Here is a 72,089-nt window from a genome sequence, read left to right on the forward strand (position 1 = left end):
GGAGTTGGCTTCCCCCAACGCCCAGTGCCATCTTGGGATCCAGAGGTGTAATTATTGTTACAGGGTCCAGGGGTCCATTACATACCCAATGCCTAAGTCACTGCACTCTGGTCAAGTACTTGTCTTATTATAATCCCAGGTTCATTTGCTCCCACAAAGCTGTGAACAATTCTAATTACTGGATCTCATTTTGATACTTCTGTGGCTGCTTAGGAAACTAGGCATCTTACCTTTGGTCTCACTGACATCATTTCTTTTGCATTTTGTAATCTGGTACTACTTTGTTAATAATGGAAATACTTGTCATTGAAGGTACTTTTAATACCTTAGTGAATTTACCCTTAAATAAACTTGAGCAAATAGGCATGAAATTCTCATTTAACAGGTGATAAAACTGACACTGAGTGGGATTGGCTAACTATCTTAACTTTACAGAAGTTCATGGTGCATTTTGAATTTTTTAAAATTTATTCAAATTAATATGAGGGTACAATATTTAGGTTACTTTGTTCTCACTTCCAGGATAAAGTTCCACTTGTAGAAGAGCCCCTCACCCAGGGGCATGTTATGCACCCTCACAATGTGGACATTAGATGAGATCTTGCCTCATGTCCTCTCTCCTGCCATTCATCTGCATCTCATTCTGATACTTCTGAGGCTGCTTAGAAAACTAGGCATCTTGTCTTTGTCTACCAGTGCTTTGATCTTGGACTTCTCAATCTTCATAACTGTGACAAATACATTTCTGTTGTTTGTAAGCTACTCAGTCTATGATAATTTTGTTATACAAGCCTGAATAAACTAATAAGACAGCATAACTCAGAGATTTTCTTTTCTTCTTCCTCTTCCATAATTAAGATCCTATATGTTTGTGATGCATTGGGCCATGCTGATAATACAAGATAACATTCTTTTGAGAGAGAGGTAAGATGGCTAACTGGGACCAGCTTTTAACAGAAGCTGCTGTCCAGAAGGAGAGATAATGGTCAGAATGAACTCACGGAATCTGAAGGCTGGTAGCTGAGCTGAGAGAGAAGATTGATGAGTGAACTTCATCCCTGCTGAGGTAAGCTGTGACTCCAAGGAACAAACTGCAGGTACAAAATCCATCATCAAGAGGACAAGAGTTCTCTACCACAAGAGAGCGTCTCTCTGTGTGCTCTCTACAAGAGAGCAATGAACAGAAGACCTCTTGTTTTACCCCGGAGAACAGAGCCACTGAACACTGGGAATCTTCCAGAGAGGGCCTGCCTGTGAACCTGGGCATTCACTTGCCCAATATAAAAATTGAACAAATATTTTCCCTGCAATTTTGAACTCCCAGTCCACCCTTTTTCCTTGCCTGGAGGTCTGGAGACCTGCCCCCTGTAGAGCCCAGAGTGTCTGGCAGTTCCTTGGGAGGGCTTGGCATGGTGTAGGCCAAAGTACAGCTGCACTGAAACTGTGGCTTGAGTAAAAGGTGGAAGATGCGGGGGGAGGGAAATTGGTGCAGCACCAGGAAAGTGCGTTACGGTGGCAGGACAGCGAAGCAGCAGTTCAGCTACCAGTGTGGTGACCTAGGCAGCAATCCACAGGCAACTGGTATGGCAGCAGCAGTGGCAGCACTCCTGCAAGAGAGACACTTCTTAGATTCAGAGGGAGCTGGACCTCAGCCCTGTAGGGATACTGGAGGCAGAGTGTGGCTTGGCGGAGGCACAGACTCTGTAGGAGAGTAATAAGCACCTCAACAACTGCCAGCTCAGTATAGACTCTGGTGGAGCATGCCTCAGTTTCCATTGAGCACCAGAAGGAGTCAGGCTTGTGCCCATCCAGGTTGTGTTCTGGTGGCAGAGTGTGGTGGCTGAGGAGGCACTTACTCCCCGTTGACTCTGGAAGGTGTATAACCCTGGTGCATTTGCTCATTTGGAGGGAACCTGGCCACAGCCCCATGGTGTTACCTGTCAGAAGGGGTGGATGAGGTGTAAGAGAGGGAAGGTTGGTGTTGACACCCCTGGACTGCTCTTTGGCTGGGTGGGCCTTCTTGACTCCATTGAGCACCAGAGGGAAGCCCACTCCAGTCTCTCAGGTTTTCCAGATGGAATAGCTAGTGGATCCCTGCTGTCTGGTTGCCAGAGTCCTTTTGAACTCTCCCAGTTGAGTAGTGACCATGCTGCCTAGGACAATTGGTTTGGAACTCTTTACCTGGACTGTCCACCTGGGGACCCTCTAAGCTTGAACCCAGGTTGTATTGTAGTGGAAGGATCTGATTCTCCTCTTTCAGTTGTTACTGTAGTGGGGCAGGGTGTCTTAGTTCCTTGTATCTCTACCAAGCTAAGATTTCAGTTCAAATACACCGAATCACTAGAATTGGATAGAGGCTGACTGAATACAAGACAGAGCCACCTAAGACCATCAGACTAATCAGATCTTCAGAGTCTCTGGCTGCAGGACGGAAGGGATTTTTGTAAAGCTGTAGGGAAAAATCCATAGTCACCAGTCCAAGATCTTTGGGAAAGGATTGGTTAACTACAACTCCTGGGGCTCTCAATCTAATCTCACTCTACCAGGTCACTAGCCAAACTGAAAAATAATCATGGGATGAAGCTAGCAGAAAATCTCTGGCAACATGAATAATCAGAGTAGATCAACTCCCCCAGGGAATGACAAAAAAGATATGACAGAAGATGCTATTCATAAACAAATGGCTGAAATGTCAGAAATAGATTTCAGAATATGGATGGCAAATAAAATGAATAGAATGGAGGAAAAGATGAAAATAAAAATCTAAAGAGTTGTGCATAAGGTGTCTCAAGAAATCAATGATTCAAAGATGAAATCACCAAAGATTTGGACAAAGTGAGGAAAGAGATGGCAAAGCTCAAGGAAAGGAAATGAAAAAGCTAGGGTGGTGCCTGTGGCTCAAAGGAGTAGTGTGCTGGCCCCATATGCTGGAGGTGGTGTGTTCAAACCCATCTCCGGCCCAAAACTGCAAAATGAAACAAACAAACAAAAAGGAAATGAAAAAGCTATTCAAGAAGCTCCAAAATAGAGTAGAATCCCTCAGTAATAGAGTTGAACAGGTAGAAGAAAGGATCTATGAAACTGAAGACAAAGCTTTTGAACGCTCCCAAATGCTCAAAGAGGCAGACAGATGGAGAGCAAAAACTGATCATGCCCTGAGAGAGTTGTGACACCACTCCAAAAGAGCAAACATTCATCTTATAGGAATTCCTGAAGAAGAAGATGGTCTGAGAGGCACAGATCCTCTACTCCAATACATCAAGGTGGAAATTTCCCAAGCATTGCAAGAGATACAGAAATTCAGACACTAGACAATTTCTCAACTGCAGCAAGACTCAATCCAAACAAAGCTTCTCCTAGAGACATTGTACTTAGCCTTGCTAAAGTTAATATGAATGAGAAATTTCTACAAGCAGCCACACATACGAAAAGTATAACCTACAAAGGGAAGACTATTAGAATGACTGCAGAAATCTCTGCCCAAAATTTCAAGCCAGAAGAGATGGTCATCAAGTCTCAATCTCCTAAAACAAAGCAACTTTTAGCCCAGGATCCTGTATCCAGTTAAACTGAGTTTCATTTGTGATGGAGAAATAAAATACTTCATGGACTTAGACATGTTGAAGAAATATGCCATAACTAAGCCAGCTCTCCAGGTTATTCTCAGACCTATCCTCCATAATAATCAACACAATGGTCTACACCAAAGTAAACTCACCCAGAAAGTTTTGAACAAAACCTAAGTTCCACAATGCTGAAAGTATTAAAAACATTCACTGGACACTTGAAAAACATGACATGCAAAAAACTACCATGCTTATCAATCCTCTCAATTAATGTGAATGGCTTAAATTGTCTTCTGAATAAGCAGACAATTGTCTGACTGGATACAAAAACTCAGGCCACATATCTGTGCATACTAGAGTTTCAACTTATCTTAAAGGATAAAAAAAGACTCATGGGTAAGTGATGGACATCTACAATACAGGCAAATGGAAATCAGAAAAAGTAGGAGCTGCAATTTTATTTGCAGATACAATTGGTTTTAAAACAACAAAGATAAATAAAGATAAGGGTAGACACTACATATTTGTCAAAGGAAACACTCAATATGAAGAGATTTTGATATTTAACATTTACACAGCCTACCAGAAAGCTCCTTAATTTATAAAGCAAACCCTAACAGATATGGACAATTTGATATTTTCTTGCACTATAAGAGTTGGAAATTTTAACACCCCTTTGACAGTCTTGGATAGATCTTCCAAGAAGAAACTGAAAAAGGAAATATTAGACTTAAACCTGACCCTAGAAAAAATGGACATAACAGATGGCTACAGAACATTTCATCCTAATAAAACCGAATATATATTCTTCTCATCAGCTCATGGATCATCCTCAAAAATTGATAATATCTTGGACCCAAGTCTAATCTCAAAAAACTTAAAAGAATATAAATTATTCCTTGTATCTTCTCAGACCACCATGGAATAAAATTTGAACTCAACACCAATAGGAATCTTCATACTCAAAGTCATGGAAAGTAAATAATCTTAAGCTGAATGATATCTGGGTCAAAAATGAAATTAAGAAGGAAATCACCAAATTTTTGGAACAAAACAATAATGAAGATACAAATTATCAAAACCTGTGGTATACTGCAAAGGTGGTCTTAAGAGGAAAATTTATCCCTCTTGGTCAAGAAAACATAAGCCTTCATCAAGGAAACAGAAACAGAGAGAACCAAAAACTTAATGGGTCATCTCAAGCTACGAGAAAAGGAGAAATATTCCAACCCCAAACCCAGCAGAAGAAAAGAAATAATCAAAATTAGGGCAGTATTAAATGAAATTGAAAACAAAAGAATCATTCAGAAGATGAATGAAAGAAAAAGTCTTTTTTTTTTTTTTTAAGATTAACAAAGTTGATTAACCTTTGGCCAACCTAACAAAACAGAAAATGTCTCTAATTTCATCTGTCAGAAATGCTAAAGAAGGAATAATAACAGACACCTCAGAAATTCAAACAAATCCTCTATGATTACCACAAAATCTCTATTCTCAGAAACAAGAAAATCCAAAAGAAATGGATCAATACCTGGAAGCACGCCACCTTACTAGACTTAACCAGAAAAAATTAGAAATCTAGAATACACCTATGTCAATCACTGAAATAGCTTCAACTATATGAAATCTCCCCCAAGATAAATCTCCAGGACCAGATGGCTTCAAATCAGAATTCTACCAAACCTTTTTTCTTTTTCTTTTTTGTAAAGACAGAGTCTCACTGTACCACCCTCCGGTAGAGTGCCATGGCATCACACAGCTCACAGCAACCTCTAACTCTTGGGCTTACGCAATTCTCTTGCCTCAGACTCCAAGCAGCTGGGACTACAGGCACCTGCCACAATGCCCAGCTATTTTTTTGTTGCAGTTTGGCCGGGGCTGGGTTTGAACCCACCACCCTCGGCATATGGGGCCGGCACCCTACTCACTGAGCCACAGGCACCGCCCTCTACCAAACCTTTAAAGAGGAACTAGGACCTATATTATACAACCTTTTTCAAAACATAGAAAAAGAAAGAATACTTTCCGACACATTCTATGAAGCAAATATCAGCCTGATTCCCAAAACAAAAAAGGAGTCAAGAAAGAAAGAATACCATAGACCAATATCATGAATGAACATTGATGGAAAAATATTCAATAAGATCTTGGCAAATAGAGTTCAACAGCACATCAAAAAATTATGCACCATGATCAACTTGGCTTTATTCCAGGATTCCAGGATTGATTCAACATATGTAAATCTATAAATATAATACATCACATTAATAAAATAAAAAACAAAGACCATACGATTTTTTTAATGGATGCAGAAAAAGCTTTTGATAATATCCAGCATCGTTTCATGATCAGAACACTTAAGAAGGTAGGCAGAGAAGGGACATTTCTTAAACTGATAGAGGCAATCTACAGAAAACACACAGTAAATATCATATTGAATGGAAGAAAATTGAAAACATTTCCATTCAGATCTGGAACTAGGCAAGGATGTCCACTGTCTCCACTGGTATTCAAAATAGTAATGGAAGTCTTAGATAGCTAAATCAGGCAAGAAAAGGCAATTAAATAGGGTCAAAGGAGATCAAACTCTCACTCTTTGCAGATGATATGATTCTATATCTGGAAATTCCCAGTGACTCAACTACAAAACTATTAGAAGTGATCAAGGCATGCAGCAGCTTCTCAAGACACAAAATCAATACTTACAAGTCAATAGCTTTTATGTATGTCAACAATGATCAAACTGAAAATAGAGTTAATAACTCCACTCCATTACAGTACTGCCAAAGAAGACGAAATATCTGGGAATTTAGGTAACAAAAGACCTGAAATATCTCTATAAAGAGAATTATGAAACTCTGAGAAAAGAAATAGCTGAGGATGTTAACAAATGGAAAAACATACCAGGCTGGTAAGAATCACCATTGATAAAATGTTCATACTACCCACAGCAATCTACAGATTTAATGCAATCCCAATTAAAACACCATTGTCATATTTTAAAGAGCTTAAAAAACTAGTGATTCATTTTATATGAAATCAGAAAAAAACCTGAATGCCCAATACATTACTTAAAAATAAAAACAAATCAGGAGGTAACACGTTACCAGACTTTAGGCTATACTATAAATCTACAGTGATCAAAACAGCATGGTACTGGCACAAAAATAGAGAGGCAGATTTATGAAACAGAATAGAGAATCAAGAGATGAACCCAGCTACTTATCATCATTTGATCTTTGATATGCCTATCAAACACATTCAGTGGGGGAAAGACTTCCTATTTAACAAATGGTGCTGAGTGAACTGGCTGGTGATCTATAGAAGACTGAAACTGGATCCCCACCTTTCACCATTAGGAAAAATTGATTCTCACTGAATAAAATATTTAGACTTAAGACATGAAACTATAAAAATACTAGAAGAAAGTGCAGGGAAAATGCTTGAAGAAATCGGCTTCGGAGAATACTTCATGAGGAGGATGCCCCAGGCAATTGAAGCAACACCAAAAGTACATTACTGGAGTCTTATCAAACTAAAAAGCTTTGCACAGCCAAGAACACCATAAGTAAAGCAAACAGACAGCTTTCAAAATGGGAGAAGATTTTTGTCGGTTATACTTCTAACAAAGGTCTGATAATTAGAATCTACAAAGAACTCAATCTAATCAATAAGAAAAGAACAAATAACCTCACTTCTATGAAGGAAAGGGACTTGAACAGAAAATTCTCTAAAGAAGACCGGCATATGGCCTATAAATACATGAAGAAATGCTCATAATCGGGCAGCACCCGTGGCTTAAAGGAGTAGTGCGCGGGCCCCATATACCGGAGGTGATGGGTTCAAACCCAACCCCAGCCAAAAACTGCAAAAAAAAAAAAAAAAAAATGCTCATCATCTTCAATCATCAGAGAAATGCAAATCAAAACTACTTTCAGATATCATCTAACTTTAGTATGATTAGCCCGCATCACAAAATACCCAAACTACAGATATTGTCATGGATGCAAAGAGAAGGGAACACTTCTACACTGCTGGTGGGAATGCAAGCTAATATGACCTTTTTGGAATAAAGTTTGGAGAATAATCAAGGAACCAAAAGTAGACCGGCCGTTTGATCCCTCAATTCGTCTACTTGGTATCTATGTAGATGATCAAAAATCATTTTACCACAAAGACATTTGCACCAGAATGTTTATTGCAACCCTATTTATAATTGCCATGACATGGAAACAGCCCAAATGCCCATTGACCCACGAAAAGATTAACAAATTGTGGTATATGTATACCATGGAATAGTATGCAGGCATAAAAAAAGATAGTAACTTTTCATCTTTTATCTTTACCTGGATGGGGCTTGAACATATTCTTCTTAGCAAAGTATCTCAAGAATGGAAAAAGTATCCAATGTATTGAATATTATTGTGAAACCAATATATCACCACCAACACATTCATATGAATGGTAAAACATAACTATAGTCCAGAAAGTGGTAGGGAAGAGAAGAGAGAGAGGAGGGGAGATGGGAGTAGGGAGAGTATTTGGGTGACATCACCTAATCTGAATGATGTAATGCTACATTCCAAAACTATTAAAAGAAGAATATAATTGTGATGGATGTGTTAATTAGTTTAATACGAACATTTCACATTGTATATCAAATCAGTATACTGAACCCCATAAATGCATCAATGTATACAGTTATGATTTAATTTAAAAAATAAAAAAAAAAACCTTGGGAAAGAATACATGAAAAAAGTCCCATTGGCAACTGCAACAACAACAAAAATAAGTAAATGAGACCTGAACAAGTTAAAAATTTTCTGCTCATTTAGGTACATAATCAATAAAAGAAACAGACAACCTTTAGAATGGGAGAAGGCACTGACATGTTAAACATTGGAAAAGGGACTAAATACCAGAATCTACAATGAATTAAAGCAAATCAGCAGGAAAAAAGCAAATAACTCTGTCAATCACTAGTCAAGTTATATGAATAGAATCTTTCCCAGGAAGACTGATGAATGGTCAACAAACACATGAAAAAATGATCATCATCCCTAGTACTCAGATACATGCAAATCAAAACCCCTTTAAGATATCACCTGATACCAGTGAGAATAGCCCACATCAGAAGGTTCCCAAACCTGCAGATGTAAGTGTGGGTGCAAAGAGAGGGGTAAATTTATGTACTGTTGGTGGAATTGAAAACTAGTGCAGCCTTCTTAGAAAGAAGTATGGAAAATCCTCAAAGAACTAAAAGTAGACCTCCCATTTGATACCACAATCCCATTACTACGTATCTCCCAAAAAGAAAAAAAAAAAATATCTACTGTAAGGATATTTGCAATTAAATGTTTATTCACAATTGCAAAGATGTGGAAACAACTTGAGTACCCATTGATTAATGAGTTAATAAACTGTGGCATATGTATACTGTAGAATACTATTCAGCCATAAAAGAGGGACACTGAATCTTTTGTACTTACCTGGATAGATTTGGAGAACATTTTCCTAAGTAAAGTTTCTCAAGAGTGGAAAATCAAGAATTCCATGTACACAGTACTAATATGAAAATGTAGATCAATAACTATAGGCATATATTAAAAAAACAAACAAACCTCAAATTCAAGAAGGAAGGAGAGAGAAGGGGACTCTAAGTTCTCACCTATAAGGTACAATGTAGGGGTATACAGTAGACTTCCTGGCTGAAGGACTCAACTACAACTCAGACATTGGACTTTACCTTACAAATGCAAATAATGTAACCTAATTATATGTACCCTTGTATTAACCTGAAATTGAAAAAAAAAGGATATCTTAAACAAACAAACAAAAAATTGAGATTTGGATTTTGATGATAGTACTAAAATGGTAAATGTTGCAGCAAACAGATTAAACCAGTGAAAATATAGCTGATCTCAAATTTTTTAAATTAAAAATGTCATTATTATGCTATTTTCTTATTGCAGACGAGGATCCAGGAAAATAACTTGGAATTTACTCTGGGTGAAAGAAGCTCAATACTTTTTGATAATTAAGAAAATACAGTGTCATTGTTGTGAAAGCTTACACATCATGTGTTAGGCCCCTGTCCAGAATAACACAATTATCCAACCCAGAATCTGAATTTGAGCAGTGTGCTTCCAAGCTTGCACTTTGATCACATACTGTACTGGCCCAGGGATAGATTTGGAGAACATTTCTCCACATGTATCAATGTAGGATTACCAAAACCAAAAATTTCTTCTGACAAAAGGTTAAATTATGCTCACATTTTAGCAAGCTTGACTTTATATTTTACTAAAAATTGTTAGCTCTTGCAGTGTGTATGTGTGTGTGTGCACATGCTTCCTTTAATGAAGGCATTTCTTGGGATGGGAGCCTGGGGAAAGGTTCTTTGACTCTGCCTGCATACTCTTTAAGCAAATACTTTCTGTTCCAGAAAACAGTTAGGCAGCCTGAGTAGCAGTCCACTTTTTAAACAACTAACAATCTATCAGCTTCTAATACAATGGATAGAGCACCAATAGGCAGAACTTTGGGGGATATTCAGCAGCTACCAAATCTGAATATGAAGTGGTAAGATTCACAGAGATCTTTGAATCCTTTAGAGGTCTGCTTTTGGGAGGAAAATGTTGTTTAATGTGACCGTCTGCATTTAGTTGTGCTTAAACCAGCTATTAACAATGATAATATGAATTACAACATTCCTTAAGCTGATCTATGATAAACCAACAGCTAACATCATACTGAATGGATTAAAATGGAAAGCTTTTCCACATAGACATGGAACCACGCAAGAATGTTCACTATTGCCACTACTACTCAACGTACCTCTGGAAGTTCTAGCCAATGTAATCAGGCAAGAGAAGGATATAAAGGGCATCCTAATAGGGGCAGAGGATGTCAAATTCTTGCTCTTTGCTGATGATATGATCTTATACTTAAAAAAACCCAGAGATTCAAACACAAAACTCCTGGAAGAGGTCAAGAATTACAGTAATGTCTCAGAGTATAAAAACAATGTCCACAAATCAGTAGCCTTTTTATATGCCAATAACAGCCAAGTTGAGAAGCAAAGCAAGGACACAATTCCCTTCAAAGTAGCTTCAAAGAAAATGAAATACTTAGAAATATACCTAACTAAAGAGGTGAATGATCTTTACAAGGAGAATTACAAACCTTAAGAAAAGAAATAGCAGAAGACATTAACAAATAGAAAAGCATACCATGCTCTTCTTGGCTTGGAAGAATCAGCATGGTCAAAATGTCTATACTACCCAAAGCAATGTACAGATTCAATGCAACTCCCATTAAAATATAAACATCATACTTTGAAGAATTGGGAAAAATAGTACTTCATTTAGTGTGGAACTAGAAAAAAACCTTGTATAGTCAAGGCTATTAGTAATAAAATAAAGCCAGAGACATCATTCTACTGGACTTCTATTATATTATTATAATAGAAGGCTATATTATTAAAAGTCCACAGTGATTAAAACAGCATGGTATTGGCACAAAAATAGAGACACGGACATATGAAACAGAATAGAAAACCACAAGATGAAACCGGTTTCTACTTGCCATCTGATCTTTGATAAATCAAACAAAACCATACAGTGGGGAAAAGAATCCTTGCTCAACAAATGGTGCTAGAAGAACTGGATAACCACATATAAAAGATTGTAACTTTACCTGCATTTTTCACCACTTAAAAAATTGACTCAAGATGGATAAAAGATTTAAATCTAAGACATGAAATGATAAAAATCTTAGAAGGAAGTGTGGGGAAAAACCTCTTGATGATATTGGACTGGGGAAAGATTTTGTGATGAAGACTTCAGTGGCCATTGCAACAACAACAAAAATAAACAAATGTGACTTAATTAAACTGAAAAACTGCCACACAGCTAAGAACACAACCAGTAAAGCAAAAATATAACTTTCAGAATGGGAAAAGATAATTGCATGGTATGGATATGACAAAGGGTTGATAACTAGATCTACAGAGAACTCAATCAACAAAAGAGCAAACAATCTCATCTACCACTGGGAAAGACATGAAAAGCACTTTCTCTGACAGAGACAGATGAATGGCTAACAAACATTTGAAAACTGGTTATCATCCCTAATCATCAGATAAATGCAAATTAAAACCACCCATAGATATCACCTAATCCCAGGGACAATGGCCCACATCAAAAAGTCTCAAAGCTGCAGATGCTGACATGGATGTGGAAAGAAGGGAACACTTTTACACTGTTGGTGAGACTGAAAACTAATACAGCCTCTTTGGAAGGAAGTATACAGAAGCCTCAAAGTACTCAAATTAGGCCTCCCGTTTGATCAAGCAATCCCACTACTAGGCATCAACCCAAAAGAAAAAAAAATCATTTTATTTATTTATTTATTTATTTATTGAGACAGAGTCTCACTATGTTGCCTTCAGTAGAATGCCATAGTGTCACAGCTCACAGCAACCTCAAACTCTTGGGCTTAAGTGATTCTCTTGCCTCAACCTCCCAAGTATCTGGGACTACAGGCACCCACCACAACATTCAGCTATTTTTTTGTTGTAGTTGTTAGGTTTGAACTGCCCACCCTGGTTTATGTTGCTGGCGCCCTAACCACTGATCTATGGATGCCGAGCCAAAAGAAAAAAAAAATCATTTTATCATAAGAACATTTGCACTAGATTGTTTATTGCAGTGTAATTTACAATCTACAAAATGTGTAAACAACCTAAATGCCCCCCAACTCAGGAATGGATTAACAATCCATGGTATATGTATACAATAGAATACTATTCAGCCATTTAAAAAGTGGAGACTTTACAACATTTTTATTAGCCTGGATGGAGTTGAAACACATTGTTCTTAGTAAAGTATCATAAGAATGGAGAAACAAGAATCTGATGTATTCAATACTAATGTGAGGCCAGTAAATGGTCTAATACATGCCAACATAAAAGAAAAACTCAAATAAATTCATGTTGGGGAAGCAGGTAATTGAGAGAGTGGGGAGAGAGAAGGAGGGAGGGAGAAGAGTGTGCTGCCACTTAATAGGTACATTGTTAGAGTGTGTGGCACACCTCTTGGGGGCAGGACACAATTACAAGGGGGATTCTACCTAAAAAATGCAAACATTATAACTTAATTCTTTGTACCTTCAAATTAACCTGAAAGAATAAAAAAACAAAAGAAATAAAAACTAAAACATAAAATACATTAAAAAAAGGGCAATGATAATGTGGACAATTAATTGTTCTTACCTTTGGAGAACTCTGCAAAAGTAATGAGAATGGGGAGATAATTATTTTTCTATGTGTAATTATGCAAATTTGAATTTCTAAAATCCAAGTTATCTTAAAATCCCACTTAAATTTGTAATTGTGGAATCATTCACTGGGGCTAAGTTGTGTTATAAATCAAGGATAGAAAACGCATATGGGAAATGAAGCAGGATTTGTACCAGTATTATTTAATATCAATCTTGTGTCCTACAACCTTGCTAAGTCATTATTAGTTCTAATTCTTTTATTTTTGGGATAAATTCCTTAGTAATTTCTGCATATTCTGTCATGTCATCTACAAATAAAACTAAGCTTACTTTAAAAAAATGAAATAACAGCAGCTGTTGGATGCAGTGATCCATTGAATTCTGTTCTCTGAGGCTTTTCAACAGCCTATCAACATGAAGCTGGAGAAAGTGTTCCTGCTTTGATCTGACAGGTGAGGCTCTGGGGTGGGCCCGTGGACTTGGGACAGCACTTACAATCTGGGGAGTGGTACTGCAGGCCTGAGGGTGATGCCAAATGCTTTGGGACAGTCCACAAAACCTAGTCATTGACAGGGCACCCTACAGATGTCACTAAAGCAGAAACCAAGGCTCAGTGACCTGAATGGGACCTTTGGGGAAGCCCAAGAAGGCCTGTGGGAGATCAGGGACAATACAGAATGCTCTAAAAAGCTTCAGGACTGATATAGCCATGGTGACACAAACCAGGGGGGCCAAAGCTGCACTGGAGGGCTGGAGGGCTGGGAAGCTGCACCTTGCGGGATTTAATTATATGCCAAGCACAGTGCAATTGCAATCTCCAGACCCTTCCTGTACCTCACTGAAGTGAGGTAGTGGGCCACTGTCTTCCCAATGAAGGTGTCTGGAAGAGTCCTCTTCTCAACCCTCCCCACACCCAGCTCTGCCTGCACACCATGAGAAAAGCCTTGGCCACAAATCACCAGTTCTGGCACAAAGAAACTGTGAGCAGGGTCAAGACCAGCAGGTTCTTCTGATAGTTGGGGACAGCCCACTGTCGTTTGTTTCCCTCTGCCATCCAGTCCATCCTCTGCCTTCTCACCATCCAGGGAGGCTAATCTGAAATGGGATTCTGGCCCATGCACAGAATCAACCAGGAAGAGAGATGTGGGGAATGGCTCAGGGTCCGAGAAACCCAAACCATATTGCATTCCCAAATGGAGTCTCTGCCTCTGTTCAGAGACTCTCCCTTCACTTTCCCTGTTGCCTTCCCTTTCTACTTCTCCTCTCTGCTTCTTCTGTCCTGTGCACTTGCTCTATGTCCTCACAGTTCTATCTCTAACCTGAGCAGTCAGAATGTTGGTCAGCATGTGTTTCTTCTTGCTTTTGTCAGGAGAGGCTGCAAAGGAGCTATCACTAGATCACCACCTGGTTCTCTTAATCTCAATTGATCTTATGTTATTGTAGGATATTAAATATAATATAAGTATTTCCATTAGTTTGACATATTGCTGTATTTTATTAATTTGGGGGGACAGATTCTTACTTTGTCACCCTTGGTAGAGTACACTGGTGTCATAGTTCACAGAAACCTCCAACTCTTGGGCTCAAGCAGTTCTCTTGCATCAGCCTCCCAAGAAGCTGGGACTACAGGTGCCTGCCACAAAACCTGGCTATTTTTAGAGATGGGGGTCTTGCTTTTGCTCAGGCTGGTCTCAAACCTGTGAGCTCAGGGCAATGCACACACCTAGGCTTCCCAGAGTACTAGGATTACAAGGGTGAGCCACAACATGGGGCCTTATTTATATATTTTTATTGCCCTTTTTACAACTGAAATCATGAAATATTTCATCATGCAAATGTGCTTAATTCTTTTTTTAATATATTAACTATTTTAGTTGTACAATTCAATAGTATTCATTGAGGGTACAAAGAACCAGGTTACATTAATTGCTTTTGTTAGGTAAAGCCACACTTATAATTGTGTCTCATCCCCAAGAGGTGTGTCACACACTGGGCCTCCCTCTTTCTCTCTTGCTACACCCCTTTCCCCCAAATCCCCACTGTGTACCAGGTCATCAACTGTCCTCATATCAGAATTGAGTACATAGTATTCTTCCTTCTCCATTCCTGTGATGCTTTACTAAGAAGAATGTATTCCATTTTCATCCAGGTTAATAGAAAAGATGTGAAATATCCATCTTTTTAAATGGTTGAATAGTATTTCATGGTATATATATATACCGCAGCTTGTTAATCCATTCCTGGATTGGTGGGCATTTAGGCTGTTTCCACACTTTGTCAATTGTAAATCGAGCTGCAATAGTCTAGTACTAGTATCCTTATGGTAAAAGGGATTTTATTTTCTTCTGCATAGATGCCCCATATTGGGATTGCAATACCAAATGAGAGGTCTAGTTTCAGTTCTTTGAGGGTTCCCCATATTTTCTTCTAAAAAGGTTGTATTACTTTGCAGTCCCACCAGCAGTGTAAAAGTGTCCCTGTCTCTCCACATCCATACCAGCATCTGCAGTCTTGAGATATTGTGATGTGAGGCATTCTCACTGGAGATAGATGATATCTCAGGGTAGTTTTGATATCAATTTTTGTAATAATTAGGGACAATGAATATTTCTTCATATTTTTGTTAATCATTTGCCTGTCTTCTTTAGAGAAGGTTCTAGTCACCTCCCTTGCCCATTGATACATGGGATTGTTGACTTGTTTCATGTTGATTAAGTGGAGTTCTATGTAAATTCTAGTTATCAAACTTTTGTCTGATTCAAAATATGCAAATATTCTTTCCCATTGTGTATGTTGTCCACTTGGTTTGGTTGTTGTCTCCTTTGATGTACAGAAGCTTTTCAGTTTAATTAAGTCATATTTATTTATTTATTTTGTTGCAATTGCCATAGAACCCTTCTTCATAAAATCTTTCTTCAGGCTGATATCTTCAAGTGTTTTTCCCATGCTTTCTTTGAGGATTTTTATCATTTCATGCCTTAAATTGAAATCTTTTATCCATCTCAAATCAATTTTAGTGAGTGGAGAAAGGTGCCTGTCAAGTTTCAGTCTTTTACATGTGGATATAAAGTTCTCCTAGCACCATTTATTGAACTTTCCCCCAGACTGTGTTCTTGATTGGTTTATCAAAGTTTAGGTGGATGTAAGATGTTAGTTTGATCTCCTGGTTTTCTATTCGGTTCCATTTGTCTCTGTCTCTATTTTTGTGCCAATACCATGCTGTTTACATCACTATTCCCTTATAGTACAGCTTATCATCTGGTAGGCTGATGCTCCTGTCTTTGTTTTTATTACTAAGAATTGCCTTAGTGATACAGGTTTTTTCCTGGTTCCATAGAAAATTCTGCGAAGTTGTTCTGTCAGCAACATCAATCAGGGGCGGGGCTGGAACTGAGTGAACTGCCCCAGCATCCAGTAAGCATCAGAGGTTGTCAGCCCTCACCACCCCCTGCTGGATAGTGGCAGAGATCAGAAGCCTGGCTGAGGAGACATAGATCACCCTGTGACTCAGGCAACTGCAACCCCCTGGAGTATCTGTTAGTTGGAGGGAACTGGGTCACAGCCCTGCAGGGTTATCAGTGACTTCATGTGACAGAGGTGCAAGGTGGGGAAGGAGGCATCAACCTCCCCAGACTAAACTATTTGCTGGGTGGGTCCTCCTGACCTAATGGAGCACCAGAGGGAGACATACTTGGGTTGTCAGCAGACCCCTGTGGTCTAGTTGCTGGAGACCTCTTGAACTTTTCCACCTGAGACAGGTATTGACTGAGACAATTGATTTGGACCTCTTGAACTGGGCCAACCACCCTAGAACTATCCAAGTGGTACCTTGGGTGTGTGGTTGTGGAAAGGTTTGATTTTCTGTTTCTAATTGTTGCCTGTGGGGGGTGGGGTGCCTTAATTACTGGTATTTCTCCACAGCTGAGACTTCAACCCAGAGTAACTGATTCACTAGTGTAGGACAGAGACCAGCTGAAAACAAGACAGAGCCACTTAGCCCCACCACACCAAGCAGGTCCCCAGTTTCTGAGGCCATAGCACTGTATGGGTCCTTGGCAAAGCTCCAAGGGAAAAGGCACAGACACCAGCCCCAGATTTTGAGCAAAGGGCTTGTTAAGCACTACTCATGGAGTACCCAACCTAACTTCTCTTTATCAGCTCATCTTGTCAAACAGTGTAAAATAATCATGGGGCAGAATCATTGGAAAAACTCCGGTAACATAAATAACCAGAATAAATCAACCTCCCCCAAAAAGATATGGCATACACAACTGAAGATCCTATTCATAAATAGATGGCTGAGATGTCAGAAATCAAATTCAGAATTTGGATTGCAAACAAGAGGAAAATTTGGAATTAGAAATTTCAGGGGCACAAGAGGGGCACAGGGGCACAAAGTTGTCTCAAGAATACAACAAATTTAAAGACAAAATCACCAAAGATTTTGACACATTGAAACAAGAATTTTCAGCCATCAAGATCTGAAAAATACAGTAGAATCCCTCAGTAACAGAATGGAGCAAGCAGAAGAAAGGATTTCTGACACTGAAGACTAAGCTTTTGAACACTCCCAAACTTTCAAGGAGGAAGAGAAATGGAGAGCTCTAAGATAATTCAAAGAAAACTAATATTCACCTCATAGAAATCCCTGAAGGTGACAAAGTGGTTTCATAAGGCATAGAGGTTCTACTGGATGAAATTATGAAAGAGAATTTTCAAGACATGCCAAGAGATTCTGAGATTCAGATAGCAGACAGTTTCAGAACTCCAGCAAAACTCAACCTGAATGAGATATCCCCCAGGCACATCATAATTAACTTCACTAAAATTAATGTGAAGGAGAAAATTCTGAAAGCAGCCAGATGTAAGAAAATCATAAAAACTTACAAAGTGAAGAATATTATAATGACTGTATCTCTCTCTTCTGAAACCATTCAAGCTAGAAGAGTGTGGTCATCAACTTTTAATCTCCTAAAACAAAATAACTTTCAACCCCGGATCCTGTATCCAGCTAAACTGAGTTTCATTTATGATGGAGAAATTAAATACTTTAATGACATTTACATTTTGAAGAAATTTGCCATAACTAAACCAGCTCTCCAGGATATTATCAGACCTATCCTCCATCATGACCAGTGCGATCTTCCACCACAAAAGTAAACTCACTCAGAAACTTTTTATTAAACTCCAACTTCCACAGTGGTGAAAGGATAAAAATGTCCATGGACTTTTGAAAAACTCGATACCCAAAATTCTACCGGGCTTATCAATATTCTCCATTAATGTGAATGGCTTAAATTGTCCTCTAAAGGGGCACAGGTTGGCTGACTAGATACAAAAACTCAGGCCAGATATCTGCTGCATACAAGAATGTCATCATACCTTAAAAGATACATATAGACTCAGGGGGAAGGTATGGTTACCTATATTCCAGGCAAATGGAAAGCAGAAAAAAGCATGTGTTGAAATTCTATTTGCAGATACAATAGGCTTTAAACCAACAAAAGTAAGGAAGGATAAGAATGGTCACTTCATATTTGTTAAGGATAATACTCAATATGATGAGATTTCAATTATTAATATTTATGCACCCAACCAGAATGCACCTCAATTTATAAGAGAAATTCTAACAAACATGGGCAACTTGATTTCCTCTAGCTCCATAATAGTTGGAGATTTCTTCCATTGTATTCATTTTTCTTCCATTGTATTCATCTTATTTGCCATCTGTAGTCTGAATTCTATTTCTGACATTTCAGCCATTTATCTATGCATGGTGTCTTCAGTTGTATCTCCTTTGTCATTCTTTGGGGGAGGGATTTATCTACTACGTTTATTCATGTTGCCAGAGTTCCTTCATTGTTTCTACCCCATGTTTATTTTGTACTGTTTGGATATTAAAACTGATAGGGTGAGGGTAGCACCTGTGGCTCAAGGAGTAGGGCGCTGGTCCCATATGCTGGAGGTGGTGGGTTCAAACCCAGCCCTGGCCAAAAAAAAAACAAAAAAAAAAAAAAAACAACAAAGAACTGATAGGGTGAGATTGAATTGGTGTTCCCAGGTAATAGAATTAATCAGCCCCTTAACAAAGTTCTAGGCTTATTCCCTACAACCTTACAAAGGCCCCTTTCAGAGTTTTGGCTGCAGACTCTGGGGACCTACTTGGTGAGATAGTGCAAGCTGACTCTGTTTTGAAATCAGCCAACCTCTACCCTATCCTAAGAATTCACAGTATTAGGTTTAAATCTCAGCCAGGGATAGATACAGACTGTGGTGCCCCACCCCCACCATTCAGTTCTTTTCTGCTACATAACTTAGAAGGTCAACCTCACAGTATCCTCAGGTGGAGAGTCCCAGATACTCATTCCAATCAAATTGCCTCAGGCAGTACAAACTTTGCTCAAAAGAGATGGATCCAAGGGTCTCCAACTGTGGATAGAAATCCTAAGTCAATTCTGTCCTGCAACCTGTAGGCTATGATGCCTGGTTCCCTCTGGTGAGCTTCCAATTGCCTGTCAACATCCCAACTGGGTGTCAACACTTCTGTCCCCTGGACACAATCGAATCAGGGAGTCTGAGGCCCCACCCCACTGGGCTCAGTTCTCATGGAGCATTGACACTTCAGTTGGAGCCAAGGCACCACGCCCAGCCTTCCAGACTCAGTCCACATCCCACAAGCCTCTGCTCACTAGCTCTGCTGAAGACAGCCGGGGATCCTCATCCCTTTCCACTGAGCTCAGTTCATACTGGGCAACAACTCATCTGCTTTCAGGCACCATTAGAGCTAGGGATTCTGCACTCCTCCCACTAAACACAGCCAAAACTGCAGGTCAGTACTACTGCTGACTGGTCAAAGTCCTAACCAGGGGACTGCTCCTCCTCCCCCTGCATGTCTCTTTCTTCCCCACTAGTTACAGATTCTGTCCTAATCTTCTACAGTCCACACTATGCCCAGATCTCTCAAGAAAGGACCAAACACTCTGGGGGCAGAAATTGAGACCACCTTATAAGGGGAGGAAAGGTGGACTGAGAGTTTAGAATTGTGGAAAAATATTTGTTCAATTTTATGCCTATCTGAGTGGTCTCCAGTGGAACCTCCCTGGAGAAGGAGACCTACTGTTTAGTGGCTCTCTCCAGTGAGATAAAATGAGAGGTCTTTTGTTCCCTGCTCACCTGCAGAGAGTCCGCAGCAGACGTCCCATTTGGAGGATGGTTCTCCCTTCCTCTAGATGCTAGGCTTTATACCTGTAATTTGTTTTCTTGAATGCTATCCTTTGGAGTCACAGCTTGCCAAACTTCTTTCTTGGCTCATCTCCCAACTTTGGTTTTGTAGAGTCTGATTCTGTCCAGTTTTTCTCCCTTTGGTTAGGAGCCTCTCCCGAGGGTTGCTACTAGTCATCCATCTTCCCTGAATTCAATCATAAAGATTCTTAATGTTTTTTTTCTCAGTAAATGAGCCAAAATGGATAGATTTTTACTTATGACCCCAACACAAGACAGCTATCAAAATAAGACTAGTCCTGAAAAACAGTAAAAATAATTAGTTACTAGTATTAAAATGAGTTATAAGTACATAGTATGTGTCCATGTGTGTGTTGGTATGTGTGTGTTCTAAAATATTTGGAAATATGAAACAAAGACATAATGTAACAGTACAGGATATTTAAAAAAATACAGTGAGATAAGATGGAAAATACCTATGTTAATGACAGTAAAACATTATGTGGTATTGATATCACCTTTTAAAGTATAGCATTACTTTTTAAAGAAAGAAAAACAGAAAAAGTACAAAATAGAAAGGATATAATTAAAAGATACAAATAAAGATTGATTTGGGTATATCTAGACTGTAATTCAAAGTAATACTAAAAATGGAACAATGAGAGTGATTCTATGAAAGTGAAATTTAATTTTAAGAGAAAATGCTTTATGTTCTAAGTATGTTCAGTTTGTTTCCATAGGAAAATCTGTGGGGGTTTTTTGGCTAAAGTATATTAGAACTCTAAAATAATTACTAAAATAATTATAAAACATTTACATCTAAATGAGAGAATTTGAAATACATGTGGGAGTGCCCAACCTATGACTTTAGGCCAAATGCAGATTATTTGAGGACTGTTTTGTTTAGCTGTGGTGTTGTATATTGCAAAAACCATACACAGACTTTCCTTTTGCTCATCAGCTTTCATTAGTGTTTGTGTATTTAATATGTGGCCCAAACAACACTTATTCTAACAGTATCTGGTAATTAAGAAAAAAGGTTGGGCATCCCTGAATGCTTGAAACACAATTTAGGCCAAAGGAAGCTCAAACTTGTATTAAATTAAATATATTATGTACAGAAGCCTATGGGACATAACCAAAGATGTCATAGTCAGATAAAATTTTATAGCATCTAAGAATGTAACTGTTATAGTAAAAATATATAACATAATATTAAAACTACTAGTTAGAAAAATAGCCACAAGATCAATTTAAAATGAGAGGAAGAGAGAAGCAGCAATGGTCCCTCTGGAAAGGGAAGCCATTGGAACTTGAACATTTACAGTTTTTCTGCTCTCTGCCTATTCTTGAGGTCTAGAAAGGTATCCCTAAAAGAATTCAGAATGTTTATTTGAACTGAAGGAATACAATGTTGCATGTAAAAAAGCCAGCAGACAGGATCATTTTACCTCTTTCATAGCCTAGCTCCTTTGCTTCAGACTTCAGCACATCAATACCTGGCTCCAAGGTGTAGCCTGTTAGAGTTGAAAGTTCTCCTGGTTAGATTTGGACAGGATACACAAAGAATAGAAGATTCTGTATTGATTGGATAGTCTGAGCAGCATGAAACATGGTTTGCTCTGGATCTAGGTCTGGATAGCTCCTCCTACATCAGTAAGATAGTGTGTGTCTAATGCAAATGTTCTTATTGCTCTGAAGAGGATCTTGGGAAATACTGTGTGCTAATGTTTCCAAAACTGGCCTAAATATAAGTATCACTTGCTGCTTGTTAAAAAAGAAAGACTTCAGGGCCTCAGTTCACACAAGCTGCTTCAGAATCTCCAGCTTTTTTTTTTTTTTTACAGAAACCTGAAGTTGAGTCAGAACTCAAGGGATCTTTCATGGAGCTGAGAAAGGGTCTTTTTTCACCTAAATGGGAAGGATGCCTCCTTGATTTTCATGGCTCAGGCTCTTCTCCATTGGCATCATGCTCCTCAGTTCTGCAGCAGAATTGGGTAGCCCACCAAGAAGAACATGGCTGGCAGCAAGCTTGTGCTTGTGTGCCCTTCCAGTAATGTAATCTATTGCCCACAGATGTTTCCCGTGGTGAGCACTCTGGTGTCAGATAAGACCTGATGCCTTCTTGCTGGTCAGAGCTTCTTTCCCAATGGATGTATTCTGCATTGGCTGGTTTTGTGATATAGGTGAAAGTCTGGAAGAAACTGTCTGGCAGGAAGTTGCAGAAGAGGTGGGATTGGAGGTGGAAAGACTGCAGTACTCTGCATCCCAGCACTTACCCTTTTCTATTAGCTCACTCATGAAATTGTGAACCCAGACAGAGATCCAGGTGAACTTGAGAGAATTAGTGGCAGCTGCCTGGTTCAGTCATGATGAAGTAGACATAGCCCTGAGGAGGAATGGCCCTTATATTCCGCAAGAGAATGAGACTTCCCCCCATTTTGCTTGTCCCCCAAATTAGCCATTACCCACCAACTGATTTAGACATGGGTAGAAAAACAGAACTGTTCTTCTCTGCCTGCTTATACAAGTTGAAGTCATCTAGATCTGTTCCTGGTATCCCTGAGGGTCATACCAGAATTAGTTGACAAAGGTGAAATGACAAAGGCCAGTTTCTGGACAACCTCATAAGGTAGAGCAGAATGTAAGCCTACAGTGGGACAGTTCTATTATTATTGTCCATGAAAAAGGTTCCTACTGATGGATGATACAAACTGCCACTATGAGAAGAAAAACTAATGACATGTCAACTACCAAAATTAGAGGGAAGACTGTGTGTGGTGACTCATGCCTATAATCCTAGCACTTTGGGAGGCTGAGGCAGGAGGATTGCTTTAGCCTAGGAGTTTGAGGTTGCTGTGAGTTAGGCTAAGGCCATGACATTCTAGCCTTTGCAACAGAGTGAGATGTTATAAAAAAAATCTGTCAAATGGTTTATGAAGTGAGTGTATGATGCCCCATAATCATATCATTGTATACAGTTATGATTTAAAAAAAAACATTCAGTGGGGAAAAGATTCCCTATTTAACAAATGGTGCTGGGTAAACTGGCTGGCAACCTGTAGAAGATTGAAACTGGACCCACACCTTTTACCATTAACTAAGATAGACTCTCACTGGATAAAAGATTTAAACTTAAGACATGAAACTATAAAAATACTTGAAGAAAGTGCAGGGAAAACTCTTGAAGGAATCGGCCTGGGTGAATATTTTATGAGGAGGACGCCCCAGGCAATTGAAGCAGTATCAAAAATACACTACTGGGACCTGATCAAACTAAAAAGCTTCTGCACAGCCAAGAACATAGTGGTAAAGCAAGTAGACAGCCCTCAGAATGGGAGAAAATATTTGCAGGTTATACCTCCGATAAAGGTCTAATAACTAGAATCCGCAGAGTAATATCTATGATGCATCTTAGAATGGGTACAGGTGATTGCACTAATGTACACAGCTATGATTTAACAATAAAAAAAAGAAAAAGAAAAAAAAAATCTGTGACAAGGGCAAATCATTGGTTTGGATGTAGGCCCTTATTTACCTATTTTTTCCAATGCCTTAGAAATGAATAGCATCTGGCATGTGACTTGTTGATTCTGTGTTTATAAACTGCCAAAATGTGCCTGATGTGATTTTGGTCAAAACTTAGCATTGAAAATACATAGCAAATTTTAATAACTATTGAGTTACTTTTTATCCTCACAGAATTAAGAAAAATAACACAATATAACATTTTAGAATTCATGCACGGGCACATTCTTGTATGTGGTAGTTAAATAAAAGTCATAATAGAATTATTTGAAGGAATGAGGAAAGTGAGAGCTAAGCTCCACCTCAAAGTACTTTTCAATAAATCAGATGCAAAGAGGCTCTTTTGAGGCAGTAGGATCCCAGTGGGACTCAAGTTGGTAAATTGTTTTGAGCTCTGGTACTTAATTTGTGACTTTGGGAAGACTGTCACTTTGTCTTACCTGTTTTCCTGAGTGTAAAGCAGTTGCAGACATTTGTACACCAAGTACTGACTGACTTTAACAAAGAGTTAAACTATTTCTCTAGTTCCCAAAGGTTGAACTATTTCTTAAATCTTATGGGATAAAATAAATTCAGGATGTCTTATTCATATAGGGTGTTCTATACTTTGTCATAAGAGAGAAGACTTTATTTGAGGGAAATAAAATACATTTCCACAAAATAAATAAATACATAAGTAAATGGAAGAATATAACAGATTCAAATAGATATTCATAGACTGTAAATAAGTAAAGTGGATAGTTGAAGAGTCAACTCTTAGAAATTGAAAGAAAATAGACCGATTTCTGACAATGATGTTTAAGGAACTAAGAATAAGAAAAATATATCTGACCAGAGATATGACAATAGTTGCAAAATATTTATGGTATAGGAGGTTATTTTAACATATTAAGAAAGTATGACATTTCAGTGAAGATGATTTAAAAATATTTTTGGTTAAAAAACAAAAACAGTTTTTGTTAGTTCTAATTAGTTAGTTTTTGTTTAGTTCTAATTAAATGCACTTCTAAGCAAATGTAGTTCTAATTTTTTGTTAAAAAACAAAAAATATTTTTAATTTTCCATTTATTTTATGAACCTGCACAGCCTCAAAAACACAAATCTCCATAATAATAAACCAGTTTCAAAACTATATATGAATATTTCCCAAGTGAACATTAATGAACATTGATTATTAAACCCAGAAGTACATTAATAATGACATGTCTGCAAGCCAGTCATATACATTTCCTTTCTACACTTATCCCCTGAAAGTCTGCACTGCTAATGATAGCAGTCTTGAGGGACCAGGGTGCCCAGCTCTCCACTGTCCAGTGTCTGCTGATTCCTGGCACTTTTCTTTCTGAGGATAGCCTGACTGGGATCCTGGACAGGGCTTGCTCTACCTGGAGTGCAGTTCTCCTGTCTTTGTCCAGACCCTGCAGCCCCACATCTCAGCTCTCATGAACTCTCTGCAGGGATACTGTGATGTTAGTCACAGTGTCAAATGCCCCATCATAGCTCAGCTAACATTTATTTATAACATCAACGGTGTCAAAGGAACATTTCTACACAGTAAAAATAATAAAATTATTGGTATGTGCTAAACTTATAAAGCATTATAAAACTAAGAAAATGCAATTCTAATTCAAACACCAATAATTTTTTTGTTTCCAGAGAAAGTTGGCAAAATGATCCTATATTTTATCTGAAAGGATAAGACAGGTATTAATTGACCAGAAAGATGTTAAAGATTGACTTTGGCCACTTGGCAACCAATGTGAAATATGGTGACCATCTTAGCAGAAAAATAAGGCTGAAAAGCTAGAGTATTTAGAAATAAACATCTTCCAAAAAATACATGACATATATCTGAGTGTTGCACAAAATAAGACAAGAGTTCAAATAAGTAGGGAGGATAGATTTTACAAAATGTATGTGGAGGTAACAGCATTGCATCTTCCAAGTAAGGAATAAGACTCTTAAATGCACAATCTGTACACTAAGTAGCTCAAAGATTAAAGTACAGGAAATTAGTAAATTTCTTTATGAAAACTTTCACATAGTGTTTGAATCTCTTTAAAATAGTTGAAGAAGATAAGGAAAAGATACCATAAAGAGTTGTCAGCGGGAGAGATTACAAAGAGATCTGAGAAAACTTGCAGAGGGGTCATATGTCTATTATCTTGATAGTGTTGGTGGCATTAAGTCTTTTCAAATGCACTTTAAAAGTGTCATATTTATTATGCATTAATTATACATCAATAAATTACACATCAATAAATGTTTGAAATGTTCCAGAATAAGAAGTTGAATCGAAAAATAAAATAATTTTTGTTATGTATATTCCTACGTATTTCTTTCTTTCTTTCTTTCTTTTTTTTTTGAAGCTTCTGTGAAGGGAACTGTGTTCTTGATTAGCTTTTTATCTTGGCTTTCATTGGCATATACAAAGGCTACTGATTAGTAGACATTAATTTTACATCCTGAGACATTACTCTGTTTTCTGACCACTTCCAGGAGTCTCGTGGTTGAGTCTTTGGGATCATTTAAGTATAAGAACTTGTTGTTGGCAAAGAGCAAGAGTTTGACCCTCTCTGCTCCCATTTGGATGTCCTTTATTTACTTATCTTGCTTGATTGTATTGAAAATAACTTCCAGCACTATGTTGCATAGTAGAGGTGATAGAAGACAACTTTGCCTAGTTCCAGTTCTAAGTGGAAAAGCTTTCAGTTTTACTCCTTTCAGTATAATATTAGCTGTGGGTTTGTTGTAGATGGCTTTGATCGGATTAAGAAATGTGGTATCTATGACTAAATTCTTAAGGGTTCTAATTAGATAAGGATGCTGAATTTTATTGAATGCTTTTACTGCAACTATTGAGAGAATCATATGGTCTTTGTTTTTGCTTCTTTTGATATGGTAAATTACATTTATGGACTTGTGTATGTTAAACCAGCCTTGCATCTCTGGGATGAAACCTACTTGATTGCAATGAATGATTTTTTTAAATGTGCAGGTGTAATCTATTGGCTAGAATTTTATTAAGAATTTTTGCATCCGGGCGGCGCCTGTGGCTCAACGGGTAGGGCGCCGGTCCCATATGCCGGAGGTGGCGGGTTCAAGCCCAGCCCCGGCCAAAAATAAAAAAAAAAAAAAAAAAAAAGAATTTTTGCATCCATAATCATTAGTGAAATTGGTTTGTATCTTTCATGGTTTTGGTATCAGGGTGATGTTTGCTTTGTAGAATGTGTTGGGGAATATACCTTCCTTCTCTATTTTTTGGAATAATTTCTGAAGTATGGGTGTAAGCTCTTTGAAGTTTTGATAGCATTCTAGTGTGAAGCCATCTGGATCAGGGTTTATTTTTGTTTGGAGACTTTTAATACAAAATTATGAAATCCTAACAAAATAAATAGCAGAAGATATTAACAAATGGAAGAACATACCATGATCATGGCTGGGAAGAATCAACATTTTCAAAATGTCTATACTACCCAAAGCAATCTACAGATCCAATGAAATCCCCATTAAAATACAATCATCATACTTTCAATATTTGGAAAAAATAATTCACCATTTTGTATGGAACCAGAAGGAACCCCATATAGACAAGGGAATTCTTACTAATAAAAACAGAGCTGGGGCTATCACCCTACCAGAATTTTGGCTTATACTACAAGGCCATAGTGATTAAAACAGCGTGGTATTGGCACAAAATAGAGACATTGACATTTGGAACCAAATAGAAAACCTTGAACTGAAACTAACATCTTACAGCCACCTGATCTTTGATAAACTAAAAAAGAACATAACTGTGGAAAAGAGTTCCTATTTAATAAATGGTGTTGGGAGAACTGGATAACTACATATAAAAGGCTGAAACTGGATCCACACCTCTCACCACTTATAAAAATTGATTCAAGATGGGTAAAAGATTTAAATCTAAGGCATGAATCAATAAAAATACTCAAAGAAAGGATTTTTCATGTGTGCAAAAAACACTTGAAGATATTGGCCTAGGGAAAGACTTTGTGAAGAATACTTCCATGCCAATTGCAGCAACAACAAAAATAAACAAATGAGACTTAATGAAGCTGAAAAGCTTCTGTACAGCTAAGGAAACAACAACAAAAGCAAACAAACACAGCCTTCAGAATGGGAAAAGATATTCACATATTATGAATCAGATAAAAGCTTGATAGCTGGAATCTATAGAGAACTCAAATTAATCAAGAAAAAAGACCGATATATCACTGGGCAAGAGAAATGAATAGAACCTTCTGTAAGGAAAATAGATGATTGGTTAACAAACATGAAAAAATGTTCATCATCCCTAATCATCAGAGAAATGCAAATAATCAAAACCACCCTGAGATATCACCTAACTTCATTGAGAAAGGCCCACATCACAAAGTCTCAAAGCTGCAGATGCTGGTGTAGATATGGAGAGAATAGAACACTTTTACACTGCTGGTGGGACTGAAAATTAATACAACCTTTTGGGAAGGAAGTACGAAGAATCCTCAAAGAACTCAAATTAGACCTCTCATTTGATCCTGCATTCCCATTACTAAGCATCTACCCAGAAGAAAATAGATCCTTTTATCATAAAGACATTTGCACTAAACTGTTTATTGCAACTCAATTTACAACTGCCAAAATGTGGAAACAGCATAAATCCCCACCAGCCCAGGAATGAATCAACAAATTGTGGTATATGTACACCATGATACTATTCAGCCAATAAAAAATATGGAGACTTTTCATCTTTTGTATTAACCTGGATGGAGGTGGAACACATTCTTCTTAGTAAAGCATCACAAGAATGGAGAAGCAAGAATCCAATGTATTCTATTCTAATATGAAGGCAGTAGAAGAGCTAATACAAGCGAGGGGTAGGGGAATGAGCATGTGGGAAGAGGGGAAAAAGGGAGGGGGATGGAAGTCATGGTGTATGGCACACCTTTTTGGGACACAATTATAAGAGGGACTTTATCTAATAAATGTAATCAGTGTAACCTAATTCTTTTACCCTCAATGAATCCTCAACAATAAAAAAAAATAATAATTAAAAAAAAAGAAAGTTTGAGGGCAGGATACAATTGCAAGAGGGACTTTGCCTAACAAATGCAATCAGTGTAACCTGGTTTCTTGTACCCTCAATGAATCCCCAATAATTAAAAAAAAAAATCACCAATAATCAAGAAGGGGTTAGGCACTGACCCCATTGAAGGTTTTTTTTGTTTGTTTGTACATCTGTTCAAACAGGGCAATAGAACATGCATAAACTGTTGGTGGGGTCAGTCCCTGACTCCCCCTTCATCTGTGACTGTTGGAAATATATTTATATATTATTTTGCAGCCTGGAAAAAATGTTTAAAGAATGATAGTAACATTTAGAGTTTTGAATGTTAGGAGGTGAGCAACATCCTACACTGCTAGTATAAATTAAAGTCAGTTTTCTGGAAGTGTTTGGCAAAATTTATCAAACTTCATTTTTAAATCTATGCTCTAGCCACTTTTTTGAGCATATTCTATTGATTATTAGACAATATAAAGATATGAGTATGTGCACAGAGATTAAATGAATTATTTCTTTTCTTTCTTTCTTTTTTTTTTTTTTGAGACAGAGTCTCAAGCTATTGCCTGGATAGAGTACCATAGCATCACAGCTCACAGTAATCTCAAACTCTTGGGCTTAAGTGACTCTCTTGCCTCAGCCTCCAGAGTAGTTGGGACTACAGGCACCCACCACAATGCCTATTTTTTTGTTGTTGTTGTTGTTGTTGCAGTTGTCATTGTTGTTTTAGCTGGCCTGGGCGGAGATTGAACCATCCACCTCAGTGTTTGTAGCCAGTGCTCTATCCACTGAGCTACGGGTGCCACCTAAATTATTTCTTTTAATAGTGAAAATTAACTGGAAACAATCTAAATGATCAAGTTTACCAAGCTGATTAAATTAAACATTGCTTAGCTTACATTATACTCATTGATGAGTATAGTTGGTTAGTTGTCAATGGTTAGTTGTCAAGTAAAACTGGGCATATTTTGAGTAAGGAACACAGCCTTGCATGTTTACAGACATATATGAACACAGATAAATTGTCATCACCTATAGTTGGCCTAGCACAGTCTAGATTGAGACAGGAAAGAATCAGCTCCAAGGCATAAATGAAGACTACTGAGTGGAAGGGAGATGAAGAATCAGAAATGTGCTTCACCAGGGCATCTGGAATCTGATGATTTATTTTACTTACTGTACATTGTGAACTTTGTATTTTATGCCTATCAAATAAAATGGACCATAGTCTGATAGTCCTCAACATTCTCTGAAGACCTTTTACTCCTTCTGTGATACTCTCTAACTTCTGATCAGAGAGAAACTTATGCTGCCCTTGTTACCATGACACCTCCCAAATTTGTTTCTACAATTTGTGCAATTCTCCTTGATGTTTTTATTTGCTGCTTCTTCCTTCTCAAATACAATGTGAGCTGTTTGAGAGTAGATTCATCCTCTAAATAGTGTTTATATCCACAGCCATTAGCATAGTCCACATATGTTAGGTGATCTATACAACAATTGTTCATTTAGTAACTCCTATGCTTAATCTTATCCCATTCCAAATTTTACTAACAATTTGAGAGTAAAAAGAATGTAAAGGTTTGCTTTGACATCCTCTGTGATATCAATCAGATTCTACCAAGGGAGCCACTCTGAAGACCTACTGTGAATAAAACTAATTATCTGAGTGGTTCAGAAGAAAGTCTCACCTATTTCTTCTCTACTTTTGTTGTTTGTCTTCCCCTTTGTACAAGTCATGGCTCTCCATAGAAAAGTCCCCTTGGTCTGCACCAAGAGCCTTATCAGGGTCTCTGATGAGTCCGTGGCCACCTTTCCTGCTTATTCTGTGGGAAAACAATTCCATATGCTTCACACATGAGCTCTGTTTTATTATTTTTTTTGACACACCCACACTCCTAAACCCAGCAACTACTAGGCTTGAGCAAGGAGCAGCAGCAGCCCTGACCAAAATGCTAGGGGCCCACAGAACTGCTCACAGAAACTGAGGCTGAAAACACTATGACAGACACTATTGAAGGTCTGGGATTGAAAACCATAATCTCAGCAATGCAGAGTAAATGTGAGACAAGCAGATGGGATGGAGACCACAAAGGCTTCCAGCTCAGGCACTAAATTTTGAGGCAGAGGGAAAAAAGGAGCAGACTCACTGTAAAAGGCCTTCCCACCATGTCAGGATGAAGGAATACAAATCTCACCAAAGATCCCATGGAATTACTTGAGAAGATAAAAAGAACAAAGGCTGTAGGAGTTCAGAGGACCAAGGACATGTCTCCTCCCGCAGGAAAACTTCTGTATCAACTCAACCCCAAGGGGATCTAGGTAGGTGGATAGACTTCCCTGCCTTTGTTGTTTCTCTTGGCTTCATGCTGTTATTTCATTTTCAAAGTCCCTGTACTCAGGTATATGTGGTAAGTCAGGATAAGTTAAACACTAACTTTCCTCTTAGGGGCTCACAGTCTACTAGAGGTGTGTTTGCAAATTTTTCTCTCTCATCTCATCTGTCTGCTGCAGATAATCATGAATACTGAGTCATGGGTAGCACAAGGAAGAAAAAATAGCACCATAAGACAGGGTTTTTTTGACCGTGGTAAAGTCTGGCTGTTGTCCTCTCTGAACCATCCCATGCTTCAATTTTGCAGTAAGAGGACAACTCTCCAGTGAGGAATATTGGAGGTGTTGCTGCTGACCTGCTTTGTGCCAGGTCCTGTACCCTGTACTCTGCACACACATCTGAACCTCACAACCAGTGATGGTGAATGCCTCCTCATCTCGGATTCACAGATGAAGGAAATGTAGATTAGAGAGTGATTTGCACAACGCTATGCACACTAATAAGTGGTAGGACAAGGATTTCAACTTGTGTCTTTTTGATAACTAACTGATGCTCTCATGCCAGCATCTGAGAATTATTTTTAATTTTTAATTTAAGTGACAAAACAGCTGCACTTTAAAACAATAAAACCAGACATATAAAAACTTGCAGAAATATAGTTAAGAGTTCACTATGTGATTCTTTCCTCTCATAAATATCCTACATAGTACCGAATCAGTGAACTGATAATAACAAGATTAACTTGGGTTCAGTAATACTAACTCAGCTAAATATTTGAATTTATCGGTGTTTCAGTTTCAGGATCTCATCTGCATTTAATGACTATTTCCCTAAAAGAAAATTTATGTCCGTATTTTCCTATTGCTTTTAGCTCTCATCAGTGGGTTTTGTGTTTGCAATTATTATTGTAGTGTTTGCCTAATGTACCTTTTATGTTTCTGTGGTTTCCTTCATGTTTACTAATTGGAATTTTTTATTTATTTATTTTTGAGACAGAGTCTCACTATGTCACCCTCAGTAGAGTGCTGTGGCATCACAGCTCACAGCAACCACTTCAAACTCTTGGGCTTAAGGAATTTTCTTGTCCCAGCCTCCCAAGTATCTTTGACTACAGGTGTTCAACATGATGCCTGGCTATTTTTTTGTTGCAGTTGTCATTGTTGTTTTAGCAGGCCCACGTTGGGTTCAAATCTGCCAGCCTTGATATATGTGGCTGGCATCCTACTGATTGACTATGGGTGATGCCTGGAAGTCATGGTTCTTTTGCTGTTTTTATGGCTGTTGGAAAATTTGTTTTAGATATGAAAATATTGGTTCTACATGACTTTGGTATTTATTGTGGTGTAAATCTTGGTATTTATTTTGACTACAGTTATTCTATTTGTTTTTATTTTTTAGCTTATCTCAAAAATTGAGCAGAGGAGCTGATCTACAGTTAGATCAAGTGGGCAGCATAATCCAGAGTTTCACCTACTGTCATGAAGACAACAAACTTTATCCATTCATGGAACTTGCGCACATTGGCTAGAATGGATCACAAGTGTAGTCACAATCCACTTGCTCATTTTACATACAGCAAAATATAGATTACATGAAGCAGACTTTTTTGTCATTTCTTGAAAAAGTCACATGCCTACTACATTCCTTTCCCTGTGTCAACACCTGACTTATATAAAACAGACGGAGTGGAAGGTGCATTCTGAGATGGAGTGGAAGGTGCATTCTGAGATGTGGCTGAGAAACTGGGAGTGTTCAGGAAACCAGGAGCTCTGTCTAGTTGGAATAGCAGGAGATGCAGCATGAAACATGATCGGGCAGGTCATGGACTGAGGCTCAATGAGGTATATGGGACAGCAGTAAGGTGATCACATCTGTGCTTCTAATAGTGGTCACTTCCCAGGTAAATGCGAGAAGACTAGAGTCAGAGAAGCCACTTAGGACAATATGGTCATGTGGATAGGGTTGATAAAAGACCTGAAGGATGTGGGTATGGAGAGGGATCATGGACATAGGCCTAATAGAACATGGGGAGTGACTAAATGTGAGAGCAGGGATGGGGAAGAATATGAAATGATTCCCAGGTGTCCTGCTGATGGTCTGGTTGTGTGGTAGTGCTGTTGACATAGGTGGGAGGTACAAGAGGATGACAAGTTGCAGCATTACTGAACTCCATTTGAAGAGATCTGATTTGGTCTTTATTTGATATTTCAAGATATCCCCATTTCAAAGGGCAAGATCTGGCAATTCAGTATTTTTAAGTGAACATTGAAGCTGTGCCTACTTTGTGCCAGATTCTTTGCTCTGGAGGGGCTGGGTGAGGGGTGCAGTCCCTACACACTTTTATTGTAATGAAAATTGGTAAAACCATTGCAGAAAACAGTATAGAGGTTCCTTAAATTTTTTTAAATAGAATTACTATGTGACCTAGCCATTATCTTCTGGGTATTTACCAAGAGAAAAAGAAATAAGCACCTCATAGATAGCTGCACTGCCATGTTTAATGAAATTTTATTTATAATAGCAAAGATATGTAAGCAAACTACATTTCTGTGGATCTTTGGTTAAAAAATTTAATTGTGATATATATGTATATAATATGCAATAAAATATTATTGAACTTTATGAAAGGAGATTCTTACCTTTGTTACAAAATTATTAACCCAGAAGACATAATGATAAATGACATAAGATAGACACAGAAAAAAGGTACTGTGGCATGTCTGATATTTGGAATCACATACAGAGTAGATTGGTGGTTTGGGGTAGAGTAATGTAGGCTTTCACATTTATTCACCACTTACTCACTGACTTACTCAGAGCAACTTCCAATGGTGCAAGTTCCATTCATTCATTGTAAGTGCCCTACATATATGTACCATTTTTATCTTTCATATTGTATTTTTACTGTACCATTTCTGTTTAGTGTATTTACATACACAAACACCATTGTGCTACAATTGCCTTCAGTATTCAGGACAGCAATGTAGCGTACATGTGTGTGGCCTAGGAGCAATAAGCTATACTATATAGATGTGTAGTAATCTCTGCTGTCTATGTTTGTGTAAGTATAAGTATACTCTGATGCCCTCACAGTGATGATATTGCCTAATGACACAATTCTCAGAAAATATCTCCATTGTTAAGTGATGTTAAGTGATTGTAATTAATGATGTTGAACATAGTTTCATGGGTATATTTACCACTCACATTTCCTCTTTAGTGATGTATTTGATTAAAACTGTAGGCTATTTGTAAAATTGAGTCATTTATCATATTGTTGAATTCTAAGCATTCTTCATATATTCTGGACATAATGTCTTTATCTGATATGATTCATAAATATATTCTCCAAGACTATGGCTTATATTTTTATGTTTTTAGCAAAATCATTTGAAGAACAAAACTTGTACATTTTATCAATGTAGCTTTTCTTTTTCTTTCATGGTTCATACTTTACATACCTATATAAGAAGTGTCTGCATAAGCCAAGATCTCAAAGGTATTTTCCCTATGATTTCTAATAGAGGTTTATATACTTAAAACTATAAAATAAATATAAAAATTTATGTGTTAAAGTTTATATTTCAGCAATAACACTTTTTTATTGTTGTTGCAGTTTGGCCGGGACCAGGTTCAAACCCACCACCCTTGGTATATGGGACCAGCGCCCTACTCACTGAGCCACAGGTGCCACCCTGAGCAATAACACATTTTAATTAATTGTGTAAATGTATGTGAGGTAAGTGTTCAGTTTCTTTTTCAATATGGATATCAGATTGTACCACTACCATATGTTGAAAAGATTGTCCTTTCTACATTGAATTACACTGACATTTTTGTCAAGATTCAATTGGCCATATATGTGTGGGTATATTTCTGGCTTATTTATGGTGTACTACGTTTCATTGATTTATGTGTCTATATTTATTCCAACTTCATGCTATGCTGATCATTATAGCTTTACATTAATATTAAATCTTAAAATTGGTAGTGTTCTTCTAGATGCCTATGTCATCTAATCTCTGCCTATCTGCCTGAAAAACCTTCAAAAAAGGAAAAATCAAGTCTACTTTGATGAAAAACATGAGAATAATAAGATAATGAACATAATAAAATAAAACTGTATTAATCATATGTTGAAATTGTTTTTTAACCAGGAAAAAGAAATCTAAAAAACATAAAGAACAAAATTTGAAAGACTGGGCACATGCAACTTAAAAAAAAATTCTTACAATGAAACTCAATATAAACAAACAGAGAAAGTAGAAAACAATATTTCACCATATTTAACAGAGACAGAGTTGATACACCAAAAGTTCCTCCAGCTTTACAATAACTGGTGGTCAACTCTATCCAATAAGCTGTCAAATTCTCTTCCTGCCTTTGGAATACCATTACAATCTTTTAAATTGTTTCTTCATAATATATTTACATCCTGAAGCCTGTACTTGTTTTGCCTTTTCTGGGCCTTTCTTATAATCAGCAGAGACCATACCAATGATTTCAGTGTATAGTTCTGCCACAAGGCATTTTAAATAACACCACCTTGTGTCAGCATTTTCTTGATCAACTGCTGCAACAAATAAGAAAGAAATTTCCTTCAGCTTATATCATTCATTATATGGATGACATTTTGTTTGCACATCAAAGTTCAGCAATCCTTCAAGAGATATTTAAACATGCCATTTTAGTACCAAATCATATGGTCTTTAAATAGCCCCAGAAAAGTATCAAACTACATCTTCTTATAACTATTTAGGATATAAATGAACAGAAACAAAAATATTTCCTCAACTTGTTAATATTAGACTAGGTTCTCTTTCCACTTTAAATTATTTTCAAAAATTGTTAGGTTGGCTCAATGCCTATAGCTCAAGCAGCTAGGGCACCAGCCACGTACACAGGAGCTGTTGGGTTTGAAACTAGCCAGGGCCTGCCAAACAACAACTACAACCAAAAGACTAGATAGGAGTTGTGGTGGGTGCCTGGAGTCCCAGCTACTTGGGAGGCTGAGGCAAGTGAATCACTTAAGCCCAAGAGTTTGAGGTTGCTGTGAGCTGTGACACCATGACACTCTACTCAGGGTGACAGCTTGAGACTCTGTCTCTAAAAAAATTATTAGGTCATATCAATTAGCTTTGACCTACATTAGGAATTCCTACCTATGCTTTAAATAATCTCTTTAAAATTCTAGAAGGCCCTATGGTCCCTCACCCCTGAAGCAAGAAAGGAATTACAGTTAATTGAAAAAGAATTTGCTACTAAAGAACTAGATCATGTTGATATTAGATTTCCCATTCATTTAATCATTATTGCAACCTCTTATTCACTTACACGGGTTATTTATCAAGAAGATGCACTTCTTTAATGGCTATTTTTATCCTATAAAACCACACCAAAATTGAAACAATATTTGGACAAAATTTGTGAATTAGTTACCAAAAGCAGGAATAGACTGCTTATTGGATATGATCCACGTTCCATTGTTGTCTCATTTATAAAAAAACAAATCCAACTTAATTTTCAACTATCACTGCCCTGGCAAATAACTTTTGCTTCTTTTATCATCCTCATTACTAACATATATCTCACTGATAAAAGATTTCAATTTTTGAAATTTAGTTCTTTGATTCTCCCTCAAATGGTAAAAGATTCCCCAATCACGGATCCCATAACTTTTTATACCTTTTTATACTTTTTATGCTACTAAGAATGGTAAAGTTGGCTATACTGATGGTTCTAACTCAAAAATTATTCAAATTCCTTATAATTCTGTTCAAAAGAATGAGATTTATGCTATCTTAATATTACTTCAAGATTTTCACCATTCTATGAACATTGTCAGTGACTGTCAATATTCTTGTTTTGTTGTTAGATATTTAGAAACAGCTACTATTACTTCTACACACTTGATCTTAGCCAAAAGGCCGAGAAGTGATTATGAATTCTACAGATGAAATCTCTTCTCTTTTTCTCTCTATTCAAAACTTACTTCGGGGAGGTGCCTGTGGCTTAAAGGAGTAGGACGCCAGCCCCATATGCCGGAGGTGGCGGGTTCAAACCCAGCCCTGGCCAAAAACTGCAAAAAATCAAACAAACGAAAACTTACTTTGATGCCATATTTATCCATTATACATCACTCACATTAGAGCACACACTAATTTGCCAGGTCCAATAACCTCACTAAACTCTCAGATAGATCCAGCTCTTATTGCCATTCTTCAAGAAGCATAATCTTTCCATTCTTATACACATGCTAATGAAAAACATCTTCACAAAAATATTCAATCTTACACAAGTTCAATCTCAACATATACTATCCACTTGTCCATCTTGGTCAAAAATACAATTATCATCTTTTTCTGAAGGAATCAATCCTAGGAGAAAATAAGTCAACCAAATTTGACAGATGGATGTAACCATCATTCCTTCTTTTAGTAAATTAAAATATGTGCACCATACTGTTGATATATATTCTCACTTCTTCTGGGCAACAGCTCTAGCTGAAGAAAAGTTCATAATGTGATTCAACATTTATTAGAATGCTTCAATATCATAGGTTTACCTCAATCTATAAAAACTGACAATGCCCCTGCTTATTCAACTCAGAAACTACATTCTTTCCTTTCGTTTTGGAACATACAGATCTCTCATTGCATCTCTTATAATTCACAGGGACAAGCCATTATAGAATGTCAACATAAATGCTCAGAAATATGCTTTTAAAACAGAAAGGGGGAGAAAATGATGATATACTCCCTATTAACAATAGTCCCAGATATAATCTTACAAGAGCTTTATTTACTCTCAATTTTTAAAATTTGGATGATGGATAATAAAGGAAGTACAGCAGCAGAACATCATTGGATGTCTCTTACCTATCCAAAACTCCTCAAATACAACAACCTATCTTTTATAAAAAAAAAAAAAAAAAAAACCTAATAATAGAGAAGGAAATCCGGGGTATGTGTTACAATGGGGTTGAGGCTTTGCTCATGTCATTACAGAACAACAAGAAAAGCAGTGGCTACCTGCTCATTGGATCAAACCATGACATGAACAAGAGATCTCACCAGCATTTTCATGAATCAGCCTTCACTGATCTCTTTAATAACATGACCATCCAACGAACCAGCATATGCCACCCTCTTCCAGAAACTACCAATGCCACTTTCCCTTCAAGGGGACAGATAAGAAAGCTATCATCAGCAGCGTAACACTTAGTGAAACAACAAAGTAAGCATCACTATTCCTTACCACTATTCCATACATTAATTTTACAAATATTTTTTAATTTCCTGGTACATGTCAAGACCAATGTTGCAGTATGAGTTCGCTGGGGACCCAATGATACTGAAAGAACCAAGGAGGACAAATGCAATATACCTATATCTGTCAGAGGGAAAGGACCAAGCAAGCAAGACTCTGCCTTAATGGAGTCTCCAGTCTGCAAGGGAAGAGAAAAGTTTAGTAAATCATAAAGGAATAATTGGCTTATTTCTATTCATGATGATTGCTATGAAACAAGTGCAAGCTGGTGCCTGAACATAGAACAGTAAGTTATGAATCAAAATAGGGGGTGAGGAAAGTGCTCTATGATTATGTAAGTGCTTTAACATACACTTTAAAGATGAGAAGAACAAGAATAGAAATAGTGCTACAGACAGACAGCATGGTATAAATGGCAGAAGGCTGAGGAACTGGGTATGTGGAGAAAGAAAGTCAGTCTGGAGGGAAAGACAGTGGCTAATATATGCATATCGTTAAAAACCCTATAGCGTTTTTGAATTTGCTCTAAGGGAAATGATCAATGACATATATTTTGCATCTGCAAATTCCATCAATATGCAGAGAAAAGATTAAAAGAGTAAGAGTTGTTGGGGGTCACAGTGGGAGCCCTCATGGGAGAGGAACTTGCCTTGAATTGAGTTGATAACATATTTCATCTCAGAAAGTGCCTCACAGACATAAAGTCAGGAGTGGAAGTTCTTATCTGCCTCACTCCCATGCAGTGGTGCCAGTGTGCAGCCTTTGCTGAGATGTGATATGTCTCACAGACCCCTGAGCTTCAGTTGCAAGTGCACAATGACCCTCCAGCTCATGTCATTTTCTCTCACCATATGTTCTTATGTTCTATTACCTTATTTTTTCCCCAGTGCTCAAGATTTTCCTTCCTCCTGGGATTTTTCCTGTGAGGACTGTCCTTAGTCCCTCTGGGATTCATCTGGTTCAATTTTGGATAAAAGGAAAGTGATGTGCTGGAATTTGAGACAGGACAGCAAATGAGTGCGGTAGGGAGGAAATCTTCATTGATCTAGGGTAGGCTTTGGAGTGCAATATGAAAAAATGAAATAGCTTACTTTACAAGTGTTATCTCAGATTAGTATATTAATTGTACCTTATATTTAACAAAACTTAAGTTACCTTACTGAAAACTACTTTAAAAAAAAATTCAGATTAATATGAGGGTAAAAATGATTAGGTTACATTGTTTTCAATTTTAAGGTAAAGTTCAAGTTGTAATTGAGCCCTTCACTCAGGGGGTGGGCTGAACACCTTCACATTGTGCACATTAGGTGAGATCCTACCAATTATCCTCCCTCCTCCCATTTCTCTCTCCCTCCTCTTTCCTCCCACTGTTAGACTTAACTTGTGTTTTTATGAAAGCTTCTTTCTAATGTGTTCAATTGGGTGGAGGCTGGCCTCTGTATATGGAGAGACAAAGATTATTGACCCAATATGAGAAATGTTAAGAAATTATGCCACATGGAAATTCAGATACAAGGATGTGGAGTTTAGAGAAAGGGCGTGGCTAAAAGTTAAAAATTTTGGAGTTTTCAACATATAGTTAATATGTGAAAATATGAAAATGAATAAAAATGTTTTGGGGAGAGATTTCAAGTCAATAAATAAGCAAATGAGTAATACAGCATGAAAAAGTTTCAAAAAATAAAACTTAAAGAAGATGATCACAGAAAAAGAATAAAATAAGAAGGATTAACTGCAGAGGTGGTAGGGCATTTATGAGGTGGTCTTACTAGTTATCCTCAGAGGTAGGACTGTTGTGAGAAGAAAGAGGCAGTCCACATGGAAGATGAAGATTAAGAGGTTTTCATCAAACTCCTAAACACAGAAATTATTGTTGTTTCTGGGAGGGCAGTGTCTTTGGCATGGGATGGTCCACTTCAGACTGGTGACAGTGGAGGCAAGAATGGCTTGTAGGAAAATGGAAGCTTCTGTGTGTGCAAACTATTATCCTGCGAAATGTAATTTTGAAATGGTGAGAGGAAAATATCACAATGGAATGGTAGTTGTATTTTTTAAATTGTAAGATTTTAGGGTCTGAGTAAGTTTAAACACTTGTGAGAAGGGTTTACCAGTTAGCAAAAATCTAAGGAATTGATGTACTAATAGAAAGTGATAAATCATAGGCTGAGATTGAACAACAAGGTATCTAAGGCAAGTGGGAAAATGTGAACATGACATTGGGAAAATATTTTATTTACTGTAGGAGACAGAGAAGAGAGGATAATTGCTATTATGGGAAAGTTTAATGTATATGGGTGACAAAGATGGCACTTGCACTGTTTCTCACTGAGGACTTACATGTCTGGATTGTGATTTTGAGACATGGTCTATAGATTTTATTTACCATAGAAAAGACAGGTTGGAGTTTGGAGTGACAAAGACATTCCACACAAATTTTGCAAAATGGGATTGATACCTTATGGAGAATGAAAGATAGGTGGGTTTGGACACACACAAAAAGGCTTAGATAAAGTAAGATATCATTGATTTAATGTGATGCTGATCTGCCTGTGTAGGACATAGATGAAATACATATTACAAGTCCAGAGTGAAAATGCATGCAGTTGTACTAGGGTTATTTTGGCTATGTACATCAGTAGGAAGTAATACTTGGAGTGTTAGTGGCATAAATTAGAGATTTAAGACATTGTTTATTTACTTTTGCTAATAAAACTACTTAAATACTTTTAAAAGTATTACTATAACACAGAGTAAGTTAATCAGGTCATGAAGGAAAGATGGTAACATGTCTGAGGACAAGAATTTGAACAGGAAAGAAATCTATGATGTCATTGGTAAATGAGATGGAATGGCCAGTAGTTAAATGAATTGTCCCTTTGACACATTTTCATCACACTGGTTAATGGTGCCCCATGATGGCATTAATGTACACAGCTATGGTTTAATTAAAAAAAAAAGAAAGAGGGTGGCGCCTGTGGCTCAAGGAGTAGGGCGCCGGTCCCATATGCCGGAGGTGGTGGGTTCAAACCTAGCCCTGGCCAAAAAAAAGAAAGAAAATAAAAGAAAAAAAATAAATAAATGAATTGTCCCTATCAGGGAGAGCTGGGTTGTGTACTTCCATAACATTGTTAGGCCTAGTGGGCGTAGGCTAAGGCATAAAGGTGTCAGGCCTAAGCTATAATGAAAAAAAAAATACTCGTTAACTCTTGGCAAGCTTTCAAAAAAAAAAAAGTGAAATAGTTTTCTTCATTCCCAAGATAGATGAGAAAGTACTAATTAATTTTTTGCTTCTAGTTCACTCCAAGTTTCTTGCTTGGCTAACTCCCTGGGAAACAGACCCGGAAGTACCAACTGTTCCCAAACTGACTTTTAAACAATACCAGATGGGGAAAATAGTGAAACTAAGATGGATGGGGGGAAAGATGTGTAGGGGTAAAATATTAAAACAAAAATGTATGCTGTATGACTTATGACTAACCGCAAAATTATGCTTCTGTAAAATGCTTGCTTGCTACCCTACTCAGATGCACATGGACAGCATGCATGCCAGCCAGGATGCAGACCAAGACTTGAAAACCTGACCCCTTAATCACTCAGGGCTGCTCTCAGAAACCCCATGTTGGGACACTGAGGCAATTGCCAGTGGCTCTTCAATAAAGAAACTCTGCTATGAATTTGGCACATGGGCACAACAACATGAGACTTATAAGAAAATGTTTTTAAAAGAGAGTTGGGGAATGATATCCTAAGTAAAGCATTACATTGCATGAAAACTATCATAACTACAAACTGATCTTGAAACATACAATAAGGTCAATCCAATGTTAAGCAATACACATACCATCAGAATCAGTGCTCAGTTTCTGTTCAGGCAAAAAGATGGGGTAAAATTTATGAAGAAACTGTGACTGAACAAGAAAAGTGAGTTCCAAAGGGAGGACTTCTGTGATTGACTCAGGGTTGTCACAGCTTTCAAGGCTTCCCCTGTGGTGGGATTATTATCCTTCTTCAAATGTGTCACCATAACAGTAAAATACGCCAGGTGGACTATCACAGTGTCCCCATCTTTGATGGAGGATGATTTAATGTGTTTAAAGGTAAACACAATTTGGATCTTAGTTTCCCTTAAAAGGATCGCTTGTTCAATATGTTATAGTGTTGCATGATCTGGTATTACATGCTCTGTTGATTATTTATTCTTTTTTTTATTCTTTTTTATTATTAAATCATGGGGTACAATGTGCTAATTCTATATAAAATTTGAAATATTTTCATCAAACTGGTCAACATAGCCTCCACAGCATTATCTTAATTATTGTGTTAAGACATTTATATTCTAGAAGGGATGGAGCAAGATGGTTGCCGAGTAACAGCTTCCTTGCATCTGGGCACCGTGAGTCTGGGGAGATAGGACTCCAGGCATCTCTGGCTGGTGGGATCTGCCTATCATCACCCCTGCGAGGATACAGGGAGTCAGCGAGAGACTTCTGGACCCCAAGAGGAGGACTAAAACAGTGGAAAACTGGCAAATGGTCGTGTGTGTTCAATCCGTCTAAACCCGCCCGCAACTGTAAGTTCAGTAGCAGCGAGACTGCAAACCAGAAAGGCCTTAACTGTGAACTGTTTTGGTGTCTTTGGACTTGGCACTCAGTTGAATTGCCTTGGGGAGAGCCTGAGCGGGAGTGCAGAGAACTTTGGCCGTTGTCTAGGGCCCCAGTCTGAGCCGCTGAGAGCTAATAGTGTTTGGCTGTGGGTCACAGGGAGCCATTGTGAGCGATCTGCCCTGGCAAGCTCCGCCCTCAGGGTCGCAGAGCTAGAATTGGGTGGGAGCTGGTAACCCAGCGACCAAGTAGCCTAAGGGCGGGGTCTGAGCCGCCTTGCAGCCCTAACCCTCAGGGGCAGAGTGAAACCAGTTTTGGCACACTGGGTAAGTGGATAGCTACTTCAGCAGTGATTCCAGCGATAAGCACTTTCCTGGGAAAGCTTCTGCTCAGCAAGTGAACAAGTTCAAAGTGTCTTTTAAGTGGGCTGAAGAGAGATTTCGGGTGTCTACCTGCTGGGGGTTGAGAAATCAGCAGCCTCCAGTCATATCAGAACTGTGATTAACATCTCATACCCCAGAAGACCACGTGTTGCCCAGACAATATTCAATAACATATACATACTGCTTTGTTTTTGGTTGTGTTTTTCTTTTTTTTTTTTTTTTTTTGTTTGGCTGTCTTTTTGTGTGTTTATTTTGATGTTGTTGATGTTGTTTTGTTTTTTAAGTTCAACCTTTTCCATACAGATCTTTTTTCTTTCTCAATTTTTCTAGTTCAATTATAATTTCCCATTGCTGCCTTTTTCAATAATTAGAACTTCATTATTGCTAGTGTTTCTACCACTATTATTTGGTTTTCCACCCCATTTTATCCCATAAAGTTTTCTGTTTGCTTGTTTTCGTTTGATTTATAGCATTTTTGTCTTTCCTCTCTACTTGGTGGAGGTGGGGTACTATGTCTGATCAGGGTAGCAAACAGTTGCTGACCTCAAGGGAACCACCCAACTGGGCACCCCCAGAAGGTGGGTTTTTTTTAAGGTTGTATCAAAGTACCCTACTGCACACCTATATTGCTCTGTCTCCCTCTTTCTGTGCCTCTCTTCTTTTTGTCAATATTCCTTTCACGCACCCCCTCTCCTTTCTCAATTTTTCTTTTTTTTTCTTATCACTCAGTCCTCCTTTCTTTCATCCCTTTTTTGCTCTTCAACCTTCTCACCCTTCTGGTCCTGTAACCCTTAGTCCACAGGCATGAGAACTTAAAGAGCAAGAGGAAGTGAAAGGAAAATTAGGGCAAGGAAACAGATAAAAGAAATCACTCATGAGGAAGAATCAGCAGAAAACTCCAGGAAACATGAAGAAGCAGTCCAGAACATCCCCACCAAGGGACCGTGAGGTAGCTACTGCAGATGATTCCACCTATGAAGAAATGTTAGGAATGACAGAAAGGGAATTTAGAATACACATGTTGAAAACAATGAAAGAAATGATGAAAACAATGAAGGAAAGTGCTAATAAAGTAGAAAATAACCAAAAGGAAATCCAAAAACAGAATCAAATAAGAGATGAACGATATGAATAATATAAAAAGGATATAGCAGAGCTGAAGGAAATGAAACAGTCAATTAGGGAATTTAAAGATGCAATGGAAAGTATCAGCAACAGATCAGACCATGCAAAAGAAAGAATTTCAGAGGTAGAAGACAAAGTTCTTCAGATAACTCAGATAGCAAAAGAGGCAGAAAAGAGAGAGAAAGCAGATCTTTCACTCTCAGAATTATGGGACTTTATGAAGCATTCCAACATACGAGTTATAGGATTTCTATAAGGGGAAGAATGCCCCAGAGGAAAGGAAGCCATACTAGAGAATATTATAAAAGAAAATTTCCCAAATATCACCAAAGATTCTGACACACTGCTTTCAGAGGGATATCGGACCCCAGGTTGCCTCAACTCTAACCGAGCTTCTCCAAGACACATTGTGATGAACCTGTCCAAAGTCAAGACAAAAGAAAAGATTCTGCAAGCTGCCAGAAGTAAGCGCCAGTTGACCCACAGGGGCAAATCCATCAGAGTGACCGCAGACTTCTCTAATGAAACATTCCAAGCAAGAAGACAATGGTCATCTACCTATAATCCACTTAAACAGAACAATTTCCAGCCCAGAATTCTGTACCCTGCTAAGTTAAGTTAAAAAATTGATGGAGAAATCAAATCATTTATTGATATACAAACATTGAGGAAATTCACCACAAGAAGACCAGATCTACAGGAAGTACTTCAACCTGTTCTACACACTGACAACCACAATGGATCAGCAGCAAAGTAAGAACTTAGATATTAAAGGACAGAACCTAACCTCCACACTGATGCAAAAGATAAAACTAAGCAATGGACTCGCACCAAATAAGATGAATAGAATACTACCACACTTATCAATTATCTCAATAAATGTTAATAGCTTGAATTCCCCACTGAAGAGACATAGATTGGTTGACTGGATTAAAAAACACAAGCCATCCATTTGCTGCCTGCAAAAAACACACCTGGCTTCAAGAGACAAATTAAAGCTCCGAGTCAAGGGTTGGAAGACAATTTGTCAGGCAAATGGAATTCAGAAGAAAAGAGGAGTTGCAATCTTATTTTCAGATACATGTGGATTTAAAGCAACTAAAGTCAAAAAAGACAAAGATGGTCACTTTATATTGGTCAAGGGAAAAATACAACAAGAAGACATTTCAATTCTAAATATTTATGCACCCAATTTAAATGCTCCCAGATTCTTGAAACAGACCTTACTCAGTCTGAGCAATATGATATCTGATAATACCATCATAACAGGGGACATTAACACTCCTCTTACAGAGCTGGACAGATACTCTAGACAGAAATTAAACAAAGATATAAGAGATTTAAATGAGACCCGAGAACAAATGTGCTTGATAGACGCATATAGAACACTCCATCCCAAAGATAAAGAATACACATTCTTCTCATCACCCCATGGAACATTCTCCAAAATTGATCATATCCTGGGACACAAAACAAATATCAACAGAATCAAAAGAATTGAAATTTTACCTTGTATCTTCTCAGACCATAAGGCACTAAGGATGGAACTCAAATCTAACAAAAATGCTCGACCCCACCCAAAGGCATGGAAATTAAACAATCTTCTGTTGAATAACAGATGGGTGCAGGAAGAAATAAAACAGGAAATCATTAACTTCCTTGAGCATAACAACAATGAAGACACAAGCTACCAAAACCTGTGGGATACTGCAAAAGCAGTTTTGAGAGGAAAATTCATCGCTTTAGATGCCTACATTCGAAAAACAGAAAGAGAGCACATCAACAATCTCACAAGAGATCTTATGGGATTGGAAAAAGAAGAACAATCTAAGCCTAAACTCAGTAGAAGAAAAGAAATATCCAAAATCAAATCAGAGATCAATGAAATTGAAAACAAAAGAATCATTCAGAAAATTAATGAAAAAAGGAGTTGGTTTTTTGAAAAAATAAATAAAATAGATAAACCATTGCCCAGACTAAGGAGGAATGGAAAAGTAAAATCTCTAGTAACCTCAATCAGAAATGATAAAGGGGAAATAACAACTGATCCAACAGAGATACAAGAGATCATCTCTGAATACTACTAGAAACTCTATGCCCAGCAATTTGACAATGTGAAGGAAATAGATCAATATTTGGAATCACACCCTCTCCCTAGGCTTAGCCAGGAAGAAATAGAGCTCCTGAACAGACCAATTTCAAGCACTGAGATCAAAGAAAGAATAAAAAATCTTCCAACCAAAAAATGACCTGGTCCAGATGGCTTCACTCCAGAATGCTATCAAACATTCTAGGAAGAACTTTTTCCTGTACTGCAGAAATTACTACAAAAAATTGAGGAAGAAGGAATCTTTCCCAACACATTCTATGAAGCAAACATCACCCTGATACCAAAACCAGGAAAAGACCCAAAGACAAAGGAGAATTTCAGACCAATCTCACTCATGAATATAGATGCAAAAATTCTCAACAAAATCCTAGCCAATAGATTGCAGCCTATCATCAAAAAAGTCATTCATCATGATCAAGTAGGCTTCGTCCCAGGGATGCAAGGCTGGTTTAACATACCCAAGTCCATAAACGTTATTCACCATATTAACCCAGGCAAAAATAAAGATCACATGATCCTCTCAATAGATGCCGAAAAAGCATTTGATAAAATCCAGCATGGTTTTCTAATTAGAACACTGAAGAGTATAGGCATAGGTGGCACATTTCTAAAACTGATTGAAGCTATCTATGACAAACCAACAGCCAATATTTTACTGAATGGAATAAAACTGAAAGCTTTTCCTCTTAGAACTGGAACCAGACAAGGTTGTCCTCTGTCACCTTTACTATTCAACATAGTGCTTGAAGTTCTAGCCAATACAATTAGGAAAGACAAGGAAATAAAGGGAATCTAAATGGGAGCACAGGAGGTCAAACTCTCGCTCTTTGCTGAGGACAAGATCTTATACTTAGAGAACCCCAAAGACTCAACCACAAGATTCCTAGAAATCATAAAAAAATACAGGAATGTTTCAGGATATAAAATCAATGTCCACAAGTCAGTAGCCTTTGTGTACACCAATAACAGTCAAGATAAGAAGCTAATTAAGGGCACAACTCCCTTCACCATAGTTTCAAAGAAAATGAAATACCTAGAAATATTCCTAACAAAGGAGGTGAAGGACCTCTGTAAAGAAAACTATGAAATCCTCAGAAAGGAAATAGCAGAGGATATTAACAAATGGAAGAACATACCATGCTCATGGACGGGAAGAATCAACATTGTTAAAATGTCTATACTTCCCAAAGCAATCTACCTATTCAATGCCATTCCTATCAAAATACCAACATCGTACTTTCAAGATTTGGAAAAAATGATTCTGCATTTTGTATGGAACCAGAAAAAAACCCGTATAGCTAAGGCAGTTCTTAGTAATAAAAATAAAGCTGGGGGCATCAGCATACCAGATTTTAGTCTGGGCTACACAGCCATAGTGGTCAAGACAGTGTGGTACTGACACAAAAACAGAGACATAGACACTTGGAATCGAATTGAAAACCAAGAAATGAAAGTAACATCTTACAACCACCTAATTTTCGATAAAGCAAACAAGAACATACCTTGGGGGAAAGACTCCCTATTCAATAAATGGTGTTGTGAGAACTGGATGTCTACATGTAAAAGACTGAAACTGGACCCACACTTTTCCCCACTCACAAAAATTGATTCAAGATGGATAAAGGACTTAAATTTAAGGCATGAAACAATAAAAATCCTCCAAGAAAGCATAGGAAAAATACTGGAATACATTGGCATGGGGAAAGACTTCATGAAGAAGACTGCCATGGCAATTGCAACAACAACAAAAATAAACAAATGGGACTTCATTAAACTGAAAAGAGTCTGTACAGCTAAGGAGACAATAACCAAAGCAAAGAGACAACCTACACAATGGGAAAGGATATTTGCATATTTTCAATCAGACAAAAGCTTGATAACTAGCATCTATAGAGAACTCAAATTAATCCACATGAAAAAAGCCAACAATCCCATATATCAATGGGCAAGAGACATGAATAGAACTTTCTCTAAAGATGACAGACGAATGGCTAACAAACACATCAAAAAATGTTCATCATCTCTATATATTAGAGAAATGCAAATCAAAACCACCCTGAGATATCATCTAACCCCAGTGAGAATGGCCCACATCACAAAATCTCAAAACTGCAGATGCTGGCGTGGATGTGGAGAGAAGGGAACACTTTTACACTGCTGGTGGGACTGCAAACTAGTACAGCCTTTCTGGAAGTAAGTATGGAGAAACCTCAAAACACTCTAGCTAGACCTCCCATTTGATCCTGCAATCCCATTACTGGGCATCTACCCAGAAGGAAAAAAATCCTTTTATCATAAGGACACTTGTACTAGACTGTTTATTGCAGCTCAATTTACAATCGACAAAATGTGGAAACAGAGTAAATGCCCACCAGCACAGGAATGGATTAACAAGCTGTGGTATATGTATACCATGGAATACTATTCAGCCATTAAAAAAAATGGAGACTTTACATCCTTCGTATTAACCTGGATGGAAGTGGAAGACATTATTCTTAGTAAAGCATCACAAGAATGGAGAAGCATGAATCCTATGTACTCAATTTTGATATGAGGACAATTAATGACAATTACGGGTATGGGGGGGGAAGAAGAAAGAGGGATGGAGGGATGGGGGTGGGGCCTTAGTGTGTGTCACATGTTATTGGGGCAAGACATGATTGCAAGAGGGACTTTACCTAACAATTGCAATCAGTGTAACCTGGCTCATTGTACCCTCAATGAATCCCCAACAACAAAAAAAGACATTTATATTCTACACTTAGTAAATTTCACATGTACCTTTGTAAGATGCACCATAGTTGTAGTCCCACCAATTACCCTCCTTTCATCCAACCTTCCCTGCCCTCACCCCTCCCTCTAGCTTTTACTGTTCTTGGGCTATAATTGGGTTATAGCTTTCATAAGAAAGCTATAAACCAGTTTCATAGTGGGTCTGACTACATTGGATACTTTTTCTTCCATTCTTGAGATACTTTGCTAATAATAATATGTTCCACCTCCATCCATGTAAACGTGAAAGAGGTAAAATCTCCATCTTTCTTTAAGGCTGCATAATATTCCAGGTGTACACATACCACAATTTATCAATCCATTAGTGGATCAATGGGCACTTGGGCTTTTTCGATGACTTAGCAATTATGATTTGGGCTGCAAGAAACATTTTGGTACAAATATCTTTGCTATAATGTGATTTTTGGTCTTCTGGATATATACCTCATAGAGGAATTGTAGGATCAAATGGCAGATCTATTTTTAGATCTCTAAGTGTTATCTAAACATCTTTCTAAAAGGAACATACAATTTGCATTGCCACCAGCAGTGTAGAAGTGTACCCTTTTCTCCACATCCACGTCAATGTCTCTGGTTTTGAGATTTTGTGATATGGGCTAATCTTACTGGAGTTAGAGGACTTCTCAAAGTAGTATTGACTTGAATTTCTCTGATGATTAAGGATGATAAGTGAATATTTTATGAGGAGGACCCCACAGGCAATTGAAGCAACACTGAAAATATATTACTGGGACCTGATCAAACTAAAAAGCTTCTGCACAGCCAAGAACACAGTATGTAAAGCAAGCAGACAGCCCTCAGAATTGGAGAAGATATTTACAGGTTATGTCTCTGAGAAAGGTTTAATAACCAGAATCCACAGAAAACTCAAAAGTATTAGCAAGAAAAGAACAAGTGATCCCATCTCAGGCTGGGCAAGGGACTTGAAGAGAAACTTCGAAGAAGACAGGTGCACGACCTATAGACATGAAAAAATGCTCATCCTCCTTGATTATTTATTCTTATTCAAAGACTAAGTGTGTCTTTTTTTAAGAAATCATTTCAAAGTTCAATGTTTTAGTCATACTTGGGATGAGGAATATAGTACAGAAATTTCCATAAAGTTCACTTCCTCTGTTATGTATAATTTTGGAACTATATGTTTTACCAGTGGAACTACACAACATAATATTTTTTATGATTTTGTTGTATAAGAAATTGAATTACATTTTTAATCTGACTATTATGTGTACAAAAAACCCTGCACATTCATTGTGATGTAAACGTCATTTTCTGATAAATACACTATGTTACCAACAATTTAATGATGATTAAAAACAGAAAATTGGCATTCAATTGCCATGAAAATAAAGGAAACATTCTGTCTCCATGAAAATAGTGGAAAATAGATGTGATTAATATCCCTTTACATTTTCTCTTGTTAACTACTGAGGGACATGGGTTTTATTACAAGAATCCTTACCTGACTCTGTTATATCCTAGAAATAATAAATGAAGTGTGTACCCAGATTCTCTGTTGGGATTTTAATCTTTTATCCTATGAATAAGTTTGTTGTTGTTGTTGTTGTCATCGTTATTTTAACTAACTGAATGTGAGCAATGTAATTTACATTTTATTTCTGTCCCATTTTAAGCTTGTCTTTATTACATAAGCATTACAATATTTCTTATGGGAGTTGGTCTTCAGTTTGCTTCTTGCTTTTATAGAATATAAGTATCTGTAGAAGTTACTTAAGAAAGATCTGTGAAATAAATACTCCCTTATTCCCAGCAAAAAAAGAGTATCATTGCCTAATTTCCTAGCCAGATTCCTAAGAAAAATACTATGACATATTTATTTTGCAATGTAATAGATAAATATTCTTTCAAGATATAAAGGGCATATTTCTAAAATATGAATCTCCTTTTGTTTACAAAGTTCTATATATATATACACTATGCACAAACATTTGTTGACTTCATATTCCAATTTTTTAGAAACAAAAGATACCAGTTCATAAGAATATATAAACTACATTACTCTTGCCACAATATACTATCAAGTTCATCATAAACATCCTGAAAAAGTAGCTCTCCTGGTTATGTGACAACCTTCATTCATTTTGCAGATTTGGGAATTCCTACCAATGGTTCAGATAAGTTGGCACTTTTATCATCTTTGAAGAGGACCCCAAATTTCACACTTAACTTTCCATCAGTATTTAAATTTTTTTTTGTTATTGTTTCAGATTAATTGAGGGTACAAACAATTAGGTTACAATGTTTGCATTTGCTAGGTAAAGTCCCTCTTATAATTATACTCCACCTCCAAGAGATGTGCCATACACAATAAGATTGTGTCCATTAGGGCCGCACCTGTGGCTCAGTCGGTAAGGCGCTGGATCCATATACCGAGGGTTGCGGGTTCAAACCCGGCCCTGGCCAAACTGCAACAAAAAAATAGCCGGGTGTTGTGGCGGGCGCCTGTAGTCCCAGCTACTTGGGAGGCTGAGGCAAGAGAATCGCTTAAGCCCAGGAGTTGGAGGTTGCTGTGAGCTGTGTGATGCCATGGCACTCTACCGAGGGCCATAAAGTGAAACTCTGTCTCTACAAAAAAAAAAAAAAAAAAAAAGATTGTGTTCATTAAGTGGGAGCACACCCATCTCCCTCCCGTCACCCCACTCACTTGTAACCCTCCCACCTTGAATTGACTTGAGTTTTTCTCTTATGTTGGTATTAGATCACCTACTGGCTTCATATTAGAATAGAATACATTAGATTCTTGCTTCTCCATTATTGTGATACCTTACTAAGAATATCCAAGTTTATACAAAAGATGTAAATTCTCCATCTTTTTAAATGGCTGAATAGTATTTCATGGTATTGCAACTTGTTAATCCATTTCTGAATTGGTGGGCATTTAGTTTGCTTCCTTATGTTGACCAACTTCCTATGTTGAGCAGTTTGTTAAAGTCCCTTGGGTGGTCAATTTACAGAGGTTCTATGGCATATAAACTGAAGTTGATGTTCACTATTAGTATTATATAATTTCTTCACTATTCTTAATTTTGTTTCATCTACTCAAATATTATGATGTATCTTCATGTTTTCCCCTGATGTATCTCACAATGCTATCCTATTTGGGTTACACCTTAGCAACAACTCAGATGCATGTAATAATATTGACAATAAATTTTAAATTTAATTTTATTTATTTTTTTCTTTTTTAATTTCAAGTTAATATGAGGGAACAAATTTTTAGATTACATTGTTCCCACTTCTAAGTTAAATTTCAAGTTGTAGAAAAGCCCCTCATCTTAGGCAGGTGCAATAAATATACTTGTGTCATACAAAGTAGGTGAAATCCCACCGAATGCCTTTCCTCCTCCCACCAATCTCCCTCTCCCTTACTCTCCTCTCTCTGTCCTATCCTCTTGATAAATTGTATTTGTTTTTTATCATTTGTTTGAGTGTGTAAGTGTTTCTATATTGGTCTCAAAATAGTATTGAGTATATTGAATACTTTTTTACCCATTCTTGAGATACTTTACTAAGAAGAATGTGTGCCAATGCCTTCCAGGTAAACATAAAATATGTATTCAACTTTTTATGGCTGAACAATATTCCATGGTGTGTATATATACACACCATGGAATGAATATATATATATATATATATACATAATATATATATATATATCGTTATGTATGTATATATACCATATATATCATTATATATGTGGTATATTTATACCACAATTAACAAATTTATTAAGCTATTCATGGTTTGATGGGTGTTTGGGTTGCTTACATGACTTAGCAATTAAGAATTGAGATGCAATAAATATTTCGTTGCAAATGACTTTTGGTAAAATGATTTTTGTTCTTCTAGATTGCAGTATCAAATGGAACGTCAACTTTTAGTTCTTTGAGCATTCTCAATACTTATTTCCAGAAAGGTTGTATTAGTTTGCAATCCCAGCAGCAGTGTAGAAGTGTTCCCTTCTTTCCACATCCACTCTAGCATCTGCAGTTTGGGGACTTAGTGATGTGGGCTATTCTCACCGTGCTTGAGTGAGAAGCTGGTTTTGATTTGCATTTCCCTGATGATTAAAGATGATTTCAAGACTATATATTTCAGACTATTGTGTAATTATATTAAAATCTAGAAAGAAGAGACCGAACTGAAAACAAGAATGAAAACTATTGAGAAGAATGTAACAAGGAGGAAATACAACACAGAATATTTAGAAGTAAATGAAAAAAACACTGGGATAATTGAGCAAGAGACACAGGAGAGAAAGAGTATTATGACTGTACTAGGAATTATGTAATAAATTACTATATAAAATATTATACTGATATACAAGATACATTATCAATCATTTACATAGTGTAAGACAAGAAGAGACTGAGACAAGAATAAAATTAAAAATGTGTATATATATATATATACATATATATTTATTGTTGGGGATTCAATGAGGGTACAATAAGCCAGATTACACTCATTGCATTTGTTAGGTAAAGTCCATCTTGCAATCATGTCTTTCCCCCAGAAAGTGTGGCACACACCAAGGCACCACTCCCCTCCTTCCTTCCCTCTTTCTGCTTTTCCTCCTCCTCCATAACCGTAATTTTCATTAATTGTCCTCATATCAAAATTGAGTACATAGGATTCATGCTTCTCCATCCTTGTGATGCTTTACTAAGAATAATGTCTTCCACTTCCATCCAGGTTCATACGAAGGATGTAAAGTCTCCATTGTTTTTAATAGCTGAATAGTATTCCATGGTATACATATACCACAGCTTGTTAATCCATTCCTGGGTTGGTGGGCATTTAGGCTGTTTCCACATTTTGTCGATTGTAAATTGAGCTGCAATAAACAGTCTAGTACAAGTGTCCTTATGATAAAAGGATTTTTTTCCTTCTGGGTAGATGCCCAGTAATGGGATTGCAGGATCAAATGGGAGGTCTAGCTTGAGTACTTTGAGGTTTCTCCATACTTCCTTCCAGGAAGGTTGTACTAGATGGCAGTCCCACCAGCAGTGTAAAAGTGTTCCCTTCTCTCCACATCCACGCCAGCATCTGCAGTTTTGAGATTTTGTGATGTGGGCCATTCTCACTGGGGTTAGATGGCATCTCAGGGTTGTTTTGATTTGCATTTCTCTAAATTTTAGAGATGATGAACATTTTTTCATGTGTTTGTTAGCCATTCGTCTGTCATCTTTAGAGAAAGTTCTATTCATGTCTCTTGCCCATTGATATATGGGATTGTTGGCTTTTTTCATGTGGATTAATTTAAGTTCTCTATAGATGCTAGTTATCAAGCTTTTGTCTGATTGAAAATATGCAAATATCCTTTCCCATTGTGTAGGTTGTCTCTGTGCTTTGGTTGTTGTCTGCTTGGCTATACAGAAGCTTTTTAGTTTAATAAATTCCCATTTGTTTATTTTTGTTGTTGTTGCAATTGCCATGGCAGTCTTCTTCATGAAGTCTTTCCCCAGGCCAATATCTTCCAGTGTTTTTCCTATGCTTTCTTGGAGGATTTTTATTGTTTCATGCCTTAAATTTAAGTCCTTTATCCATCTTGAATCAATTTTTGTGAGCGGAGAAGGGTGTGGGGCCAGTTTCAGTCTTTTACATGTAGATATCCAGTTCTCCCAACACCATTTACTGAATAGGGAGTCTTTCCTCCAAAGTATGTTCTTGTTTGGTTTATCAAAGATTAGATGGTTGTAAGATGTTAGTTTCATTTCTTGGTTTTCTATTCGATGCCAAGTGTCTTTGTCTCTATTTTTGTGCCAGTATCATGCTGTCTTGACCACTATGGCTGTGTAGCACAGACTAAAATCTGGTATGCTGATGCCCCCAGCTTTATTTTTATTACTAAGAACTGCCTTAGCTATACGGGTTTTTTTCTGGTTCCATACAAAATGCAGAATCATTTTTTCAAAATCTTGAAAGTACAATGTTGGTATTTTGATAGGAATGGCATTGAATAGGTAGATTTCTTTGGGAAGTATAGACATTTTAACAATGTTGATTCTGCCCATCCATGAGCATGGTATGTTCTTCCATTTTTTAATATCATCTGCTATTTCCTTTTTGATGATTTCATAACTTTCTTTATAGAGGTCCTTCACCTCCTTCATTAGGTATATTCCTAGGTATTTCATTTTCTTTGAAACTATGGTAAAGGGAGTTGTGTCCATAATTAGCTTCTCATCTTCACTGTTATTGGCGTATACAAAGGCTACTGACTTGTGGACATTGATTTTATATCCTGAGACATTACTGTATTTTTTGATGACTTCTAGGAGTCTTGTGGTTGAGTCTTTGGGGTTCTCTAAGTATAAGATCTTGTCCTCAGCAAAGAGGGAGAGTTTGACCTCCTCTGCTCCCATTTGCATTCCCTTTATTTCCTTGTCTTGCCTAATGGTATTGGGTAGAACATCCAGCACTATGTTGAATAGCAAAGGTGACAGAGGACAACCTTGTCTGGTTCCAGTTCTAAGAGGAAAAGCTTTCAGTTTTACTCCATTCAGTAAAATATTGGCTGTGGGTTTGTCATAGATAGCTTCAATCAGTTTTAGAAATGTGCCACCTATGCCTATACTCTTCAGTGTTCTAATTAGAAAACCATGCTGGATTTTATCAAATGCTTTTTTTTTTGCATCTATTGAGAGGATCATATCATCTTTATTTTTGCCTCTGTTAATATGGTAGATAACATTTATGGACTTGCGTATGTTAAACCAGCCTTGCATCCCTGGGATGGAACCTACTTGATCATTATGAATGACTTTTTGGATGATAAGCTGTCATCTATTGGCTAGGATTTTGTTGAGAATTTTTGCATCTATATTCATGAGTGAGATTGGTCTGAAATTCTCCTTTTTGTTTGGGTCTTTTCCTGGTTTTGGTATCAGGGTGATGTTTGCTTCATAGAATGTGTTGGGGAAGATTCCTTCTTCCTCAATTTTTTGGAATAATTTCTGCAGTACAGGAATAAGCTCTTCCTTGAAGGTTTGATAGAATTCTGGAGTGAAGCCATCTGGACTAGGGCATTTTTTGGTTGGAAGCTTTTTTATTGTTTCTTTTTTTTTTATTATTGGGGATTCATTGAGGGTAAAATAAGCCAGGTTACACTGATTGCAATTGTTAGGTAAAGTCCCTCTTGCAATCATGTCTCTCAGTGCTTGAAATTGGTCTATTCAGGAGCTCTGTTTCTTCCTGGTTGAGTCTAGGGAGAGGGTGTGATTCCAAATATTGATCCATTTCCTTCACATTGTCAAATTTCTTGGCATAGAGTTTCTGGTAGTATTCAGAGATGATCTCTTGTATCTCTGTGGGATCAGTTGTTATTTCCCCTTGATCATTTCTAATTGAGGTTACTAGAGATTTCACTTTTCTATTTCTCGTTAGTTTGGCCAATGGTTTATCTATTTTATTAATTTTTACAAAAAGCCAACTTCTTGTTTCATTAATTTTCTGAATGATTCTTTTGTTTTCAATTTCATTGATCTCTGATTTGATTTTGGATATTTCTTTTCTTCTATTGAGTTTAGGCTTAGATTGTTCTTCTTTTTCCAATTCCATAAGATGGCTTCTGAGTTTCTTGATGTGCTCTCTTTCTGTTTTTCGAATGTAGGCATCTGAAGTGATAAATTTTCCTCTCAAAACTGCTTTTGAAGTATCCCACATGTTTTGGTAGCTTGTGTCTTCATTGTTGTTATGCTCAAGGAAGTTAATGATTTCCTGTTTTATTTCTTCCTGCACCCATCTGTTATTCAATAGAAGGTTGTTTAATTTCCATGCCTTTGTGTGGGGTCGAGCATTTTGTTGGAGTTGAGTTCCACCTTTAGTGCCTTACGATCTGAGAAGATACAAGGTAAAATTTCAGTTGTTTTGATTCTGTTGATATTTATTTTGTGTCCCAGGATATGATCATTTTGGAGAATGTTCCATGGGGTGATGAGAAGAATGTATATACTTTATCTTTGGGATGGAATGTTCTGTATGCATCTATCAAGCACAATTGTTCTAGGGTCTCATTTAAATTTCTTATATCTTTGTTTAATTTCTATTTAGAGGATCTGTCCAGCTCTGTAAGAGGAGTGTTAAATTCCCCTTTTATGATGATCTCATTGGATATCATATTGCTTCGACTGAGTAAGGTCTGTTTCAAGAATCTGGGAGCATTTGAATTGGGTGCATAAATATTTAGAATTGAAACAACTCCTTCTTGTATTTTTCTCTTGACCAATATAAAGTGACCATATTTGTTTTTTTGAATTTAGTTGCTTTAAATCCACATGTATCTGAAAATACAATTTCAACTCCTCTTTTCTTCTGAATTCCATTTGCCAGAAAAATTGTTTTCCAACCCTTCACTCAGAGTTTTAATTTCTCTTTTGAAGCCAGGTGTGTTTTCTGAAGACGGCAAATGGATGGCTTGTATTTTTTTAATCCAGTCAACCAATCTATGTCTCTTCAGTGGGGAATTCTAGCCATTAACACTTATTGAGATAATTGATAAGTGTGGTAGTATTCTATTTGTCTTATTTTGTGAGAGTCCATTGCTTAGTTTTATCTTTTGCATCAGTGTGGAGGTTAGGTTCTGTCTTTTAATTTCTGAGTTCTTGCTTTGCTGCTGATCCATTGTGGTGGTCAGTGTGTAGAACAGGTTGAAGTATTTCCTGTAGAGCTGGTCTTGTTGTGGCAAATTTCCTCAATGTTTGTATACCCGTAAATGATTTGATTTCTCCAGCAATTTTTAAGCTTAGCTTAGCAGAGTACAGAATTCTGGGCTGGAAATCGTTCTGTTTAAGTAGATTAAAGGTAGATGACCATTGTCTTCTTGCTTGGAAAGTTTCATTAGAGAAGTCTGCAGTCACTCTGATGGATTTGCCCCTGTAGATCAACTGGCGCTTACTCCTGGCAACTTATAGAATCTTTTATCTTTTCTTGACTTTGGACAGGTTCATCACAATGTGTCTTGGAGAAGCTTGGTTAGATTTGGGGCAACCTGGGGTCCGATATCCCTCTGAAAGTAGTGTGTCAGAATCTTTGGTGATATTTGGGGAGTTTTCTTTTATAATATTCTCTAGTATGGCTTCCATTCCTCTGGGGCATTCTTCTTCCCCTTCTGGGATTCCTATAACTTGTATTTTGGAACACTTCATAAAGTCCCATAATTCTGACAGTGAATGTTCTACTTTCTCTCTCTTCTTTTCTGCCTCTTTTACTATCTGAGTTATCTGAAGAACTTTGTCTTCTACCTCTGAAATTCTTTCTTCTTCATGGTCTAACCTGTTGCTGATACTTTCCATTGCAACTTTAAGTTCCCTAATTGACTGTTTCAGTTCCTTCAGCTCTCCTATATCCTTTCTATAATCTTCATATCGTTCATCTCTTATTTGATTCTGTTTTTGGAATTCCTTTTGGTTATTTTCCACTGTATTAACAGTTTCCTTCATTGTTTCCATCATTTCTTTCATTGTTTTCATCATGTGTATTCTAAATTCCCTTTCTGTCATTCCTAACATTTCTTTATAGGTGGAATCCTCTTCAGTAGCTTCCTTATGGTCCCCTGGCAGGGTTGTTCTGGACTGGTTCTTCATGTTGCCTGGAGTTTTCTGCTGATTCTTCCTCATGAGTGATTTCTTTTATCTGTTTCCTTGCCCCAATTTTCCTTTCACTTCCTCTTGCTCTTTAAGTTCTGTGCCTGTGGACTAAGTTTTCAATGAGACCTTTTGGTACAGGACCAGAATTATGAGAAGGTTGAAGAGCAAGAAGGGATGAAAGAAAGAAGGAATGAGCGAAAAGAAAATAGAGAAAGGAGAGGGGGTGGATAAAAGTAATATTGACAAAAAGAAGAGAGGCACAGAAAGAGGGAGACAGAGCAATATAGGTGTACAGTAAGGTACTTTGACACAACCTTAAAAAAAAACCCACCTTCTGGGGGTGCCCGGTTGGGTGGTTCCCTTGAGGTCAGCAGCTCTTTGCTAACCTGATCAGACACAGTACACCACCTCCACCAAGTAGAGAGGAAAGACAAAAATGCTATAAATCAAACCACACAAGCAAAGAAAACTTTACGGGATAAAATTGGGTGAAAAAACAAATAATAGGGGTAGAAACACTAGCAAAAATGAAGTTCTAGTTATTGAAAAGTGCAGCCATGGGAAATTGTAATTAAACTAGAAAAACTGATAAGAAAAAAATGTGTATGGAAAAAATTTTAACTTAAAAAACAAAATAACATCAACAATATCAAAATAAACAATAAAAAAAAACAACCAACCAACCAAACAACAACAAAAAAAAACACAACCAAAAACAAAGCAGTATATATATGTTGTTGAATATTGTCTGGGCAACACATGGTCTTCTGGGGTATGAGATGTTAATCACAGTGCTGATACGACTGGAGGCCTCTGCTGATTTCGCATACCCCACCTGGTAGACACCCTAAATCTCTTTTCAGCCCTCTTAAAAGGAACTTTAATCTTGTAAACTTGCTGAGCAAAAGCTTTCCCAGGAAAGTGCTTCTAGCTGGAATCTGCTAAAGTGGCTATCCACTTACCCAGTGTGCCAAAACAGGTCTCACTCTGCCCCTGAGGGTTAGGGCTGTAAGGCGTCTCAGTCCCCACCTTTAGGCTATTCAGTCACTAGGTTACCAGCTCCTGCCTGATTCTTGCTCTGCGACCCTGAGGGTGGAGCTTGCCGGGGCAATTCTCTCCCAATGGCCCACAACCAAACACTATTAGCTCCATCTGGCTCAGCGGCTCAGACTGGGGCCCTAGACGATGGCCAAAGTTCTCCGCACTCCTGCTCAAACTCTCCCCAAGGCAGTTCAACTGAGTGCCAAGACCAAAGACACCAAAACAGTTCACAGGTAAGGCCTTTCCGGTTTGCAGTCTTGCTGCTACTGTACTGACAGTTGCCGGCAGGTTTAGACTGATTGAACACATGTGACCACTTGCCAGTTTTCCACTGTTTTTGTCCTCCTCTTGGGGTCCAGAAGTCTCTTGCTGACTCCCTGGTCTACAAAGAGAACAGTTACAGAGATTTTCAAGGATTCAAGTCCTCCACTCACTGATGAGGAGTCAGCAGTGATCTAAAATTAAGAATATTGGCAATAGTTTTGAATGATCATATCATATTACATAGAGATTCTTTTCAAATTTATTTATTAGTGTTTACTCCTCAAAAAATAACATGCAGAAAAAAAAATTTAACAAGAACTTGAAAGTTTCTCTTCAAGTCCCTTGCCTACACTGAAATGGGATAACTTGTTCTTTTCTTGCTAATATGTTTGAGTTCTCTGTGGATTCTGGTTATTAATTCTTTGTCAGAGACAGAACCTGCAAATATCATCTCCCATTCTGAGGGCTGTCTGCTTTCTCTACATACTATGTTCTTGGCTGTGAAGAAGCTTTTTAGTTTGATCAGATTTCAGTAATGTATTTTTGGTGTTGCTTCAATTGCCTGGGGAGGGAGTCCGCCTCATAATGTATTCTTCCAGGCCAATTTCCTCAAGTATTTTCCCTGCACTTTCTTCTATGAAAAAGTACCCAAAGTACTCAGCCCTACTATGAAACCAATTTATAAATACCCACACTTCCATATGAATGCTATAACCCAACTACAGCCCAAAATGAAGGGGAAATGTGGGGGGAGGATGGGTGGATGGAGGAAAATCGGTGGGACCATACCTGTGGTACATTTTACAAGGGTACATGTTAAATCTCCTAAGTGTAGGATATAAATGTCTTAACATAATAACTAAGAAAATGCGGTGAAGGCTATGCTAACCAGTTTCATGAAAGTACTTCAAATTGTATATAAAACCAGCACTTTGTACCCCATAATTGCACAGCTATGATTTAAAAAAAAAAAACAGAGTGGGCGGCACCTGTGGCTCAAAGGAGTAGGGTGCTGGCACCATATGCTGGAGATGGTGGGTTCAAACCCAGCCCCTTGCCAAAAACTGCAAAAAAAAAAAGAGCTTGGAGTAAATTCTTAAAGCAATTAAATAACTTAAACTTGAGTATAAAGACTTCACCAAATGAGAAATAAAAGACCTAAATGAATAGTGAAGAAAAAAATATAAATAGATGAGACACAAAAAAGGTTAAATTAGGGCAATTGTCTATCAAAACCTATATCAATTTAATTTAAATAAATGAACTTATTAAATAATCAAGAAAAATGTGTCATATTTGTCATCAAATGTGCACTAATATATTTTTATAACATATGGTAGATTTTAAAAAATTATAATTATGAACTGTTATTTTTATCCCCTTGAACTACCAGATATTTGGCAATTATTCTTAAGTACATAATTATAAATATGAAATGCATCTTTGCTACAACATGTTAAAACATGGCATCTTTTCTAACACAAGTTGGAATCATGAGCATGTGATACAAATTTTAAAAATGATTAACCTAATTATAAGTGTAATGTGATGTATTTAACATATCTAAAAAAACTAAAAACAATCAGGATTTTAAAACAAACACACAGAGACCATTATAATGCTTATTAGTAACAATTCAGTATTACGTTATATGTTTGGAAATACTTTAAAAAATCCAAAATAGGTACACACTGACATCTGGATGTTGTATATCTTACTTGTCTCTCAAGTATACTGATGGCTTCCCTAACTTTCTGAAATAGTGCATGCCTACATGCCATTTCCCTCAGCTGAGAGAAGCACTAGGCTGCATGCTACTTTTATTCCTAAATTGGGCTGAAATCTAAATATTCCTATTGCAGTAACTTCTGAGATTAGACTGTGATGTGTTAGACTTAGTCCACATCTTTGTACACTACAACTTCCTGAGGAATGTGTGGCTAAGAAACCACTTTACCTAGCCTCTGACTTTCTAATCATCAGAAGTATTAACCACACTCAACTTCCCACCAATTCTTGCAAACATTAAATATACTTTAAAATTCCGTAATGTTTAAAAGATGCATTTGCCATTTTCTTCCTTTAATCATAATGAGTATAGGATTCTTGAGCCTTTTTGTTAAGCATATTAGAAGCTGTCTAGTGCAGTTTCCTTTCACTTCTGATGACAAAACATGATCCTTTGGTAGGCAATAACAAGTAAAATTATAATGCTGAAAAACTTAATTTCATTAATATTTCACCTGATAGGTGAGTGAAATTTGCTAAGATGGGCATAGAAACAACTAAAAGATAGCCTGAGTCTCTCAAATGGTCTATGAAGCGAATGTATGATGCCCCATGATCATATCAATGTATACAGTTATGATTTAATAAAATATATATATATAAAGAGCAAATGTTATGTATATCATATAAAAGTAATAAAATTGTCCACAAGAACATTTTTAGTTGACAAACATAATTTGTAATTTGGTAAATTTGTAATTAGTAAACATATATGTATTCATATGTCATACAATGTTTTGTTTTCAAAAATGAAAATACAATTTTAGGTATAATTTCAAATAAAAGTATGTATTTCTTTCCTTAAAAAAAAAAAGAAAGTTACTATCAAAAAAGAAAAAAAAAGAAATTTCTATCTCCCAATAGTCTTGCCCAATTATCAAAAATTACTTTCTTTATGTAGATGAAATTCCCTCCAAAAAGTTCAATTGAAATAAATGTAAAGGAAGTATATTAATGTACAACATTTTTATACTTTATTCACTAATATACTAAAGAAATTGCAATTTCAATTCCAAAAGGCATATAATTATAATGTAATCTACCTCATTAGGTAATGGCTTGGATTTTAAGTGTGAGTTAAGCAATTTAAAATAACATCCATTTAAAATGTGTTATAAATGTATCCCAGTCCTTCAGCAAGTAGAGAGGAAGCAATATTGAGATGTCTACAAAAAATGACGCATTTGAAAACTAGTTTACTACCAGTAGACTCATCCACTGAAAGCCACACATTTCCTCTTAAGTAAATTTATTAAATAAACAATTAAATTTATAGTTATTTTCATCATTAGAGCCTCTTATGATTCTTGTGATAATATACACTTATTTTTGTTACAATCTCCACATTTCTCTTGAATTTTGAAATCTGCTTTTATGAAAAATTTTTATTATAGAATGATTGAAAGAAGTGAGGGAACTCATTATAGGAGATGGAACTAGAGAAATGTGTGAAACTAGAAGCCATGAATATAGAAATATGCTATCTTCTAAATATTATCAGGCAATTAAAAATAAAGATCTAAAAATGAAAGCGGTAATAAAATTTACTGCTAGGGATCCATGCAACATACAAAATATTTCATATTAATATGGTTGTATAAAAAATCTCACCATGTATTTCTGTTTTTGAAATATTTCATTTATTTTCAAAATTAGATCATTCAAAAATACTATTGAACATAATTATGCAGTAAGCATATTGTTAGATTTTAAGGTTAAGGTAAAGAACAAGGGCATGTTTCACTCTCCATTTAAGAATACAGTGGCCCTCCAGGGTCATGCTGGGGGCGGGGTGCTCACTGGACTCACAAATCCTGGCCCTGCTTCACTGCACTAACCTGCCAGAGTCCCTTTGTCTTTTCAACTCAGATAATTTAAATACAGGATAAAACCAAATAAATCTCAAACATATACCCTTGACATTGCTTTTTGCAGATATTATTTAATGCCTCAATGATCTATCTATCCCAGAATTAGCCCAAATCAAAAATGTAAACAAATAAGAGAAAGATACAGATCACTGGGCATAATTATTCAAATAAAATACAGGCCTTTCTTTAAATAGTATGTCTGGAATTTAGTTTCAGTAATTTTGTTTTGAATATGAGCTGGAGTGAATTTGTCAAGGCACTAAAATTCTTCTGAATTACTTCAGTAATTAATTGGCTAAACAACCTGAGTGATCATTAGCATTAATGAGCTTTCTTACCTTTCCCAGTCTATGTCTGTCTTGCTTTTTTTCTCTCTCTCTCTCTGTGTCTCTCTCTCTTTCTTTCTAGAGACAGAGTCTCCCACTTTGTCACCCTTGGTAGAGTGCTATGGCATCACAGCTCACAGCAACCTCCAGCTCTTGGGCTTAGGCGATTTTCTTGCCACTTGAACAGCTGGGACTACAGGCACCCGCCACAGCGCCCAGTTACTTTTTTGTTCCAGTTTGGCCAGGGCTGGGTTCGAAACTGCCACTCTTGGTATATGGGGCTGGTGCCCTACTCACTGAGCTACAGGCGCCGCCCCCCAGTTATATCTTCGAAACGAGAAACAGAAATGGCCTTGAAATTATATTTTTTCTTTTAGACAGACATAGTTTGTCTTTTATTTTATGAAATAATTGAGCAATCATTCAGTCATTTCAATTATACTATGTCTAGCCTTTTCTAGTTATATATCTCTTCTAGAAATTTTTAAAAAATATTTTTTTATAAAGGAATGGGATATGGATCTGCAAAATTAAATATGAAAAGGATTCTCAGCCACTTCTTTTGGAGGTAGTCATCAGAAAGTTACAGCAATTCCTATTTTGATTAACTTTAAAATAAAATATTTTTGTTGATCACATATGAAAGTTGTCCAGAAAGTATTCAGTTCATATGTCAAAAATTATGAAAGTATAATGACATGTATTCTAAGTAATCAAGCTGTTTCATGTGATGCATTTGATAAAGAAATCTAAATTTTTAAGATCTCCGATTTTAAGCACATTTAATGAACTTATAACACACCATGAATTTGTAAGACTACTGTTTTTTTGCCTGAAATACATCAGACACACAAAACAAATTAGGGTGGGAAGGACATGAGCATTATACATTCATCTGCCCAGAAAGGGTACAGTTCTGTTCTGTGTTTTTCCATAGAGAAAGACTTTTCTTAGTTGTTCTTTCGGTTTCATTTTATATTCTTTTTTAACCCTGTATATGGGCATGTAGAAGATTTAATATAATTTTTTTTGTTGCTGCAGTTTTTGGCCAGGGCCGGGTTTGAACCCACCACCTCCGGTATATGGGACTGGTGCCCTACTCCTTGAGCCACAGGCAATGCCTAAGATTTAATATAATTTTATTTCTACACGTCTTTCAACTTTCATTCTCAATTATGTCTAATCATCCATTTTTGTTCTGGTTGGTATTATCTTCTGTGACCTAAAAATAATGTTGTTTTTCAATACTGTTACATTTATGTATATAACTCCTTCTCTTGCTGATATCCTTTTGCTTCCCTGTACCCATAAGTAAAATTAAATTTTAATTTTCCAGGTCAAAATATTGATTTTCACTGGTTTTGTTTTCCCTCTGACTGAACAACTGTTTTCTTTTATCTCCTCTCTATTACACTAGCAGTGCACACACACACATTTTTTAACATTTCAAATAGATTATATTTTATATTCCACTTGATTTTATGTCTCTCAAATATTTATCAGTGGTGTTATTAATAATAAATGCCTTATTCATGGTATGTATTTTAGCACCTAACATATTAGTATACAGTAGGTAGTTGAAAATATTTGGTGTTTGAAAGTATGAATCAGTGAATATTTAAACAAGTAATAAGAGAATGTGAAGCTTAGTTTTGATACATTCTTGAGAATTCCAAAACTTCTAAGCATCATATTTTCTTTTCTTTTTTTTTTTTTTTTTTGAGACAGAGTCTCACTATGTTGCTCTCGGTAGCGTGCCATGCTGTCACAACTCACAGCAAACTCAAACTCTTGGGCTCAAGCGATTCTCTTGCCTCAGCCTCTTGAGTAGCTGGGACCACAGGCGCCTGCCACAACACCAGGCCATTTTTTCTTTTTTTTTGGTTGCAGTAGTCATTGTTGTTTAGCAGGCCCAGGCCTAGCTCTAACCTGCCACCTTTGGTGTATATGGCTGGCTCCCTACTCACTGAGCTACGGGTGCCAAGCCAGCACTATACTTTCTAATGAAGAGTATTATGAATGAAATTTTCACACTCTGTATTGGTGAAGATCTCATCGATAAAAACTTCAGAATTTAGGGCCAGAAAATCATTAAGGGCAAAGTGATCCAATGAAGTCTATCCTCAAACTAGTATTATAAGTAGATATTATGAAGTTACAGTTGGCTCCCAGTGAGGAATATTTGAGAAGGGAAACACACGCTGTGCGTGAATAGCAGAGAAATAACAAGAAAAAGTACTCTGAGAGATTTTTTTTTTTATTGCTTCCAAAAGGAAGGTATTAAAAAAGAAAATAAAAAGCAGAAGAAAGTCGCACTGGCTCCTGTCTCTCTACCCAAACCCATTCATTCACCTTGTAAAAACTAAAATTCTTCTAATTTTAGAAGTCATATTCATAGATGAATGAAAATTTTCTCAGATTCCATTTCCACTGAAAGACACTTTTCTTCTTGACTCATTACGTTTTCCTCTTCTCCAAAGCATCTTAAAAGGGAGTTCCCTGGCTACCTTACTGCAACCAACCCATTCTGATTCTCTGTTTCCAGTATCAGAACTCAGTGATGTTGTTGTTATTTCTCATTACTTTGTGCTGTCAAGTGGGTTCATTTCCATGTGTGCTACTTTTACCTATTCAAATAAAATGTACTGTATTTAAGGGAATGGGCCAAACCTAAAATTATGTGGTGCTATGTGCAGTGTCCACCCCAATGTTGAGTAATCACTGTGATAATAACAAGGATCAGTTTGCACACAATTCTCACACTAACTTCACTCTGAAAGTAATGAGTACCTTAAAACAATTAATTTGAAAAAATAACAAAGATGCACGAAATACAACCTTGAAGAAAGTTTTACCCATAAATTGAAAATAAAAACCCTTTTATTTTTGTGGTAGTTAAAATTAGTATTTCTATATGAATGTATGTCAATTTTAGCATTGATCATTATATCCACTTTTATCCTCTGATTTTACATTATAAACACATATTCCAGGTACCTAATTATATTTTAAAATCCATTCATTTTTTTCAGTCACTAATGATGATGGCATAGAGATGAATCTTACTGTTCAGATTGCTCAATATATTTACCATCATAAGGACTAAAAAAATGTAAGCCATGAAAGACTTTGACAAAGAACTCTGAAACACCAGATGCAGGAGGGAACACTAATAATTGTCAGGGAGAACAATATTTGGATATAAGACATCATGGCAATTTAGGAGCATGACAAAAAAATGTGATTACTTTAATTTGTGAAGAAAGTGGGAAAGAAGAAATTCTATAGGAGGAAAACAGTATAAATATAGGGTAGAGACTGGGCAGCACCTGTGGCTCAAAGGAGTAGGGTGCCAGCCCCATATACTGGAGGTGGTGGGTTCAAACCCAACCCCAGCCAAAAACTGAAAAAAAAAAAAAAAAAAAAAAAAAGAACAGGGTAGAGATGTTGAAAAATGTATTTGGGCAGCAAACAATGTGCATATATTATATACACATGTGAGGGTGAGCGGATATGGTGTTGAAGAGATCAAAAAGCTCCAGGATTGTTTTTATGGAAAGTTACTCCTGCTGTTCTTTTAAATGCATAGGCATCATTTTTGATCCTTAATATAATGAGCCTCATAAGGAGTAACTTTTGCACACTACTCAGACTTCAGCATTTGCTCCCAGAGGAGATTTTGCTTGTTAAAAGTTAGAGTTCTAGTAATACTTTCCCAGGAGCTTTCTCCAAAATAAAAGAGATGGCCCATAGAACAGTTTATTTTATTCCCAGTTTTCAGCTGGTTGGCTACTTGCCAGTGTCCCATGGAATCAGATTCTGCACTAGAAAGAAATAACGTCAATAACTAGAAACTACCAGATAAGCAGTGCATTGCAAATCACACCAAACTCACCACAACCACATAAAGATAGGGATGTTTCAAAGTCTTTGAGTAAGAAAAATTGATAGTGATACTATAGTTGATGAAAAAATGTTTATATACAGCATTTTGGTTTATGATACAAGAACAATGCTTTGAAAATTTAGCATTATGGAGATTGAACTTTGATTTTCTAATATCTATTACAAAATTTCTCAAAGCCTAACTTGCAATCCTATTAATAACTTTATGTTAAATGTTTTCTTTTTCAAAAAAATTACATATGAAAAAATGAGGCTTAAATGAATTTCATAATGTAGTACCTCATGGTCTAACCCTAAACTGTGTTATTTATCAAACATCACCACACTCTCCATATAAAAAATAAAGGATTTCTTGAGGCTAGAAGTTTGAGATCAGCCAAACCAACATAGTGAGTCCCTATGAAAAATAAGAGAACAATAAATTAGCCAGGCATGATGGCATCCACCTATATTTTTAGCTACTCAAGGATCTGAGGTTGGAGGATCACTTGAGTGTAGGAGTTTGAGGTTGCAGTGAGCTGTGATCCTGCCACTGCACACTCCACTCTGGGAAATAAAGCAAGACTTCATCTCTTTGAAGCAAATAAACAAAGAGATGTGCAGTTTAATTTTGGTTAAGTAAAAAAAAAGATAAGCATGTAAAATGATGAGAAATGTTATTAAAAATAAGAGAAGAAAAAATATTACATATTATTAAATTAGAAAATTGTCTAATTTTGAAAAAAACAAAGAGTGCACAAGGAATTTGTCATTAATAGAAAACAGAAGAAAAATATACAGATCTGTTCCAATTGTTAAGAGTGAAAAGAAAAATGCAGACAAGACTTGAGGACAGTGTGGAGTTCAGAAGGCACATTGAACTATTTTCACTGAGTGCTTGGTGCTATTTTTTCTCACTTTGAATCTCCACTTGTTTTTTGCTTGTTTCATTTTGTTTTTGAGACAGAGTCTTGTTCTGTTGCCTGGGTTAGACTGTAGTGGTGACAGCTTACTGCAACTTAAAACTTCTAGGCTCAAGTGATCTTTCCTGCCTCAACCTCCCCAGTAGCTAGGACTATAGGAACATGCCACCATGCCTAGCTAATTTGTCATATTTAAAAAGATGGTATCTCACCCTGTTGCATAGGCTGGCCTTGAACTCCTGACCTCAAGCAATCCTCCCACTTTGGTCTCTCAGAGTGCTGAGATTATAGATTTGAGCCACATGCTCAGCCTGCATCTCCATTTGAACTTTATCTTTTGATATGTATACCAGGTGGTATTCCTCCTTCTTTATGACTACACTTAAATAATCTTTCAAAAGATGGCTTTCCTTATAGCCCTACACTTTGCTAGGCTTTATTTCCCAGCACTGCAGTTAGAAGTCAGTGCACACACTTCTCCAGTGTTAATTTTTAGGTCTCTGGGGGAGTCGATGTCCAAATTAATATTATGGTCCAAATAGATTTCATGGTTGTCAAAATGTTTAATTTTAACAAAATAACTCTTGTAAAGAAATAAGCTAAAGTTTATCTTTCTGCATCACAGAAGGGATAATTCACAGAAACATAAAAAGGGTTAGTTTTCAGGGAAATATTTCATGAAGAAGGTGACAACTGAGTTGAGGCTTGCAATACATATATTATTACTTGCCTGAGGAAAGCATTAATTGATCAAATGTACAGACTTGAGGGAGTGTAGTAACATTTTAAAAACATTGTATTTGACAAAAGTATCAGGATATATCAGCTTCCAGTTGGAGAGTTGAATCATGTTTCATAATATCTATAAAACATCCAAAAATTGAGATCACAAAGCCTTTTTCTCTTAAACATAATGATTTATTAGATTTGATTCTGTTTACAAAGTTATAGCAAGAATCTATGTCATTTAGACATAAATTATGTCATTAGACGACAGGTATTTTAAATAGACATACAGAGGATGAGATTACATCTGATCAATAAACAAAAAAATGAGAGATTTAATTATTATAGGGGAAATGAATAATAAAATGTCAGTCATGTGAAATTATAAAGTCAGAAAACTTGCCTTGAAATTTTAGTTCAGTTCCTCATTAAATGAAATATGCTTATTGTTAGGATTAATTTTCTTTTTAAAAAATTACCATTATTACCATTTTATTATTTTATTTTTTAAATTTTTATTTTATTTTGTAATTTTTTTTTGAAACAGAATCTCACTTTGTCACCCTTAGTAGAGTGCTATGTTGTCATAGTTCACAGTAACCTCAAAGTCTTGGGCTCAAAAGATCCTCTTGTTTCCATTTTTCATTCTTAGTAGAGATGGGGGTCTCACTCTTGCTTAGGCTCATCTTGAAGTCCTGAGCTCAAGCAATCCACCTACCTCAGGCTCCCAGAGTGCTAGGATTACAGACATGAGTGGCTGCAGAAATATTCAATGCTTGGGTATAATCCAGTAACAGTCATGAAAAAGGGGCTTACAGTAAAGTGCAGTCAGAGAAAAATGACCAAATATATTTGTAATAATTTTGACATGGAGTTACATGTATATGTGGCTAATTAAATAAAACATATGACATAGATATTTCATTAGCTTTAAAGAGTACATTTGGATAAGCAAATTCTAACCACTCAAGATAGTATCTTCTGTCTTTGGGACAGTGTCCATCTCTCTAAGACTCTCCTCCAGGCTCTTTTCACCTCCTTGTTTCTCAGGCTATAAATGAGAGGATTTAGAGCAGGATTGATGACTGCATAGAACAAGGAAATCAATTTATCACCCTCAGCTGAATATAGGGATTTGGGCCTCATGTACATAAACATCCCTGTCCCATAATAAATAGTCACCACAATCAGGTGAGAGCTGCAGGTAGAGAAAGCTTTTTTCCTACCCTCAGCTGAGTTCATCCTCATCACAGCAATCAGTATGTGCAGATAAGAGAGGATAATGAGGAGAAAAGGTAATAAGAGAGTACCTGATGCTCCTATCACCATCATGACCTCCTGCAGGGATGTATCACCACAGACCATGTGAAGAAGAACAGGTACTTCACAAAAAATGTGATCAATAATGTAAGGGCCACAGAAGGGAGGTATGGTGACATAAAGGGGCACCACAGAGGCAAAGAAGCTGATGCCCCAGGCCCCCACAGCCAGCTGAACACACACAGCCCAGTTCATGATGAGCAGGTACCGCAGAGGGTAACAAATGGCCACGTAATGGTCCAGAGCCATGACTGCCAGAATAATACACTCAGCTGCTCCCATGAACAGGGAGATGTAGGTCTGGGCAAGGCAAAATTTGCAAGAGATGACTTTCTTGGAGGCAAGGAGGTTGAAGAGCATCTTGGGGACCACAGCTGTGGTGTAAAATATATTCAGAAAGGCCAAGTGACAGAGGAAAAAATACATGGGTGTCTGGAGACAGGAATCAGTTACTACCAAAATGATAACTGCTGTGTTTCCAAATAGATTGGCCAGGTAAACCAGACAGAAGAGAAAGAAGAGAGGGGCTTCAGCCTGCGGGTGTTTGGAAAATCCAAGAAGGACAAACTCAGTGATTGTGCTGTAATTTTCCTGAACCATCTTGGTGATCTGCAAAAACTGCTGATGTGGACAGAAGAAGAAATATATGTTAAGGACACAGAATCATGATGAAGTAACAAAGACACACGAAGTCTTTAACATCATCAAATGATCTTCTGGACAATACCGAATTAGCTCTCTTATAAACTTCTTTTACACTCATAGTGACGTTTGGAAAAAGTGTTCACATATTATAATAGAAAAGTTCCTATGCAAACTCTAAAAGTCACCATAAATACAAAAACACAAACTTACATGCACACAGAAAAGCAAACACATACAAATGAAGTATAAGTAATTTTATATTGCTCTTACACAGTCTTTGCTAACATAATCAGTTAAAGTTTTCAAGAGGAAACATTGGTTTTAGTTTGAACAGCATTTTTGCCTATGTGCCAAGAATTTTCTAAGATTATTATTGTAGTAAAATATAAACTAGTCATTTGAAGATGTCTTATG

The 72,089-nt window shown here is 37.0% G+C and overlaps 1 protein-coding gene and 1 pseudogene across 1 annotated transcript; one reads left to right on the forward strand and one right to left on the reverse strand.

Annotated features, from left to right (window-relative positions):
• The first annotated feature begins 1,466 nt into the window (after window positions 1-1,466).
• On the forward strand, window positions 1,467-22,372 carry LOC128572491 (NAD(P)H pyrophosphatase NUDT13, mitochondrial-like; annotated as a pseudogene).
• Window positions 22,373-70,676: 48,304 nt separating this feature from the next.
• On the reverse strand, window positions 70,677-71,630 carry LOC128572492 (olfactory receptor 2A12-like). Its single transcript, XM_053572536.1, has one exon. It carries the CDS (start codon window positions 71,628-71,630, stop codon window positions 70,677-70,679), a length of 954 nt encoding a protein of 317 aa, XP_053428511.1.
• Window positions 71,631-72,089: the final 459 nt, after the last annotated feature.

Source organism: Nycticebus coucang, chromosome 20 (genome assembly GCF_027406575.1).
Source record: "Nycticebus coucang isolate mNycCou1 chromosome 20, mNycCou1.pri, whole genome shotgun sequence".
NCBI lineage: Eukaryota > Metazoa > Chordata > Mammalia > Primates > Lorisidae > Nycticebus > Nycticebus coucang.

Excerpts from the sequence above, each read along its gene's own strand:
- LOC128572492 (XM_053572536.1), bottom strand. The coding sequence starts at position 71,630 with ATGGTTCAGGAAAATTACAGCACAATCACTGAGTTTGTCCTTCTTGGA.